Source organism: Coloeus monedula (genome assembly GCF_965178545.1).
Source record: "Coloeus monedula genome assembly, chromosome: 18".
NCBI classification, from domain to species: domain Eukaryota; kingdom Metazoa; phylum Chordata; class Aves; order Passeriformes; family Corvidae; genus Coloeus; species Coloeus monedula.
This window is the reverse complement of record NC_138798.1, coordinates 5171651-5224182: the sequence shown is the minus strand read 5'-3', so window position 1 is coordinate 5224182 and position 52532 is coordinate 5171651. Positions and strand designations below refer to the sequence as shown.

The 52532-nt window shown below is 58.9% G+C and overlaps 1 protein-coding gene across 1 annotated transcript; it reads right to left on the bottom strand.

Moving 5' to 3' along the window:
- Positions 1 to 6002: 6002 nt before the first annotated feature.
- On the bottom strand, positions 6003 to 40359 carry SEZ6L (seizure related 6 homolog like; the record flags this gene model as incomplete). The annotated part of the gene is made up of 17 exons (XM_082293536.1): positions 6003 to 6136; positions 6420 to 6522; positions 6723 to 6837; positions 6959 to 6991; positions 7328 to 7522; positions 7761 to 7952; positions 8056 to 8250; positions 9370 to 9566; positions 11260 to 11398; positions 11484 to 11678; positions 12202 to 12368; positions 13081 to 13246; positions 13634 to 13819; positions 14294 to 14486; positions 17832 to 17965; positions 18620 to 19366; positions 40290 to 40359. The coding sequence occupies 17 exons, from the start codon at positions 40357 to 40359 to the stop codon at positions 6107 to 6109; spliced, it is 3057 nt and encodes a 1018-aa protein (XP_082149662.1). The 3' UTR covers positions 6003 to 6106.
- Positions 40360 to 52532: the final 12173 nt, after the last annotated feature.

Here is a 52532-nt window from a genome sequence, read left to right as displayed (position 1 = left end):
TGTCACCCGCGCGCTGCTCTCACCCAGTGTGACGGTGTCACCCGGCGTGGCGGCGTCAGCCGGTGTCACCGGTGTGGCCGCATCAGCCGGCGTAGCAATGGCACGGCCCTACCGGTGTCCCATCACCCGGCGTGGCACCGGCACGGCTGTCCCATCACCCGGCGAGCCGGTGGCACCTGCCGCCGCGCTGTCACCCCGGCGCGGCCGTGCCGCCCGCCCGACGCCGAGCCCCTGCCCCGGCCGGGGGGCGGTGGGGGGGGTTCGGGCTGCGCCCCCGCCGCGGGCCCCGCTGCCGCCCCGCGCCCCCGCGGCCCCCCCGCGATGCGCTGCGGAGCGCTGCGGTACCGACCTGCCGCCCGCGCCGGGCCGCGCGGGGCCGCGCTCCCTCCGCGCCGCTCCGCCGCCGCCGCGGACCACAACTCCCAGCAGCCCGGGCAGGAGGGGCCGCGCCGCCCCCGCCGGGACCGCGCCGGGCGGCAGCTGCGGCCCCGGCCCCGCACAGCCCGCCCGCCCCCGCGCCCGCCCCGCGCCGCGCCCGCCCCCGCCCCGCGCTCCCGCCCCTCGCCGCCGGGAGGGGCCCGGAGGGGCGGGGGAGCCGCGGGGTTGCGGCACTCGGGAGGGGTCCCGGGGATGGAGCGGCGGGAGGAGGCGGCGATGGTCCCCGGGGGAGCGCCCATCCCAACCGCGGGCACCCCGGGACGCGGGGGCTGGGTGGCGGTGGCGGCGAGGGAGGTGCGGGGGCACCGGGGGTGCAGGGGGACGCGCAGGGACAGTGGCTCCAAGGATTCAGGCACCGGGGGCTGCAGCAGTCTGGGGATGCTGGTCCCCAGGGGTGGGAGCACGCAGGGATGCAGCCACCAAGGGAGCGGGGACTGGCTCCAGGGACACAGGCTGTTAGGGATGCAGCTGTTGGGATGTGCAGGATGCTGGGTCCAGGGACGCAGGGACACAGGGATTCAGGGAGTACTGGCTCCGGGGATTCCGGCCCCTGGTGCTGCAGCCCTCGGGCTGCAGGGGTTGCTTGTCCCCAAGAATAAGTGCATCTGGCGTGCAGGGGACAGGAGCTCCCAGCGAGGCAATGCCCAGGATGCAGGCAGCCAGGGAATGCCTCAGCGAGGATGTGAGGGTGTGCTGCGGCACCAGGGAGGGGGGGACTGTTCCAAATGTTCCCAGGTTGGAGTGTCCCTTTACGACTCTTAAGTGCTGGTGGAGAAACTGCTGTGAGCCTTCCTGCTTGCCTTTTTCCTCCCCAACCCATTTCCTGTTCCCTTAAGCCAGTGCTGTCAGTTCCGGGAGCCCCAGGGGATCCAGTGCTCCGGCCCCCCCTCCTCCATTGCCCAGATGCCGGGTGAGCGGCTGGGCTGAGCTGCCCGCAGGCAGATCCCGGATCCGGGCAGATCCCGGGTGCAGGCAGAGCCCTGGCAGTGCTGCCCTGCCCTGCCCTGTGGCAGTGCCACGTGGAGCTGTGTGGGACACGTGTCACCGCTCCTGGCACAAGGAAAGCCCTGCCTTATTTTGCAGATTCAGCCGTCCAGTGCCCACGAATCCTCCCCTGGCACTGCTCAGGCTGGGCTCTGGAGTGGGAGCAGAGCTGTCCTGCACAGCCCTTCAGGTGTGTGTGTGCTTCCTCTGAGCAACTTCATCCCTAGCAATCCTAAAATGCACCTTGTTTTCCGTCCATTTCTTGCCTCCTGCCCACTCCTGCTGCTTCCCTTTGCTACCACCAGCACATTCCCCAGCCCGGTGTGCTGCTGCGGGGCCCTGGCAGTGCTGCGTGTTGCAGGGTGAAAGGAGAGGGAGTTTATTCCATCCTGCTCTTTCCCAGACCCCCCCGGCTCAGCCACAGCTCCTGCTCCTGGCAGACCGCGCATCCTTCTGTCAGCACTCGCAGGCTCCGCGGCTCTGGGCTCTCCCCTCCTTCCTCCCCTGCCTCTGCCTTCTGAGCTCTCTGCTTCCTCTGGCCCAGCCCCTGGTCTCCAGCTCTACCACTCATCTCTTCCCTGCAGATCAACCTGCTCCTGGCTTTCCTCTGGGGCTCCAAGAGAGCGGGGGAGGGACTTTGGATGGGGGCCTGGAGTGGCAGGACAAGGAAGAATGGCTTGAAACTGAGAATAGGTTTAGATGGGGTATTGGGAAGAAATTCTTCCCGGTAGTGAGGCCCTGGCACAGGGTGCCCAGAGAATCTGTGGCTGCCCCATCCTTGGAAGTGTCTAAGGCCAGGTTGGACAGGGCTTGGAGCAACCTGGGCTAGTGGAAGGTGTCCCTGGCCATGGCAGGGGGTTGGAACGAGATGCGCTTTAAAGGTCCTTTCCAACCCCAGCCAGTGATTCCATGATTCTGTGATTCCTCAGCACAGGGATGGCCCCTCCAGGAGCACCGTCCTAGCTCCAGCCTGAACATTCCAGGAAATCCCAGCCCTGGCAGAACACTAGCACAGTTTTGGCAGCAGCTGAGGGGAGGACACTGGCAGTGTCTGCCCCAGGAGGACATCTTGGGAAAAGGGAGAAGGAACCACTGGAGCCAGGAGGCTGCCCACAGACTGGGCTCCTGCCAGGGTGTCGCTGGCAGAGCTGTGCCAAGTGCATCCCAGGGCTTTTCCCAGCCCTTCTGGGCTGGGCAGGAATGCTGTGCCTCACCCAGGCTGGGCAGGGATGCTGTGCCTGATCTAGGCTGGGCAGGGATGTTGTGCCTCATCCAGGCTGGGCAGGGATGCTGTACCTGACAAGGGCTGGGCAGGGATGCTGTGCCTCATCCAGGCTGGGCAGGGATGCTGTACCTGACAAGGGCTGGGCAGGGATGCTGTGCCTCATCTAGGCTGGGCAGGGATGCTGTACCTGACACGGGCTGGGCAGGGATGCTGTGCCTCATCCAGGCTGGGCAGGGACGCTGTGCCTCATCCAGGCTGGGCAGGAATGCTGTACCTGACCGGGGCTGGGATGTTGTGCCTGACCCGGGCTGGGCAGGGATGCTGTGCCTCACCGCCCTGCGATGCAGCTTGCAAGGACTCGGGGGGGTCCCTGCTGCTCCATCCATGGCCTTGAGGGTCCCTCAGCTACGGCATGGCCCCACTGTGCCCCTGCCTGGCCCCGGGCTGGGGGAGGCCGTTGTGGCCGAGTCTGCTGGGCCCAGACCAAGCTCCATCCGCAGCACGACGCGTGAGGCCAGAGATTGGCTCCGGCTTTACGTCACCGAGGAGGAACGGCAACATCAAGGGCTGGTTTTTTTTTTTTTTTCCCCCTTCATTTTAATTCTCTTGCAATCTCTGTCCAAAAATAACCTAAGCTCCCTCCCCCAGGAATGCTCTGCATCAGAGCCTTGGCTCCCTCGCCCCCTGTGCATTAGCCTGGCAGCTGCTGAGCAAAGCCATTATCGATGTCACAGCGTAACCTTGGTTAAAAGCACGTTTGGGGAGGGAGGGCAGCGTTGTTGCATTGTTTCGGGTGTGGAAGGGCAGGGACAGACGGGAGACCCCAGGTTTCCTCGGCCGGGCATTTCCTCGGGTGTGGAGTGGGCTGAGCATCCCCCTCCCTCCCCGCTGCTGGGGACATCTGGGACTCTGCTGGCGTCAGGGAATGCTGCTCCAGCTGGGGTGTCCCGGTGGCGCTGCTTCTTGGCGAGGTGACAGTCACCACGCTGCCACCACGCTCCAGGCAGGGCCGTGCTCAGGGTGTCCCGAAGGCACCCGGGGTCCCCCCGCAGGACCTTGCCCTGCCCACACCTGATGCTGGAGGGAAACCTCGTGGGTGCTCTTTTCTGCCCCCACCAGAGCAGCTCAGCCCAGAGGGGCTCCCAGGGAGCAGGGGCAGATTTTTCCCACCCAGTCCCGGGATCTTCCCAAGCTGTGCCTGCCTGCTCCGTGTGGGATGCAGCCAGTGTGAAGGCTGCAGGTGAGGCAGCCCCACCTTGTCCCCCCAATGTTCTCCCTGTGGTTTGGGGAGCTGCCCTGCCTCAGCTCCCATGGGAGCTGCCAGGTGACAGCCACAGGTTGTTGGGCAGCCGATGGGTGAGCAGGGCACAGGCAGGAGGGGTCCCCACAGACCCCCTGTCCCGTGGGGTTGGGCTACCAGTGCTCCCCCAAACTTTCAGCATGTCATCCATGACATGGCCGCGGGTCTCCAGTGGGGTCCCAGTGCCTCGGGGCAGCACCCAGACCCCCACCCACTCTGTGAGACATCGCTGGGCTGGGCTGGCATGGGAAGGGGCCGTGCTGAGTTCAGAGCGTAATGCTCCTGTGGGGTGACCCATGGAGGGCAGATGTCCCCAGAGCCATGCCAGGTCACCTCATGTCCCAGCAGGGCTCAGATGCCTCCATCCCATGGGAGCAGGGGGCACTGTGGGGCTGCACCAGGGCAGGGTCTGGCACTCAGAGCCAAGCCAGTGGCATCGGGCCACCATCCCACAGCGGGGCACGCAGCATGCTCGGCCCTCACCCTGCTCTGCACCGCTGCAGCCTGCGGCCAGAGTCTCTGCAAACTGATTCCAGACATTTGAAAATACAGAATAATTAGTATCGAGGTTATACTGAATGCTAGAGCTTCCCACGGAACTACTTTATCATGTTCAAAAATATTTAATCCCAGCAATTTTCACATTGTTCTTATAAAAACAGACATGTATGAAGGGAAATGAAATGCTTCGTACAGTTCTTGGCACATTTTTTTTTCTCTTTTTTTTTTTCTCTTTTTTTTTTTTTTTTTTTTGTTTGTTTTTCTTTTTAACCGTTACAAATTACAAACACACATTCGTTGTTTTGAAAGGAAAACCCCTAAATCCCAGCTGTACACTGCAGAGCTGCACCAACCACCCCGAGCTCACCCAGCCTCCCGCGCTTGCGATTGTTCTACAAGGACAAAAGAAGGACAACCACCAGCCAAGGATGTGGCGGTGGCTTCGCTGCCCTCCCCCAGGGCTGGCTGGGGGTGACAACAGGGATGGGGTGGCCCTTTGGGTCCGTGTCCCCACCGCTGTGTAGCTCTGGCAGGGGTGATGCAGTGAAGGAGCGCAGGGGATGGCAAGGGTGGAACTGAGGGGCCGATTTCTGCCTGTTCTGCTCCCCACAGAGCTCCTTTGCTGAGGCCTCCACACATCCCACCTGCCTCTTCTTCCCAACACCTCCACCTTCACCCCCTGCCCGGCTGTGGGGCCCAGCCAGGTGCGGATCCGGGATGTGCGGAGTGGGCTGTGCAGCACAGCTCGGCCGGGCCCCTCCTGCAGCAGGAGCCAGGGAGCCCAGCCCAGCCCGCTTACCCTGAGATGCTGCCGGGGGGGCAAAAGGTGACATCCGGCCATGCGGGGACGGGATGTTCCTGGCAGGGTGATGGGAAGTGCTGCTGGAGAGGAACAACGGGCAGAGAGCAGAGAGGCACCGGCTGGGAGCTCTGCTCACTCCAGGGTGGCTTCCAGGGTGGCTGGGTGGCACTGGTTGGTGCTTCTCCGCAGAGCATCACCCCGGAGTCCTGGCTCGCTGCCTCTCCACATCCAAGACCAAGTGGGAAAAGAAAGCAGCACATACCTCGTGTGTGCCGGGCTGTCCCTGCTCTCCTGAGCCCTGCAGCGAGGATGGTCCCTGCGCTGGTGCCCCCCGAGCCCCCCGGGGGAGAGTCTCACTTGGAGAGCTGGGAGCTGCGGGGTGGGACCCTGTGGGGGACCCTGCGCTACCTCAGCTCCCAGCAATCAACCGCAGGCTCTTGCAATGGAGACATCTTTAATTTTTAACAACATCAGAACCGCAAAAATCCCCCTGCGTCTGTGTGGGCAGTGCCGGGGGATGCTCTGCCATGGAGGGGGACATTCCACCGTGGAGGGGGACACTCCGCCATGGAGGGGGACACAGCAGTGCCCCCGTGCCCCCCTGGCCTCACCAGGACCCAGCTCTGCCCCGGCTCCCGCTGCTGCCTGTGCCCAGGGCTGGGCAGCACACCTATCGCAGTTTAAATAGAATAAATACAGTGAAGAAAACAGTAAAATCTTCAATAGAGAGGCAAAAGGAAAGACAACAGCAGGTCCGGGGGTCCAACCAAACTCCACGTGGTCTCTGGATTAGTTACTGAGGAAGTTCTATGAGAGCACATTAAGTTCGCTGCTGGAGACTCTCTTACCGCTGTCCTTATATCGAAACCTCGTATTCTCGTGTTTCCTGCAAGCAAGAAAAAGCCAGTTGAGGGCAGCAGCTGCATTTCAGGATCATCTCCCCGTTCCCAGGCAGAAAGAGAGATCCTGCATGTTGTTTTGTTCCCAGGGGAGTGATGCCCTCGCAGCCAGGACCCCACAGCCCCCTGTGCCTCCCAACCCACACGGATGGACTCGTGCCCCGTTGCTCAGTGCTCCCGCAGCAGCCTGGCTGGACTCATGCCCTGGCTGCCCGCCCAGCCAAGCCCCTCAGGATTGTCCTCAGCAGGGACAGGCACAGCAGGACTCACCCCTGTCTCATAAATCGGGTTGTCAAACTCCGTTTCTACCGTGATCTGGCTGTAGGGGTGGGAGTACATGAGGGGCAGGCGGAGGCTGGAGTAGTACCGACACCTGCAGGGAGAGGTGGAGTCACTGGGCTGCACGGACCAATTCCAGACCAGCCCCATCTTCCACATCCCCCCAGCCCAGCTCCTCCCCGGGCACCCCAGAGCACTCCCAGCACCATGCCCAGGGCGTGTGGCTGGCAAGGGCGATGCTGAGCCAGCCCTGGCTGTGCCCCCCAGCTCTGTGCCAGCCCCCTGCAGCCCCACCTGGTGAGATAGATGTACGCTCCTCCCAGCAGCAGGGAGATGATCAGCACCGGGATGAAGATGGCCAAGGCCATGTTTCCCCCCTCGAGCGACGTCTCTGCAGCAGCTTCTGCTACTGAAAGGACAAGATCTATTATGTCGGCATTTGCAGGCACCGTGTGATCCCCTCTCTGCCTCTCCCTCTCCTCCCAGGCTCCACCAGGATCCTGCACATCCAGGAAACCCACGGCACTCACCTTCCAGAGCGTGTTCAAAGCTGTCTTGGTTCACTGGAACAGAGATGGAGAGTTACTGGTCTGTAGCTGGGTTTGACTGGGTGCTGGAGGCTGTTGCCTGCTGGGGAACCCAAACCTGGGATCTCCTGCCCCATTGGGTCCCAAACCACCCTGCGAACTCCCAGTTTTTAATAAGCTCTTGGTGTCTGTAAGCACGTGGCCAGGACTGAGCACGCTGGGCTGAGCAGAGCCCAGATCCAGGGAAGCTCCAGGTCTCAGCTGAGTTCAGCTCCCAGCTGGGGTCTGCAGCCAAACCAAGGTCCCTGGGCTGTCCCAGGTTGGGAACAGAGGTGTTGGCTGTCCCCTTGCCCCCATCCCTCTCCCTGTTACCTTTGCAGATGGGCAGGGGGCCGCTCCAGTGGGATGGCTGGCCCAGGATGCATTTGATGGTCACCTCCCCCATGAGTTCAAAGCCTTCATAGCACATGAAGGTCAGGGACTCTCCTGGCAGGTAGAGGCGCTTATAAAGAATTTGGTACCCGTTTTCTGGCAGCCCCGGGTTATCACAGGCAAGCGACTCCTCAGCTGAAAGGGAATGAAACACACCCAGGGTGAGCCCAGGGCTTGGGCTGCCGAGGGAGAGAAGGAGCCTGAGGGCAGTGAGGAAACACCCAAGCTCTCCCTTCACTCTGCTTCCAGGTAGCTCAAGGCTCTACACCACCTCCCCGCAGCTGGGCAAGGTCCTGGCTGCAGGAAAGGGCTGCCCAGGACTCCCAGAGAGGAGTTGGACTGCAGGGGAGCAGGAGAGACCAGCCGGACTTACAGACGCAGTGCGGGAGCCGCGAGGTCCAGATGGGGGTGCCGGTCTCGCGGCTGTAGCAGGTGAGCAGGGAGCTGCCCTCCAGCACGAAGCCGGGGTTGCAGGTGTACTGGATGGTGGTGCCCACCAGCAGCACCGGGTCTGAGATGAGGCGGGTGGAGTGCTCCACCTCCCCCGGGTCCGTGCAGTACATAACTGGGGACAGAGGATGGATGAGAGGGGAGACCCTTGGAGCAGGACCGGTGCTGTTACAGGGTGTGGGACAGGGACAGCAGCACCTTCCTGCTGGGGCACTCACTCTTTTCACAGAAGGGGGGGTCGCTGCTCCAGCTGAGGTCCCACTGGCAGGTGAGGGTGTCACTGCCCACGATGTCATAGCCTGGGTCACACTGGTAGGTGATCTTGGCCCCTCTCACCAGTTCCGTGTGCGACGTGGTCTTCCAGCCGTTCTGGATCTCGGGCAGGTCGGAGCAGGAGTCGTTGCGGGACACCTCTGCAGCCAGGAGGGATTCTGGCTGTCACCCATCGAGCAGGACCCCGCAGCACAACCCTCCTCAGAGCCACCACAGCTGGACACATGGCTCTTCCCAAGGGCCTGTCCCTCCCCACAAATGCCATGGCCATGGCTAGCAGCTGGTCTGTGGGCAGCATCCCCTGGGCACAGGGAAAGGGCAGCAGCGGGGGACAGGGGCTCTTTGAAGCTTCCCCAGTCTTGACCCTAGAGGCAGGTAGAGGGCTGGGCTGGTGAAAATGGGGCAGTGTCCGTGCTGGGATCAGGACAACCCTGGAGCACCAGGCTCAGCTCTGGCTGTGGGTACAGGAGAGGTGCCAGCGCCACGGTCATGGCACAGCTGGTTTGCTCAGGGGAGGATTTGTTCCTTGCTCCTCCCAGGCTGGTTTTCTCAGGGGAGGGGTTATGCCCTGCCCTCCCCAGCCCCGTGTGCTGCAGAGCACCAAGGAAGGCCCTGCAGCCTCCCAGGTGCTCTGCATTGCAGCTCGCTCTGTTTGTCGTAGCCAGGGCTGTCAGCAGTGCGAGGAAAACATGCCTGGAAGGAGCCTGGCAGGGGAAGCAGGGTGTGGGAGAGGCAGCCAGAGGCCACAGGCAGCTGTGGGGATAGAGTGCCCTTCCCAGTCCTTGTCCCTGCTGTGGGCACCCACAGCCCCAGCCTGGCAGGCATGGCTGCCCCAAAGGACAATGGAACAGATGTCTCCAGGTGCAGTCTGAGCCCCTCTGGAGCAAAGAGATGGGAGCTGGGAACATCCATCTCAGGAGCCCACCCAGGGACTGGCTTCAGTGACCACCCCTGCCATCAGCTCATGCCTGATAGGGTGTGTGTGGGGATCCTGCATCCCGGTTTCCAGCAATTTCTTTCCCTCTGGGCCACAGCAGGGCTAACAGAGACCAAAAATGCCTTGTTGCCAGCCTGAAGGAGGGGAGACATACAGGGACACCCCAGAAGTGACTGACCCGAGACCTGCAGCTGGGCTGGGGGTTCTGCAGGAGCTGGATGGGATGTGGAGGGGGTGCACAGTGATGCTCCCTGCTTCCAGACCCAGCACCTGGACAGTCTGGGCTGGCCGTGTGTCACATCCTCAGGCCAGCACCCCGTACCTATGTAGTTCATGATGAATCCTTGCCCTTTCCCGAAGATGAGCCCGGCAGGGTCCGAGTGGAACTGGATGGTGAGGTCGGGGCTGGAGGAGTAGAGCTTCTGGGGGCCGCTGCTGCCAACGTACTGCCCCAGGATGCGGGCGGAGAGCTCGTCCCCGTCGTAGATGGTGAGGATGTCGCTGTTGGTGATGTTCAGGCTGAGAGGAGAGTTTGATTAGAGAGCAGCGTGTGCCGGGAGCCCGGGCAGGACGAAACATGTGGGGCTCAAGGGGCAGCCGGTGACCTCCCTCCGGGTCACCTCCCTCCGGGTCACCTCCCTCTGGGTCACCTCCCTCCGGGGGTTCGAGGCCGGGCGGTGCCGGCGGCTGCCGGGACCCCGCGCTTGGAAGTGCCGGTCCCGGCGGTGCCGCGCTTGCCCCCGCGGCCACCAGAGCGCAGTGGCGTCCCGCGGATGGCGGGGACGGCCGGGGACACCGGGCAGCGCCGGCTGCAGCCTCCGTCCACCCCGGGGATGCGGCTGCCCCTGAGCCGAAAGAGATGGGGGACCTCGTTCCTCTCCCCCCGCTCCAAGGCCAAGGGCAGGGGATGGATGCACACGCCACGGCTCTGGTGCTGGGAGGGTTCTCTGGGTGCCCGGGGCTGGCAGAGTGGGTGAACGACCACATCAACCCCAAGGGTGGACACTGACACCCCTTCCCTGCTCACTGTCCTGCCGTGTCCGTGTCCCAGCAAGGCTCTCCAGGGCTGGGAGCACGGCCGGCACCAGTGCGCTGCTGCCTGGTGGCACAGGAGGGACTGGGACAGTGACAACCCTCCTCCCCTTGCCCAGGGGCAAGAAGGCTAAAGGAGAGCACCAGGATGCTCCCCTCCCCACAGGAGACACTTGAGCTGATCCCCAAACGTTTTATTAGGAATGTTCTTGGAGGGAGCCCAGCTAATCCCCATGGCAAGCTGACATTTGTAGTAAATCTCTGCTTTCTGTCAAACACGATTTTCTCAGTGACATTTATGCCTGATGATTTCAAATCACTTGGCCTCCAGTTCTGCTCAGCCCGAGCACCCCACAGAGCTGGGAGAGGTGTGCTGGGAGCTCCGACTTGGGAATTTATGGGGAGCTTTAAAATCTTTATGACTCTAAGCCTCTACTTGAAACACGTCCTCCTCTTGAAAACCCAAAATAGCATCAAAGGAGGCTCCCACTGCAGCAGCAGCATTACCATGCCAAGAGCTCCCAATCTGACATTGGATCCTATTCCCCTCTGACCCTGGCATTTTCAGCCTGGGCTTTCTGGGTGGCTCCACTCCCTTACTGCCTGTATTTCACATCCAGCCCAAAGATCATCTCATGGATGCTCCCAGGCTCTCCTAACCCCATGTGACCCAGCTCCTGACGTGCTGGGTGTCACCTCAGTAGCACATGGCCACATTCTGCCGTGGCACCACTCCCTGTGGAGAATTCCAAAGCCACTGGAGCAGCAATTAACTGCTGCTCTGGATGGTGTAATGGTGCTTTGCACTCAGGGAGCACCATTCAGTCCTGCCCAGGGTGCCAAGCGCATCAAAGGGGATTAGGGAAGCTCTGAGGGGGAGAACAGGACATGGTAAGGCTCTTCCCTGTGAGGGTGGGCAGGCCCTGGCACAGGGTGCCCAGAGAAGCTGTGGCTGCCCCTGGATCCCTGGAAGTGTCCAAGGCCAGGCTGGACGGAGCTTGGAGCAACCTGGGACAGTGGAAGGTGTCCCTGCCCATGGGAGATCAGCTGTAAGGTCCCTCCAACCCAAACTATTCTGGGATTCTGTGATTCCATTGTGGCGCAGATCCCTCGGGCGAGGAGAGCGGGATACTGCAGCAAAGCAGGGCAGAGGCAGACACTGGGGTCCTGGGCTACTCACAGCTGGATGTCCAGGAAGAGCCGCTTCTCCTCGCCCACGTGGATCCTCCAGATGCAATCCTCCCCCTCCGTGTAGGGCTCCGGCCAGTTGGGGGACAGGATCACCCCGGCCACAGCAGTCAGCTCCCCTCCACATGTGGCTGTAGGGGCAAGGGGTGGGCAGGGCTCAGTGGGGGCCCAGGGGTGCTCACCCCACACCCAGCATGGCCCAGGGGCAGGACTGACCTCGGCACAGCGGCTCCGTGTCATTCCAGTAGGGGTCCCGCATGTTGATGCACTCGATGATGGCAGGGCCCTGCTCCAGGGAGTGCCCAGGGTCACAGGTGAACTCCACGGTGGTGCCCAGGTTGTAGGTGGGGTCGGAGGTGGTGAAGTTCCCGTTCTGGATGTAGGGCTCGTAGCAGTGGCCGCGCTCGAAGGCTGGAAGAGAACCCCGTTAGCTGTAGGGACATGGAGCTTCTCCCTGCTCCCTGAGCTTCCCTGGGTGACCCCCAGGCCCTGCTGCTGTCCCCATGAGAACCTGACCCCTGCATCCCCACCCGCATGGATGGCCTCTTCCACAGAGTGTTTTACAGGCAATTAGGATTAACAACAATTTATCTGTTCTGAGCCGTGCAGGCCTAACCAAACCCCACTCCCGTGGTGGTGGATCAGCTCTAGGGATGTGCCAGGCAGTGTTTCCCAAGCTGGAGATGCCAAGCCATCCACCCTGGGATTGCTCTGAGTTACTGAGCCTGCTCAGGGCCATAGGGGTCCTGTGGGAACGATCCTGCAGTGGGATCCACTTAAATGACAACGGGAGCTACAAACGGGCACCAGGACTGCCCGTGCTGGGGACAGCCGGGACCCTTCCTGCAGCCACGAGTCTGCAGCTGCCCCCTGGGGCTGGGTGTCCTGGCTGAGCCGGGCACTGCCCTCGTGTCCCACCACGGGGACACAGCACCTTCGAAGCGGATGTTGAAGGCCGTGGCGGCCGCGGGCTCCTCGGCGAGGAAGTCGATCCTGATGGAGGAGCCGTCGCTGATGACGCCCTCGAAGGGGACGCTGTCGGCGCGCAGGGAGTCGTAGAGCACGGCCGAGCGGTTGGTGTCCCCGCTGTACACCACCATCCTGCAGGGCAACGGGGAATGTCACTCGGGACAGCGTCCCTGAGTCCCACCCGGACACAGGGAGGGTGAGGTGGAGCAGCTGGGACCAGCTGGGAGCTTCCAAAGTTTGGTATATTCTGAGCTCTTCTCTCCAAGACAGACGTGGAGGGGCTGGAACGTGTCCAGGAAAGGGAATGGAGCTGGGGAAGGGTCTGGAGTACCAGGAGTGGCTGAGGGAGCTGGGAAAGGGGCTCAGGCTGGAGCAAAGGAGGCTCAGGGGGGACCTTGTGGCTCTGCACAACTCCCTGACAGGAGGGGCAGCCAGGCGGGGTCAGGCTCTGCTCCCAGGGAGCAAAGGACAGGACAAGAGAAAATGGCTTGTGTCAGGGGAGGTTTAGACTGGATATCAGGGAAAATTTCTTCCCCAAAAGGGCTGTCAAGCATAGAAACAGCTGCCAAGGGCAGTGGTGGAGTCGCCATCCCTGGAGGAGTTAAACAGCCATGTAAATGTGGCACGTGGAGACATGGTTTAGTGGTGGCCTTAGAAGTGCTGGGGAACAGTTGAACTCAATGACATTAGTGGGCTTTTCCAACCCAAATAATTCCATTTTTCTATATTTAGCGCCCAACAAAAGGCCCTGCTCCTCACTTATGCAGAAGAAGCCCCCTGGAACCCCCTGGAAGCTCTCTGCAGTCCCAGGGCTGTGGGGAAACAGCTCCTGGATCCTCCTCACCTGTCCTTCTCAGTCAGCAGGAGCTTCTCGAAGTGCAGGTGCAGCTTCTGGCCCGGGGGGGCCCCGATGGCCCACACGCAGTACATGCTGCCAGACTGGTTCCCGCTGTAGCTGGGGGACAGCACGCGGCCGATGGTGGCATTGTGGACTGTCCCTCCACAGGGAGCTGCAACACAGAGCACAGCCCCGCTGGGATGGGCATGGGGACGGTGGCATCTGTGCTCCTCTCTGCCCAGCTCTCCTCAGAGTCCCCAGTGCACAAAGCTCTTGTCTGGCTCTGCTTTGCTCTGTCTGTACATATTTATCCTCACAAATGTGTGTTTATACTCACACACGCCCATAAAATCTTCATTTCCTTTCCTTTTGCTGCCTAACGAGGGGACAGATTCTGCTGTCACTGCCTGATCACCTCAGGCCGTGCTCTGTGCAGGACTGGGCATCACTCTCACCCCCTCCCAGGACCACATTCATCTCACAGGTCAAAGAAAGGGACTCATGTTTTCCTCAGCAGAGCCCAATTTTCCATACCCCTGGGGCTGGGATGTGCAGGTACCTGAGCAGATGGGCTCGGGGTTGCTCCAGTGCGGCCGGGACGCGTTGATGCAGGTCAGCATGCGGGGGCCCTGCAGCTCGTAGCCCAGGTGACAGTGGAAGTGAGCAATGCCACCCGAGTGCAGATCCATCACCATCACGTCTCCGAAGTCAGGTCTCCGTGGGAAGTTGCAGCTCAGCATAAACACTGGAACAGGCACACGTTGGGAGCTCAGGGCTCAGCTGCTCCCAGCCACCCCGTGGGGACGTGCTGGATGTGCCCACATGTCACACAGACCAACGGCAGAGCACCACCAACCCCCCCCGCTGCTGCTTCCCCACCTGTTACTGCTCTTGCCCAGACCCAGTTTCTATTTTAAAAATAATTTGCTGGAACTCATTTATTTTTTACAGCTCTTCGAGGTAAAAAATAGACTGGCAGTGTGAGTGTGTGCAGGAGGAGCTGCTGCACGGGGACAGAAACAGGGCAAGGCGGGTATGAGTGACACAGCCAGCACCAGGGCTGGGGACATCTGGGTACATTGAACTCTCCACCTTGGGCACAACACCTCAACCCACCCCAGGCGATGCTCTGGGCACGGGCAGAGGGTGAAACAGGAGCGTGGCTGATCTGTGAGGGCACAGTCCACCATCCTCCCATCCATGTCGGGGACACACCCACCCTGGTAGTGGAGCTGGAAGGTCCCCACCACGTCGTCCTGGAAGGTGCGGAAGTAGACGGAGATGGTGTTGGTGGGGCTGCGGATCACCTGGCCCTCCACCAGCAGGGTCTGGTTGGCCAAGACCACCAGGGAGTCGCCGTCCACGCCGCGGATGGACAGCACCTCCCCGTCCGACAGGTTCACGCTCTTCACCTGCGGGGAGCAGAGCCCTGTGAGCTGTGGGGGCAGGGTGGGGGCCCCGGTGGTCACATCCTAGCCCTGTCACACAGACCCGCAGAGCATCACACCAGCACAGTGCTGCCACCAAACCAGGGCACTCCTCAGGGTTTGGTGCTCACCACCCACCCCGTGCTCCAGGAATCTTCCCCAGGATCCCTCACCCCACCGGGGAGTGCATGGGGAGCCACATAGTGCATCTAATGAGTAGTTCCAAAAGGCTTTAATTATTATTTGGAAAGAGCTGAGCAGTAACCTCACATTTACATTTCACGTCCATTTAGCTTAATAAATGGGCTCGTATTTCAGCAGAAAGATGCTCATCAGACCGTTTGTTTCCCTGAGTGTGCGAGGCCCGGGGCTCTATATTTAGCACCAGCCCAGCCGTGATTGGGAGCGCTCCCGACGATGTTGTGACTGGAGGGATTTGTGGCTGTTGTCACCACCGTGCCCACCTCCCCCTGGCACACAGGGCCAGGATGTGCCTGGCTCCAAGGGCACTGCATGGAGCCACCCTCAGCCCTCAGCACCCTGAGCCTGCTCCCGAAGGAAAATCCCTGGAAAAGCCCATTCCTCGCTGCAAAGCTGAATTAACACCCCCAGGCTGGTTCAGAGCTTGCCTGAGTTGACCCCAGCCCGTGTTTCACTCCAAGAGGAGCTGATTGTGCCTTATTTTGCAGCTGGGTCCTGGCAGGGAAAAGCATTGTCAGGAGCATGGGCCAAGTACAACTCTGGTCCCCAAGCTGCCCTGGGTCACTTCTTCTTTTCCAGATGTTGTCCCAAAAAAGTGCCTCCCCAGCATGGCCAGCACACACTGCGGCTGCTGGGATGGCTCAGATCTAATTATTAAAAAATGGGATGAATTAGGTGTTACTTGGTTGAATTATTTGGAGTCCAGGGATCTAAGTGGGCTCCATAAAACGCCAACAATTCCCCCCAGCTCCCACTGGGACAGAGCTTTGCTTCCCCAGCTGGGTCTGGATCCCCGCAAAGGGGATTCTTCCAAGGTGTTTCTAGCAGATTTTGTTCTGCAATCCCTTCAAGCCAAACCTGTTCCCCAGCTGGCTCCCTCCACTGATGGTGGCACCACGCACATGACACGGAGCCAAATCACTCCAGGAAATTGGGAAGGAGATTCAGGGGAGCAGCTGGAGCAGGCAGAGCTCTGTGGAAGGGAGGAGGCTGGGGATCAGTGCTGGGTGTCATGGGACACCCCCTCGGCTCCACCATCAGCTACCCTCGGTAAAGCCTTGAGGAGCAGGGTGTCACCACGAGTGCCATTCCCTGTGCCAGCACCAGGCTGGCACTCCCAGAGGAGCCTGGAGTAACCAGCGAGCTCAGAATATGCTATGGCCCCATGCCAGGGACCATCAGCCCAGCGAGAGGGACCATATGTGCGAGCTCCTGCCAGGGGCTGGGAGCATGGGCTTGGACTTCAATCACAGCCTGCACCGGCAGCAGCTCCTCCAGAGCCTGGGGAAAGCAGGAGGGATCCTCGAGTCAGGCTGCCAGCCTCGCTCACCCACTGGAAAGCCTCTTTAGGGAAATTCTATTTCCTGACAAGAAGATTCAAGAATTTTAAAAATAAATAGAATTTCGCGAAGCATTCGGAGAGCTGGCTGCTCCCAGCTCCCAGGGCTGCCGTAGCACAGGCAGGGACACGGCTCTCCCTGGGATGCTGTGAGGGGTGCAGGGGTGGGCAGTGAGCTGAGCAGGGACCCCGAGCTCTCACACAGCCTGGAGCAGCTCCCAGCCTTTCCCAGGACCATGCCTGACATCCAGGCTTTGTGTCCACTCCTCCCCAAGGGCAGGTTTCCCTGCAGTGAGTGGGGGTCTGGCTCCAAAGGAAGTGGAGGGTCCCTGTGTCCTCCTGAATGGCTCCCAGTGCCGGCAGGAGCAGTTCTGGGCAGGGCTGGAATGCTGCAGGCATTTCGGCCACCGCCAGGCTGTCCCACAGCCCCTGCAGTGAGAGGTGACTGCCCACGCAGGGGTTCCTGTGCCAGGGGCTTCTCTTTGCTCTTGCAGATGCCTTTAATGAGATTCCCAGGGTAAGAGGCAGCACCTCCCTGCTAGAGGAGCTGGGAATCAAATCCAAACCCCTCTGATGGGACCCCAAACCCCACACCCTGGTTTATCCAGAGCCTTCCCTTTGGAATTCACCTCTGGGCCCCGAGCCCGCGGTGATGCAGCACAGGGCACTGCCAGCTGCAGATGAAGGCATGCTCCACCAGCACCGACCTGCTGTTGTGATTTAATTTGTCTGAAATGCTCCGAAGCATCAGCAAAGCGAAATGCAAAGCTTGGGGGGGTAGAGAGGCCAATTTTATGCTCCATTAAAACCTCAGCTCGCAAAGGAGCGAGGTCAGCAGCGGTGTCACCTGATGGATTAAGGACAGAGGCGAATTTACAGCAGAGCAGCCTGTCTTCAGCACCCCGTGGATCTGAGGAGACAGTTGCCGTGTCCAGTTACTTTTCCACTGCCTTGGAAAAGTGACTGAGCCGCTCAGACTCCCCTGTGCTCAACCTGCACCACTGCTGCTCCCAGGGCAACCTCCCCACCAGGGCTGCCAGCCACAGCGGCCTCGTGTCCTGGGGGCCAGCCCTTGCCTGCACCCACCAGGGGGACAGTGGGGACAACCCCACTGGAACTCCTGCTCCTTTTAATGCTCACTTTCAATCACACAAATTCAAAGTGGAGGGATTTTCATGGCATGCAAATGGTGACGTGGAGAAAACGCAAGAAGAAAGGATTGCAGGGAGCATGGGCATCCTGGGATGGTTTGACCCAGAGAGCGTTTGGAATGTGCAGAGGCCCCTGCCCTGCTCGCTGCCTCGCCAGGCTGAGGGATGCTCATTTTGGGGGGAGCTGATGGTGCACATCAGCCTGGGTGAAACCCCCTGCTCTGAGGAGTGGGCGTTTGCTGAGCACCTGCACCCACCGGAGAGGGAACCTGGGCTGCCCTCCTGGGCTTCCAGCACCCTCGGGGCCACCCAAACCCCTCCCAGCAAATGAGGGGTGCAGAGAGCAGGGGGCTGGTGGCCCCTTCCCATCAAGTGCCGTTTTCACAACCTGCTGCCAGTGCCTCTTGGCTGAATTAATTGCATGACATTTAAAGGGTTTGGTCATCACTGACATTCAGGATGTTCCAGCTCCATCCCAGAGTTCATTTATTACAATAGCTCAGAAAAATCTACTTTTTCCCTGGAAAGGGGTGTTTTATCAAGTGGGCAGAGATGCCCAAGGCTGTGGGTGCTTGGCATCATTTGCTGCCGTGACCAGGGGGGTCTGGCTGTGGGGATGCCCCCCAAGGCACAGCTCACCTGGAGCTCGACGCCGTAGCCGGTGTAGACGGTGACGTTGTAGGTGCACTGCAGGTACCCGTGCAGGGGCAGCGGGGGATAATCCGTGGAGTCGATGTAGCCCTCGGGGTCATGGAAGCTCATGCTGCAGAGCACTGGGGGGACAACACAGCCGGGTCACACCGAGGGACAGCCACCTGGCACTTCTCTCCCACACCCCAAAACCCAGCATCCCAATCCCTGCTCCATCGGTGACCCCATGGAATCACAGAATCCCAGAGAGGTTTGGGTGGGAAGGGAAATTAAAGCCCATTTTTTTCCACCCCTGGCTGTGGGCAGGGACACTTTCCACTAGCCCAGGTTGCTCCAAGCCCCATCCAACCTGGCCTTGGACACTTCCAGGGATCCAGGGGCAGCCACAGCTTCTCTGGGCACCCTGTGCCAGGGCCTCAGCACCCTCATAGGGAAGAATTTCTTCCCGGTATCCCATCTAATCCTGCTCTCTGGCACTGGGAAACCCTTTCCCCTTGTCCTGTCACTCCAGGCCCTTGTCCCAAGTCCCTTTTGAGCTCTCTTGAAGCCCCTTTAGGAACTGGAAGGGGCTCTCTAAGCTCTCCCTGGAATCTTCTCCCACCTCTCCCAACCTTTCCTCATTGCAGAAATATTTCATCCCTCCAACCATGAAGTGCATGCAGAGCAGAAGATTTTAGGCAACCCCCAAACCTGGGTGGTGACCTGATTTTGGGGGGCTGCCTAAACCCAGACATGCTCCCCACCAGTGCCATCGCCCCATGCTCAGCTCAGCTCACCCGGGGTGGGCTCCGTGGTTGTGACGGTGGTGGTGACGATGGTGGACGTGGTGGTTTCCTGGCTCTCCTCCGACGCGGAGCCGTGCGCGTCCCTCTCTGCGCTGTTTGTTGGGATAACAGCAGCGCCAGCGGGAGCCGCGGTCGGAGCCTCTCCGGCATCGCCCGTGCTGTCAGGGAGCGCTGGGGGCAGCGTGGAAGGGGACATCTGCAGCGTGGGGCGGCTGGTGGTCGTCTGGTCCCCCCAGGGCAGCTCAGGGGGGCTCTGCTCTGCGTCCTCTGCTGGCACCCGCAGCTCCGGGGCGGCCGTGGGGAGCCTGGAGCTCCGTGGGCTGGCTGGAGAGGCAGCTCCGGGGGGCCCTGCCAGGGTGGGCTTCAGCCTTGGGTGCTTCCTTCCTGTATTTACTTGCTTTAGAGTCGGTGGCTTTTTCTTAACAGGGGAAGTTTGTCTGGCATCGGGTCTGGGGGCAGCGGTGGCCATAGGCAGGACGTGGCTCTGCAGCAGCTGCGTGGTCTCCTCCGCCGGCGTGGCACCGTCCTCCGGGGCTGGCAGCAGGTTGAGGGCAGTGCCCTGCCCCAGCTGCCCGGCTCCAGGGTCTGAGCCCACAACATGCCCAAAATCCTCAGCTCCACCAGTCAAACCCGTGCTGTGCCCGAACTCTGCAGCCCCACCGCCCGTCTTCTCCACTGGCTCATCTGCAGTGAGAGGGTCCGGGCTGGCCGGCACCAGCGCTGCCCCCGATCCGCTGTCTGAAAAAAAACAGGGAAAAGTGGGATTTGGGCAAAGCTGGGCATGAAATTAGAGCTGTGCTGCTGGCATGAAATCAGCCCCCAGGAAGCTGTGGCTGAAGGAACACCCACCACTTCCCAAAGAAGGAACAACCGGCCCCCACAGCACAACACACCCACCTTGGCAGAGCCCCCTCAGGCACCATCGTGTTGGGCAAACCCAACCCAACATTTGTTGGGAACAGGGATGGCAGGAAAGAGCGAGTGACCAAAGCCGCCCAGCACCGCTCTGGCCAGGGGGGTAATTGCATAAATACAGATTTATCCAGCACCCCGAGGTGACCGGGCTGTGATCCATGGGCTGGAATTTGCCGTGAGCTCTGTGAGATGCCTCAAAGAGCTCCAAGAGCCCGAGAGTCAACGCTTTCCATGGAAACAGCAGTTGCCAGGGAAAGCGCTTAATGCACGGTACTTAAAGACCATAATTCCAGCCCCCTCAGCTCCCCTGGGAGGGTTTGAGCCCCCAGAATGCAGGGTCCCTGTCCCTGTGTGGGCATGGTGAGTCTGCAAGCCCCCAGCCCCACTGCTGGCCTGGGGCTGCCCGGGTTCGTGCTCCCCTTTGTGGCTGCACATGAAGGCACTGACTGACCCCTAAAGCAGCTCGAGCTGCTGTGACGTGCCCGTGGTGGCAGCCAGGATGTGTGTCCACCATGGTACCAGCTCCCCATGGGATGGGGGCTGGAGCAGCAGTCCAGGTTTCCTTCCCAAGCAGATTCCCGATAAACCTCAGCTCACCTCGGTTGTACGGGTGCTTTAAACAAAAGCACAACTCTTGGGTCACATTTAACTTGATGATTTCTGTTTCAAATTCTGCCATTATGGTAGGACTGGAATGAAAAGGGGGAAAGGAAAAAAAAAGGAGCTTTTGGATGTGAATCCTGAAACACAGGAACACTGCTGGGTGACACTAGCTAGGGGAGCTGAGGGATGGCACGAGCAGCCCATGCAGAGGGACCGAGCAGCACTGAAAACTGACTTTGCTCCATCTTCTGGAAAATAGAAGCAGTTTCTGGCAAGAACCAAAGATAAGGAACACAACAGGCAAAGGCTTGTGAATTAGCCTGAAGGATGGAGCTGCAAAACTCTGGCAGTCCCTTGCACTGCTCCTTGGTCCAGGAGAGTCCTTGGACACTCTCCTGGTGCCTGGGCTGGTCCTTTACCCCTGGGATAGCGGGGGACAGAGCTGTGCCTGCCCCAAGCCACTGCACCCTGCTGCAACCACCAGCAAACCTGTCCCGGCCCCCGAGGGCTTCCTGGCCTCTCCTGATGTTTCCCACAAGTTAAAGCATTAATTCCTTAATTAGCAAGTGGTTCAGCAAATCCATCACCGATTCCCTGAGCACATTAGGAGACATTTCACACACATCATCTGCAAACACCAGCTTGTGTCGGCTCTGAATAATCTCCCCCCAGGAAGGTTGGGTGCCTCGATGTCCCCACACTTCTAGGGGGGCAGACAGGGAGCTTCCACACCCTCTGCTTGTTTTTCGATGTCTCTGCTTCCCTCTCCATCCCACCCTGGGCTGATCCTGGCCTCCATGGGCACCCTGCCATGGGCTGTTGGGGGGAAACATCCCCAAGGCCGTGCCAGTGGCAGCTCTCCTTCCCTGAGAAATTTTGCAGGGCTCTTGTGGGCTCTTCTCGTCCTCTCACATCCCAAGCCCGGGATGAGCAGTCGGTGGTTGCTCTCCCATGGCCCAGGTGACAGTTTTAGGGATCTGCAGCAAAATGTTTTGTCCATGACAGGAGAAGATGGGGCTCTCGGACAGAGGGGAGGCAGCGCAGGCCTGGGAAGGGAGGGGGCTCACTGGCCAGTGGGACATGCTGGGACACTCTGGGACACGCTGGGACACTCTGGGACACGCTGGGACACACTGGGACATGCTGGGACACTGGCTCACAGCAGGACAGCCAAGGATTAAACCTGATGTGTTCCCAAAAACACCAACCCAGGATCCCCGGGTTTTTTGTCATGTGAACCCTAATTCTTAATGGATTGTGCCTTTAAACCATATTTTCTGTTTTCGGAAAGCTGACTAATTCCTTATTAGATCCTTTGCCAGGATGCATTTACTTGATTCTGTCCTTAACAAAGCATGAAATAAAACACTCTGTAAAGCGACTCCTTAATGAGACACTAAACACGCCGCAGTTTGTAAAGGGCAAATGCGCATTCCAGGGGAGCGGGCGAGGGCGGAACACAGCCAGGCTGGAGCAGGGGAGGGGGAGGCACACGGCCCCAGCATCGGGGATCAATAAGGGCTTATTCCTCGTTATCAGAAAGAGAATTGGTTGTCGATCTCAGCTCCTGACTGATCACCGCCCCCAAACCCGAGCTGTGCTCCAGCACCTCCCTGGGCTGCCAGACCCTGCTCCCTTCCCATGGACCCCAGTGCTGCTCCCACAGCCCCAGTGTAGCCCCCTGCCCACTCATTCCTGCCTGGAGCCCATCTTGGGAAGCAGAACCGAGTATCCTCATCCTTAAGGAAGGACTGAAGTGGGTTTCCAGGGTGGGCTTTGGAAAGATCCTTTCCACACTGATCTGAATTCCAACAGCCGTTCTGCCACCTCCAAGGCTCATGGGGCGATCATGGACCCATAGGGGGCTGGGCTGGGGCCAGGGCCGGCAGAGCAGGACCCTCCCCAGCTGCTGAAACCCATCCTGCTCCGCACAAGTGATCAATTCAGAGCTGCTGGAAGAGAAATGGTCACGTTTGACCTTGATCTAATCTGCTAAAGCAGCTCTGGAGGAAATAAACGCTATTGAGATGAACAAGGGGTTTATCTTGTATCTCGATCAGGAGCTCTCCGCAGGCGGTTCGGCACTGGAGAGCCTTCTCCAAATCCATGGAAACCTCCGCGGTGGCCCTGCCGCCCTTGCTACTCCCGAGCTTGGCACCGGGGGCTCTGTGCCCTGCGCGGCAGCGTGGGCGCAGCGGCTGCTCCTGCGGCACGGGCCAGGCACGGCCGGGACACTTTGGAGCACAAAGAGACCTTCACGCAGAACGACAGCTCGTCTGCAGGTCTATTCTGGGCTGTGCCTGGTGCCGGCTGTGTGCAAACACCGCGCAGGAAGCTGGGCTCCGGGGAGGATGTCTCCAACCAGCCTCAGCCCCCGCGGTTTATACTTAGCCAAGGAGGAAGCGCCAGTGCCGAGCCTGGGCTGTGTGTGGGAGCTGCCAGCGGGGCACAGCCCCGTCCCAGGGCCGGGGTGGTGGCACCAGGCTCTGGAGAGGCAGCAAGACAGGAGGAGTGGCAGGGCAGGAGCTCCTGGAGCATCTCCTCTCACCCAGACGCGGCATTGGGTGTTGGCAGGGCACCAAGCACCCGCCCACCCGGGCAGCACCAAACCCATCCTCCCCAGCCCCAAAGCTTCATCCCCTTGTGAGAGGGTCCCCGGGACCCCCAGCCAGGCCCGTGTCCTGTGGGCAGCCGTGGCCAAGGCGCGTGTGCTGCTCCAGAGGTGCTGCGGCTGGAGAGCACGGGCAAAACCTGATTGCCGAGATACCTCAGCCAGAGGGGCTTAGAGGAATTAGGGAGCTGCAATTGCCTGATAAAAGGATGCTGGAATAACCACAAAGGCCTCGTTTTGCTGCTGTGCTCCTGAAAGAGCTGGAGCAGGAGTAGCCATATCCCGGCTCCCATTACTAATGCCGATGGTATCGCCGTGAGCACTCGCTCCAGGGAGGGCAGCTGGATCGCTCCAGCTCAGGAATCACTGTCTGGAAGGGTTTAGGATCTGATTGTAACAGAAATGAATAAAGCTGATCCAGGCACTATTAATGGTGGTGTTCAGCTCTGCCTGTGTGATGGGCTCAGGAGGATTCATGGGTGCTGGGCTGTGCTACTCCTTCCCAGAGCTGCTGCCAGCATTGCATCCAAGCCCTCATGGAGAGCTGGGATTGATCCTGCACTGCCCAGCACCCTCTGCACGCAGGCTGAGATCCTGGAGACGCCCATTCCCACACGGTTGGTGCAGGAGGGTTGGCAGAAGCCACTCTGGGAGGAACGGGATCACTCCTGCTGGGGATGAGTTCATCCAGAGCTGATCCAGATCTTGGATAAAGCAGGGATGTCGAGGCCAGGTCCTGGTGTAACCCTGGATCACCAGGGTGGGAAGGGGCACCCTGGGCACCTCCTGCTCTCCCACCTCTTCCCACACCAACCTCCAGGGCATGCAAAACACATTTCACCCTCAGGGAGGAAAACAGAGGGTTTGAGTGGGAAGGAGGATCTGAGAAAAAGCAGGTTGTATCCATCAAAACACTTGGCTGTGATTGGTTTGGTTTAAGATTTTAAAAGCTTTTGGCCTTGAATCTTGAAGAGCAGAAAAACCTTAATTGAAACAATCTTTCATTCTCCAAATGTCCCCGCAGGCGGATGCAGCCTTTAAGGCAGGAGATGTGAATCCCAGGTTTTCCTGCAGTTACAATTTCAGCCGATTAAGTTTTTCCAACAGGAAAGAAAAAAAAGTTTTCCTCAAGAGCATCCTGTCAGCTCCCCCTCAAAGCAAATAAAACCGTAGCAATCCGATCCGGCTGAGTCATCCCCGTGGGAGCTCCGGGAAGCGCAGCCGGAGCTGGGGCTGCCCGCGGCACCGGGAGTTTCAGCGCCGCTTTCCTGGGAAAGGTGAGGCAGGGACTCCCAATCCCTGTGGAGGGATTTCAGCCAAACATTCCCATCGCAGTCGGAGAAAACAGAGAGCCGTTCTCCTCTGTGGCACAAGGGTGAAGGAGCAGTGCCCGTCCCTGGGTCCTGCCCAGTGCTGGCGACAGTCTGGAAATGCTGGGAGCCTCCAGACTCTGGTCTGTCCTGTGCAACGGGAAAACCTGGTCTGTTCCAAAGAGCAATTTATAGGAGATGATCCAGAAGAAAAAAGATGCCCAGCTTTTGCTCAGGAAGACCGTGCAGCAGAGGCCAAGAAAGTTTGGAGCGGTTTTCCTCCCATTCCAGGGGGCACCTGGCTGTCCCTCCTGGGCTGTCCCTCCTGGGCTGTCCCTCCTGGGCTGTCCCTGTGCGCCGCATCCTCTGCAGGGCAGGTGTGACCCACACCTCGTTGATTTGATGCCGCTGTGGATCAGGCTGGGATACAGCTGGGTGCTGGGATTCCTGGGGCAGGAAGGGGTCAGGACGCTTTTCTTTCCATTCCCATGAATTTCCGCGATGCCACAGAGACTCCGCTGGCCCTGGGGAGTTTCGGAGCTGCTTTAAAATGCTGTTAAATTGCCCGTGTGCAGGGGTTTATTTATGCTCACAGGACTGTGGTCTGAATATTTCATTTTAAAATTTACATCTGTGTCACTCGAGATGCTCAAATAAGGTTGCCATGGAAACCCCTCATTACTGGGTGAGGATGCTGGCAGTGGTGCCCAGCCCGAGGAGCCGTGGCCGGGAAGGACCAGGCTCTGCTCCCGCTGCCCACCCAGCTCCCATGCCCAGCGGCAACCTTGCCTCTGCTGGGAAGGGCAGAGAGCAGAGAATCGTGGAATCATCCAATCCTGGAATGGTTTGAGCTGCAAGGAACCTTAAACATCACCTCATCCACCCCCCATGCCATGGGCAGGGACAGCTTCCACTAAACTCGCTCCAAGCCCCATCCAACCCGGCCTTGGGCACTTCCAGGGATGGAAGGGAGGGGTTTCACTGGCTCCTGCTGCCTGTACCAAGGGGCTCAGGGACCTGCTGTGCTGGCAGGGGACACGGGGCTGGGACATGGTCCTGGGGGCACCAGACACCCACACCCACACTTGGTCCCAGCCCTGGGCTGAGACAGGGGGGAATCCCCCCGAACCGGCCATGGGCGAGGAGGTTCCTGGTCTGGGTGGGAGCAGGAGGTTCAGGCTCCACTGCTGCAGGTGGGGGCAAGATTCCTACAGCAAAACACTCCTGAAAACCTGATTTAGTGGCAAATCGATCCTGTTTGTGCCTGACTGGAGAATCCACGCTGCCTGTGCCTGGCTCGCTCGGCTCGGGAGCAAGGACACCACAAGGAATGTGGGAATTAAACTCGCAAACCTCTCCCCCTTCTCCCTGTGCTTGGGAGGAGCTGTAACTGCTGTAACGATCCACACAGGCCTGGCAGATGCCAGCAAATTACACACTTCTCCAAGCTAGGAGGAAAATGGATTTTCCTCCCCACTGCTGCTTCATGGAGCTGGAATCAATGAGACTTTGACTCCCCGGCATCTGTTCTGGCCACGCACGGGCACCTGTGGCTTTGGGGCACCTGCCCACGGTGCCCTGGCTCCACAGCCCGTGTGTCCCCAGCCCTCTCACTGCAGCGTCACTCCCAGCACAGCCCAAATCCCCAGGGATGAGCCCAGCTCATGCTGGGAATTGCCCAGCTCCTTCCCGAAGGCATGTGGGAGGAGCAGCAGCAGCAGCAGCAGCTAACGAGGAAAAGGAATTAAAGAGGCTCATCCAATTTATGGAGGAATCAAGAGATTTGCAGCATGGCAGTGACACGACCTGTCCCGTGCTGACTGGTCCCAGCTGGATCCCACTGCATTCCCAGCTCCTGGGGGCAGGAATTATCCTGATATTCCGGACTGGTAGGGACCAGGGAACAAGAGAGCAAAGCCATTAGAGAGAGAGGAACTTTGATGCAGGTGATAATTTGAGTTTATCATGGGGTTTTATGATATCAAACATAAGAAAAGCACATCTGTGCCTTGTCACAGGCAGACAGACCCAGCTGAAAGGAATTAACAGGCTGGGTTCAAGGGGAATTCGTTTCCTTTGGAAGTTCATTAGGAAAGAACTTTAAAGATCATCCAGTGCTACCCTTGCCGTGGGCAGGGACACCTTCCACTAGCCCAGGTTGCTCCAAGCCCTGTCCAACCTGGCCTTGGACACTTCCAGGGATGGGGCAGCCAGAGGGATGAAGGAGCAGAGGAAGATCCCTCCTGTGCCTCTCCCAGGCTCTCCAGCTCGGATGTTCACTCCTCAGGGCCTACCTGGGGAGAGGAAATTGAGTGTTTTGGCAGCTTTTCAGGCTACAAATTGAAGAGGGGGAAGAGAAGCTCCTTCTTTCTTCACCAATCATCCAGCCCAGCCGTCTACATCAGGGCATAAAATTAAATGGGTTCCTAAAGAGAGAGTATATTTAGCTACAAAACCCCGTTCTAGTCAGCTCTGCAGCTAAAATAATTAATCTCCCATCACTGTTAAGATGCAGCGGAGCAGATCTGGAGAAGCGAGTGCTGGGATTAACTCTTTGGGAGCAGCTCAGCCCTGTGAGAGCAGCTCCTGCTGTGATGCTGTGGGAGATCCTGGGGGCTCCTGGGCACTCCTGGGTGTCCTGCCTGGCTGGCTCTGCTCAGCTGTGTCCCTGCCATGCCAGCGCCTCTCAGTGCCAGTGCTGCACCAGCCAAGGGCTTGGCTGGGGTGCTCTGCCCTGGCACTGCTCTTGCGTGATCCCCAGGAAGGATGCAGGAGTGGGTTCAGCAAAATCCCTGCTCCTGGGGGCACTGGGAAACACTTTCTGGAGACACAGCCCTAAAACATCTGGAGAGACAAAGTTCAGTCTGATGACAACAGCGGACTGTTCCTGTGTCTGGCCACAAATCACTGACAGGCTCACTCCCAGGCGGTCACATCCACGGAATATGTGACTGTCCACAACCTCCTCTGCTGTTCCACCTGTCTGCAGCTCGGTTTGATTTGATTTCCACTCCAGCACTGGAAATCTGAGGTGACAACGTGATGCTGGAGGTGCAGGTGAGCAGAGCAGCATCACAGCCCGGCTCTCCCTGGCTGGAGCAGCCGCAGGATTCGGCTCCTGCCTGAGTTCCCAGCACAGCCCCTGCAGCGGCTGGGGGAGAGCTGAGCTGCCTCTGCTAAATCTGTTTGGCAGCTCTTTATATTTCTTTCACAGGATGTAACAGGAATCACAGCATGGCTCCAGTCCAGACTCAGAGAGAGGAGCAGGGACTGGCAGCACCTCGGGGGTGTCACTCGTCCCCCTTGGCAGCAGGGCAGGACGTGCCCTCAGCACTGCTGCCCATGGCTGCTCTCCTCCCTGGGTTTGTCCAGAGATACCCCAAAAGATTTTGGGTTTTTTCTGGCGTGCCCCAAAAGCTGCCCTGGGGCATCTCAAGGCAGGATTTGAAGCCCATCAGGTCCTGGCCGCCTTCCCAAGGTGCAGAGGTGCCTCAGAGCAATGAGGGTGGCACAGGTGACAGCTGGCACAGGGCACACACGGTGTTTTCTGCTCTCCCCATGGACTCCTCCGGGCTGTTCCCACCACGGGGATGCAGCCCCCGGGATCACACCGTGCAGGCAGCAGAGCTGGAGCTGCTCAGGATGAGGGAAGGGGACAATCTGGGCATTCCCCATGCCCCAGGCTGTGCCTCAGTCCCCTGCACCTCCCAGCCCCTGTGCAGGGCTCGTTTCTCGTTCCTGGGGGAGTCTCAGCTCTGCCTGCATGAACAACGTGTCGGGACAGGCGTTGGGATCAGTTTGCAGGGAGAATCCTTTTTTCCCAGGCAATGATTTTCTTTGCATTCTCTCCCCTCACTGAGGCCGTGTAGGAACCGTGCAGGAACCAGGGCTGCCTGGTGCTGCCTGGTGCCCTTGAAAAGACCCTGTTGCCTGCTCTGAAATGATGCAGCTCCGGTGCCTAATGATTCCTGACAGCTCGGGAAGGGCCCCGCTGCTGGCAATCGGGAAGGCAGGGAAAGGGAGGGTTACTGATGGCTGTGGTTATTACAGTTATTGGCCCCCATCGATCACAGGCACGGGCTGTGCATTGAAGCTGGCAGGAACTGGGGCACAGTGCCCTGCTCCCGTTCCCATTCCCGCTGCTGGCCCCGCGGGACCTGGCACGGCTCAGAACTGCCCAGGATGGCTGAGAGATGGGGCACGCTGGGCTCCCAAATGCTCTTCCACAGCCTGGAGTAGTGCCAGATGTGATCAGACAACCACAGAGTCCAGAATGGTTTGGGTTGGAGGGACCGTAAATCCGTCCAGTTCCACCCCATACCATGGGCAGGGACACCTTCCACAGACCAGGTTGCTCCAAGCCCCGTCCAGCCTGGCCTTGGTGCAGGTTGTCACCCCCTCCATTCCTTGGTTTTTCCTCCTAAAAAAGCAATAACCTGCATTTCATTGCTGCATTATGTCAGGCCAATTTGGGGGTGGCAGCAGAGCAGCTCCACTGGCACATCCTGCCAGCAGCTCCATGTGGGAATTGCAGCCCCCAGCACGTCCCCGTGTCCAGCCCTCAGATGTGCCTCTGCACTGGCTCACTCCTTCAGAAAGGAACCTCTTCCCAAACAAGATGTGGCTGACAATCAGTTCTTAACTTTTTAAAAATTTTTTTCTCACTAAAACCAGAGCCGTTCTGGGGGGCAGAGCAGCAGTTTGGGGCTGGCACAGCCTTCACCCCCCTTCATGTCCCTGCCCCTGAGACCACCCAGCCCACCCTGGGCCCATCCCTGGGCTGCTGCTGGTGTTTCTCAGCGCTCACCTCGTTCCCAGTGACACGGGTTTTTATATAACTAATTGTCAGCTCTATCAGCCATCAGTGATTTGTGTTTTAAAGATGGCCTGGCAGAACTAATTCCATCGCCGCACGATGCTGTGCTGGATGATGATAACCCATGTACAGCTTCTCCCACGGAGCCTCATGACGAGCTGCTGTGCTTTATTTTAATTAATACAGATAGCAAATATATTTTCATTAGCCCTCAGAATGTCAGGAGAGAATGCATGGTGAGCAGCAGCTTCGCTCCTGGGGCTGGGTGCAGTGCCCAGCCCTGCTGGGTCCCCTGCTCCAGCCACCTCCACATCCCCCTGCATCCCTCCACATCCCTCTGCATCCTTCCCCATCCATCTGCATCCCTCCACATTCATGTGGGCACCAGCTGGGCAGGCACAGGGCAGAGTTTCCTCCCAGTCCAGCATGGGTGGCACCATTAAAAGCTGATTTATGCTGCTCCACGCATGGTGGGAGCTCCCATCCAAAAGCTCTCCTCCCTCTCCAGCGCAGGAGGACACACAATTATCAGGCACGTTCATAATTTCTCCGATTTAGAACAATTAAACCGGCTCCCTGGTACTTCTGATGAAAGCAGCCCCTTGTTCCCCGGGGAAGGAACAGCCTTCCTTGACCTCTGCTCTATTATTCTGTTTGATTGATCTGAATTCTATCAGAAAGGATAATGATAGGCTTTGGGGGGGTGCGAGAACACTGGGAACAGAGAGGACAATGCTTTGCCAAGGGCTGCTGTGCCCAGCTAATGATTCTGACAGGCTGTGGGACACCCAGGCCCCTCTTTGTGCCCAGTGCAGCACCCATGAAATCCCTGGATTCCCCAAAATTGAGGAACAGAAGGCTAAAAGCATATCATAAACAAGCAAAGAGGACTCGGTGGCCAGCAGAGAGACCTGCTCTGCAGACAATGTCCCACCTGTGTCACCTGCCCTGGTGGGGACATGTCACCTTCCCCTGTGCCCATGGGGCATTGCTGCCACCATCTTCACCTTGGGAACAGCTCCAAGGATGCTGATGGAAAGGCACTAGGCAATGTCACCTTCCTCTACCTCCAAAAATTCCCTGAACATCAAAATCGGAATGGAAGTGTTGGGCTGGCTGTTCATGAACCACAGCTGGGTTGAGTTTAGAGAAAGCCCTTGAATCCCACCCCTGGAGGCTGCTCTGAATCCCCAGCTCTGCCTCAGGAGGGTGCTTTGAGGAGCAGAGCACTGCACTTTCTCCTGGGCAGCTCTTTGCTCTCCTGGGCAGCTCTTTGCTCTCCTGCCGCTGCCGGCTGGGCACGTTTCCTGCTGATGTGATTTTTGACCCACCCTGGTGATGGGGAAACACGGAGAGAAAGGACCTGGCTCTTCTGCCCAGCAGGTAATGAACGGGCCAATTACACAAAGCCGTGTGTCACCCGCCTGGGATAAGGGGTTTGTCACTGCTGCCATTGTTTATGTTCCTGGAGGGTAATCGTAATTTTTAATGTCCTTTTGATAGCGGTGTAGTGTGATTAAAACAGGCACATCCCAGACATAAATCTGGGTTTAAGCACTGCCTTTCTGACACACGATGCTGAACGCTCAGGGATCGGGCTGAAGGGCTCCTGGGCTGTGCCACCACTTGCCTCTGGCAAACCACCCCGAGCTTCAGCACCTCCCTGGACATCGCCCTGTAGGGACGGTCGCGTCCTGCCCCGGGTGCTTGGCAGGGACCCCAGAGGGGCAGCAGAGCCTGGAGCAGCAGCTGGATGGAGGCAGGAGGCCCCAGGCTGGCACTGTTGGCTCAAGATAAACACACCAGCTGATTTCCTGGGAGCAGAGGGAGCAGCAGGAGGTCAACATAAACTCGTAACACATTTTCTGCAATAGAAAGCTCTGGGCCGTAGCTGGGGCTGGTGCTGGGGGACTGAGGGAGGAATTTTCAGAGCTGACCACCTGTTTGATGTGACTCTGACTCTGGGCAGGCTCCTGCCCCCGCTGCTTGCTCAGGCTTCGTGTTTGGATCCGAGATGTAACGCTGCATAATTTAAGCAAGACTTTGCTCCTGAGGCCAGGTCGGTGCACGCGGAGTGGAAATGTGGAAAAATCCAGCCCGCCCCCATGGAAGCTTGAGCGGATACCTGAGCCACTGATGGAGATGATGTTTGTGTGACTCAGTTCAGTTTGTGCCCTTGGGTGACAATGTGCCCGTGAGGACAATGAGTCACAATCGCCCTGTGCCGCATCCCGACAGTGCAGGCCAGGCTGGGAGAGCTGGGGGCGTTCACCTGGACAAGAGAAGGCTCCAAGGAGACCTCAGAGCCCCTTTCAGTACCTAAAGGGGCTCCAGGAGAGCTGGAGAGGGACTTGGGACAAGGGATGGAGTGACAGGACACAGGGAAATGGCTTCCCACTGCCAGAGGGCAGGGATGGATGGGATTTGGGAAGGAATTGTTCCCTGTGAGGCTGGTGAGGCTGTGGCCGCTCCTGGGTCCGGCCAGGTTGGACGGGGCTTGGAGCACCCTGGGATAGTGGAAGGTGTCCCTGCCCATGGCCAGGGGTGGAAAAAAATGGGCTTTAAGGTGCCTTCCAACCCAAACCATTCCAGGATTCCATGCAGAGCTGTTCTGGGTACATGAGATGGGTGCGAGGGAGATGTGGGGGTCCTGCTGGGACCACAGCCCGGCGATGCTGGGGGACAACTGCGGGGCGGGCACCTTCCCCTTCCCCTTCCCGGCAGGCTGCAGATGAGCCCCGCTGGAGAGAGAAACGGAACCGCTTTTGAATTTAGATGTTGTAATTCCGAATTTAGATGTTTTGCAGTGGAAAAACTGAAAAGCTCTCCCCCCTGGGGAGCGGGCTGCAGCGACAAGGGCTCTGGTTTTGCTGCACCCTTCCCTCCCTACCTTTCCTAATGAATTCCAAGAAAGCCTCAATGCATTCCTAAACGGGAACACAGCCTGTGTCCTTCACAGTCATCTCCACAACAAAGCCAGCCATCTCGCCGCTGGCAGCCACGGGCTCCTCTGTGAGCTGGAAACAAAAGCTGAAAAGGAGCCTTTCTAGTTGCGATTAGAAAGCTTGAGAAGTTTGGCTTTTACTTGTTATTGCCTCACTGATTTCATCTCCGTGGCAGCTCTGAACCCCTCAGGGGACAGGAGAGCAGCCCCAGTCCCTCGCCGGGCGACTGCACCGATCCTGCTGTGGGAGCCGTGCACCGAGCGGCCGGGAGAAGCAGGAATTGGGAATCTCTGTGTCTTTAGGATGCTGCGCTGGGTTTGGACACGGGTTTGTGTTCGGTCCTTAAGGAAGGAGCAGCGCCGGGGCCCAGCAGGTGCCAGAGAGCTCGGCTTCCCCCAGGAGAGGACGGGGGCACCAGGAGCATCCTCCTCTACCTGAGGGCATCCCTGACACCCATCAGCGCCCAGATGGCCCCAAGGGTGCCAGTTATTGCCCCAAATCCGTGCCCCAGCCGCATCCAACCCAGAGGGGACACAGGTGCTCATCCCCCCCCAGGACACGAAGCCTTCCGGGGCTGCTCCAAGCAGTGAGGGGTGCGGAGGAACTGAATTAAATTATTCTCTTTTTTTTCTAAAAAGGAAGAGATGAGGAAGAGCGATTATCGGGGAGATTTTCTTCGGGGGAAAATCTGGCACAAAGACAAACTGCAATATCTCAGCGCAGGCTGGGCACTGAGTCTTGGATAAAAATAAAGCAGGAGGCGGCAGCACCTTCCCGATGACATTAACTCCATTCATCTCCCGCTGCCGCCGCCGCCAGCGTGCTCAGGCATTAGGAGTTACGTTTTCCTCCACTATTTCTCAAATATATTTATGCTGGGAGATGTTTGTGGAGGTACATCCTGTGCCTGGGGCAGAGGATTAATTCCAAACTGTCACCTCGCTTTTTGACGGGTTTGTAAATTCTGTTCCGTTGATTTGCACTAGCAGTAAATTGATAAAATCCTCTTTCCAAAAACCTAATTCACCATTTAGGGCTCACCAGGGTTTTAGACCTCATTGGCTCACATATTTATGTAAATATAGTGTCCAGCAGCAATTTAAAAACTGCTGCGTGGATAATGTGGATGGATAAGGAGTGAAGGCAGACACATTGTCTGGTGGGGGCTGTGTGCCCTGCAAAAGGAGCCTTTCCTGGCCTTGGGGCAGCAGATTTTGGGGTGCCTTTGCAGTGGGTGGCTGCTTTGGGCAGTGTTGCTCCAGGATCTGACCCCTTTGCACCAGAACTGATTAACCCTGACAATGCTGGGAATAGTCTGAGCTCTCCAAGGATGGTGTTGGATGTGTCCAAGAGGACTTTGCCAAGCTGCGTCTGCAGGACTCCTGTGGTGGGCAGGGATGTGCTGGTGTACTGGGAGCACTGGGAGCTCTTAGCAGAGTGGCCTGTCAATTTAGGGACTTGGTAGCTTTGCAAATGGAAGTTCAGGACAGTCAGGAATAGCCTGGTTTTTTACTGGAATTGCATTTAAATCAGCATCAGGAGATGCAAGCCCTGTTCCTGTGCAGCCCCATCATCATGGAAGAGATGCAGGGTGGCAGAGGGGACATCAGCAGTGATGTCCTCAGTACTGTCCCCCAGCCACCACTCTACCCGAGATGAAGCATCTCATCCACTAAATGTTGCCATGCTCCATTAATCCACCCTAAAACGTCAGATGGACATTCTCTCTTGAATTTTAAATATACCCAGCCATTCCGACTCGCTCTGAAATCGCCACACAATGAACGCTTTCCAGAACATTCCCTCACTCCCCCACGCTGTTCCCATGCCTGGTCACTCCTGCCTGCTGTGCCCCAGCCCCCCACGGCAGTGCCAGGTCCCCACAGTGCTTCCCTTGCCCTTGGGCTGGAGCACATCACTGAGTGTCCCCTGGAGGCCCTGGGGACCACTCTTGTCCCCTCGCTGAGGTGCTCCTGGCCCCTGAGCCCCTGGCTTTGGCACATCCCCCCCCCTCCCCCCAGTGTGCAAGACAGAGAGACGGGCCGAGACGTGAGAATCCTCCTTGCCGAGCAGATGACGCCGCTCTGGGATCCATCCCACAGTTATCCCTTCTGTCGTGCTCGAGTTTTTTGGATGCCTTTGCATTTGGCACCAAATTTCCTTCCTAGACTAAAGCTTTGCACTTGGAATGATGCCTTCGGAGCCGGGCTGAGTGGCCAGGCTGCTCATCCGATCCCTCCGCACTGCCAGCAGCTTGGATTGCGCTTCCATGAAGCCTCCTTGCACCTTCCTGCTGCAGCCATCTGTCCTGAGGTGCCAAGGCCTTGTCCTCACCCCTGTGGAGCAGGCACAGACCTCCTGGGCTCTCTGGGGGTTGAACACCTCCTGCAGTCAGTCCATGGGCTCCTCGGGCCAGGAAAAGGGAGAAAGGTCTGGACAAATCAGACCTTTCTCAGCTCAACGCAGAGCTGGGAATCCAGGCAGAGCCTCCTCGCTGTGCATCAGGAAAGCTCCAGGCTCAGCCAGTGCTCGGGGCTGGTCAGCTGCTGCTCTGGCCCCTTCCCAGAGAAAGGAAAAGGAGGAAAAAGGAATAAAAGAGAGATGTCTGAGTCGGGGCTGCACTCTGGGAGCGGGCCAGCCGCAGCTGCACCACTGCCGGGAGCTCCAGCAAACAAAAAGATGGAACAGAGAGGAAATCAGCTCCACAGCACCCCGGGAACACCGTCCCCCCCTGACTGGGGACAGCATTACCTCCGTGTACCCACAGCCCTGAGCCACCACGGGGCAGAGCACTGCAGCAAAGGGTCCCCATCCCAGGGGGGCTGGATCCAGGTGCCCCTGCTCGCTCCCCAGGACCAGGACACAGGGATGGCTCCCTGATTTAGAGCTCCGTGTGGCTCCTGCAGCTGTGGCAGTGTGACACGAACTCCCAGCAGCACGCTTCAAAGGGCTCCTTATCCCCATCTGTGCCATGCAACAAAGACACTGGGGCAGGAATGGTGTCTTCTCAAAAGTGCCAGAGGAACGCTCCCTGCCAGCCACAGCCTCCACTTTTACAGCTCCTGGAAGCTCCTCCCTGACATCCCCTGTTTTTTTGGGGGTCCTAGCACTGACTGTGGCTGCCCAAGCATCCCCCAACCACAGGAACCATGGATGTAGATCCAAGTCAGAGATAACCAACACTTGCACTTGGTTCTGAGCCAACGCCACGGGCTCTGCTGGAAACCCACAGCACGTCCCTCTCCGGAAAGGAAGGTGAGCCTCCCTTGCTCCCAGGTTTGCCCCTTCGGTGCCAGGCTCCCATTGGCTCCTCCAGCCCCCCAGCTCCATGGTTCTCCTCTGATTTATGAAATCCTTATGGATGAAGTCCGAGACATAACAGAGCTGAGCAGCAGAGGTCCATTTGTTCCCCCTCTCTTCCCAGCAGCACAGCTGACCCTGTGGGTGTGCTGGGTTGATGCTGGGTGCCCACCAAAGCCGCTCCATCACTCCCACAGGAGGCATTCCTCCATGAACTTCCCAAATTGAGTCCTTCCCACAGGCTGCAGTCTTCCATGGACTTCAGTGAGAGTCCCTTCCACAGGGTCAGTCCTTCAGGAATAGAATGCTCCAGCCTGGATCCCTTCCATGGGGTCATGAGTCCTGCCAGCAAACCTGCTCCAGTGTGGGCTCCTCTCTGCATGGATACACAAATCCTGCCAGGATCCTGCTCCAGCACTGGACTCCATGGACTGCAGGTGGATCTCTGCTTCCCCGTGGATCCCCACAAGCTGCAGGAGCAGAGCTGCCTCACCCTGGGCTGCACCACACACACCTGCAGCACCTCCTCCTCCTCCTTCAGTGACCTTGGTGTCTGCAGGGCTGCTTCTCTCGCAGATTCTGACTCCTCTCTCTGGCTGCCGTTTCCATTGTGCAGGTATTTTTATCCGTGGGTAGAGCAGGATGTGGATAGAGCAGGATGTGCATAGAGCAGGACTGGCCCCACGGGACAGAGCAAGAACATCCTTAACAACTTGTCGGTTAACAAGCTGTGAAAGGAGACAGACAGCCAGGAGCTGGCAGCCTGTCCCCTGGAATGAAGGACACCTTCCCTCCCCGAGCACCTCGGCAGGAAGGGCTCCTGCTGCAGAGCCCTTCTCCTTCCCTTCCTCCCGGTTCCTGCAGCCTGAGTTCCCTGACACTGCGTTGGGGCTGCAGGGCAAGCAGCTGAGGCACCTGCACCGGGTGGATCTGCTCCCTGCATCCCATCAATCCAGCAGCACTCACTTGTGCAGCGGCAGGAAAAGCCATCTCACGAGGCAGGTCCTGTTGGGAAGGGCTCCGGAGATCTGTGGGACGCAGCTACAAGCAGCAGCTGAAGGGCAGCAGCCTGAGCCAGAGCGATGCCAAACCCTCTCTTGCCCCATGAGCCTTCCTCACTCTGCCCTTTGCCCTCTGCTTTGGGGTTCACCAGCTGAGGGATGGCAGGTCCCCTTCCCCGCTGCCAGCAGTGCACCAGCCGCACCCCGAGGTTTCTGCTGGTGACGTTGGCTTTGGCCCCACATTCTGCCCCACCAGAAGGGGCATGGCTGGGTGCTGCCCTTGGTCCCCAGTGGCTCATCCTGGTGTTCATCCCCCTCAAGCCCTGACAGGGGCAGGGGGCTGGGCACTTTTGGGGTGCAGGTGTCCTCCTGCCCCTCCTGTGACTGGGACCAAAGCAGGGACAGGCACATCCCCACCTTCCAGAGCACCCCGTGCCTGGCAAACCAAGTGGTTAAAGACACACAACTCTCACGGCCGAATCCAGCAATTTCATCCCCCTGACAAGAGTGTAAATCCATCCTGATGGACTGGAAAATTGGAAAGCCAGTGCTCATGCCGTGTTTCCTACAGACATCTCCGAGCTCCTGAAAGATGCACTCGGTGGCAGCCCCGGTTCCAGCCGTGTCGCTCACGTCATGCTAATTAAAATAGAGCCTGTGTTTTGTAACAGGATTTCCTTGGAGCCTATTTTACTGCTCAGTAACCACTTTCAAATATTTGAAAAATAAAATCGCATCAAGTAAATAACTTTTGGATTGCTCACAGAAGATTACTCTGGTTTCGGTTTTTTTGTTCCCAAAGCCCACTGGAAGCAGCCGCGCTCATCACAGTGACAGAGGACAGAAAATACACAGATTTCTGAGGCTGCTTGTAGTCTACATCAAGAGCTGTGTGTTATTTAATCAGACAAAGCCCATTTCATTTAAAAAACAACTCTCTGTACAAAATGGGATAACAAAGCACCCCAGCGCTCAGCACTGACCTGGAATACCCAGGGAACACCCCTGCCTGTTGGCAGGATGGGCCATGCTCACACCAGCCCATTTTGATGCCCACATTACCTGTCCAGCAATGCCCTGACGCCCCTCTGCCTCATGCATGGCTTACTATCCATTAAACTTCCAAATTCAGCACCACCTGACTTCCAAGGGATGGCTCACACACTTCCCTTTTTACATGCTTTGCTGTTCCAAGATCTCTGCTGCCGTTCTGGATGCCAAGGGAGCACATTCAGCTGACTCGGCGCAGCCTGGCTCCTCGGCCCTAAATCCTGGTACCAGATTCCTCAGTGAAGGGGAAGTTAAAAATGTACAGAAGGAAATGTCTGCGACACCGTGACATCCACAAAACTGTGCTTGAAATGGCATCTTTGTATATTCATAATGGCAAAAAATACCAGAGAAGCAGAGGGCTGAGAGAGCCCTAATTTCATTTACTCTTGATCCAGTCTCTCCTCATCCTTTCTGCCAAGGAGGAGAGAAGGAAGAGGAGCCATTTGCCATGGCCTTTGTTAGCTGTCCATCAGACAAGCCCCATTCCCGTTATCTGTGCCGGCAGCCTGGCTCTGTGCTGTTATCTCGTTGCTCGGGGTGCTGCCGCGAGAGCTCACCACGCACTTGTTGCAGCCCTCACCGAGTTCACGCTCGGTTTTCCTTCCTGCCGGACACACCTGATCCTCTGGAAACAGCCTCCCGTGGTGCCGTGCTCACCACAGAGCCAGGGGGATCTCTCTCCATGCTGTGGGGCTGTGACAGCCACCCCGGGAGTGCCCCAACGCCTCGAAGAAGAGAAGGGAGGGCGCAAACCTTGGGACTGCAGAGGAGCCCGAAGCTCAGCACCCGCAGCTGCATTTCTGCTCCTCGCACTGCAGCCTCGGGCAGGGTTTGCTGGTCTCATCACAGCCTAGAGTGGATGCCCCAAATATATTTAGAAATCCTGGATCTCCCAGGTGCTCAGCTGTGCCCCTGCCATCCCCAGAGCCAGGGGCTGGGCCTGCATGGGCAGCACAGGCAGCGCTGCCCTCTCTGCACGCAGCTGCCCACACCCCCCCCCCCCGTTTGCCCACTGCATCATTCCAGGGTACAAATAAATGCCCCTGTTGGTGCCCACGTTCCCAGGATGCCACTGCTCCGGCACAGGCTGCCCGGAGCCTCCTGGCACAGGTCCCTGTGCAGGGACGTGCCTCTGCTGCCTGCTCTGCTCTGCGCCGGTGGGTGGGTGCGAGCGGATGCCGAGAGCAGAGGAGAGGCTTTCACACCTCCTCTCTGGTGATCTAAATGGCTTCACCAGTGCAGAGCACCCAGAGCCACCAGCCAAGCACCCGATGGGTGCAAATCATGTGAAAATGGTTTTTTCTTGGACGCATGAACTGAAAGAGCAGCAGATGGAGCACAGCAATCTGTCTCTGCAGGGTCTGATCCTGCTCCCCACCCAGCTGGAGAACAGCAGGATTTGCTGCTCTGGGCCCCTGGCTGTGTCCCCCTCCACACGGATGGACAAGACCCCTCCCCCCCAGGCATGGGCAGAGCTGCCACGTAGCCACCGGCTCCAGGCTGCGTAGGCAGGAGTTGGGATTTTACTGCAATAATTCACCAAACCTTGTAAAGGGTCAACAATTTATCAGCTCCCTCTCTCTGCCAAGGAAAGAGGAGTTCAGCACGCTGTGTTCTTCCACCACGAGATTTATGGCAGATTGTGCCAAATCCTGTTCCCGGGAGCTGGACTGCCTGCTGATGCTCCCAGCAGGACTGGGGCAGCCCTCCTGCCTCAGCACACGAGGCAGTGAGGGAGATGAGAGCCCTCACTGGGCCCGTGCTTGCTGGATTTGCTTCCCAGCTCCCCCAGGCCCCCCGGGAGCCCAGGACCATCGCTGCTTTCACATAGAGCACCGGCAGCCCGGACCAGAGTGTTTGTGTAACACCCCAGAGGAACGTGCCTCTCTGTGTGTCCCCACGCTGGAACAGGATGCCAGAACTGGCAGGGACCTCGCATCTGATTCCTCCACACGTACACAGACCACAAACCCGTGCAGGTGAGGGAGAAATGCCACCCTCTCCATCCATTGCTGTTCTGCTGCCCAGAAAGGATGGATTCTGTAATACAATCTCTGTCTGGAGAGCTGGATTTAAGACTGAAAAGTCAAAACCATTTAACGCAATCTGACCACGAGAGCAGGGACTGGAGTAGACAGACAGCACCGCACAGCACTCCCGACACCGGGAGCTGGTTGTCTTTGCCATCAACACCCTGCCAGCCCCGGAGGGCAGCCTCAGGCCCCGAGCACACTGCAGCGCCAGCGCACACCGGCCTCTCCCGTTCTCCCCCCGAACAATCCACACTGGTAACCCCATCCGGACGCACACCCGAGCCCGCCTGCCTCGTCCTGGCATCCCAGCAGTGCCGAGGGACTGGGCACAGGCACCGCTTCAGTCATCTCCAAGCCCCACGCGAGTTTGCAATGACTTTGCCAAGTCACCCGCGAGCGCATCCCGGAGCCTATTCTTAGGTCTGGCATCGCGGCAGTGGGAGAGGGAGCGGGTCTGCGTGGAAACGGGGGACACGTGGAATGAACAGGCAGCCCCTGGGTAAACACCCCCCCCCCCACACGGACACCCCCCGGCAGAGACGGTGGGTCGGGAACACCAGCGGGGACCTGGCAGTGGGCCTGGAGGGACACCGGGGACCCGCGAAGGGCTAGGGACACCGGGGACTGCTCTCCCTGCGGGAGAGAGGCGGGGGGTCCGGCACGGCTCCCGGGAGGCCGCGGCCCCGTTCGCGCTCGGTTCCCGGTGAGGACGCGGCTCCCGGAGCGCTCCGGAGCGGCGGGAGCTGTCCGCCCCGCGGTGCTGAGCGCCGCGTTCCGCCGGGCCCCGCTCCCGGTGCCGCTCCCGGTGCCGCTCCCGGTGCCGCTCCCGGTGCCGTTGCGCTTCCCCGCAATGCCAGAAGTTTCATCCCGGCCCGGCGAGCAGCAGAAGCAGGGGGTCCCCGATCGGGAGCGGCACGGCCGGTTCCAGCAGCCCTTCCCGCTCCCACCGCCCCCTCTCCGGTCCCGGCTGCATCCCCCCGCGCCGGGCGGTGCCCCCTCCCCGGAGCCGGGAGGCGGCGGGCCCCGGGGAGCCCCGCAGAGCCGGCCCGCTCCGCCCCGCTCCGCCCCGCTTACCTGGGCGCGGGGCCGCGGGGGTGCCCAGTAGCAGCAGGGCGAGCAGGCAGAGCCCGCGGGGCCCCGGCATCCTGCGGCGGGCGCGGCGGAGCCTCCGCGCCGGGGCGAGCTGGGCGAGCCGAGCCGAGCCGAGCGGGGCCGAGCCGATGCGATCCGAGCCGCTCCGCGCCGAGCGGGGCCGGGCCGGGCGGGGGCGGGCGCTGCCGGCGGAGCGGAGCGGCGCGGGGGCGCGGCTGAGGGCGGACCGGAGCGGAGAGCGCGGGGAGCGCGGAGCGGCGCGGAGCGAGCGGCGGGGGAGGGCGCCGGCGGCCGCCCCGGCCCCCGCGCAGCGCCGAGCGCTCCGGCCCCGCCCGCAGCTCCCCCCCGTTCGCCCCGGCCCCACCGACCAGCCCGGGGACGGCTCCCGCAGCAGCTCCGGGCACACGGTTGCCCGTGGTTTCTTCCGTCCCTCTCGGTTCCCTCCCGCTCCGGGAGTCCCAGTGCCCCCCCCCCCGGCCCCCAGCCTGGGCAGTGATCCCACAGCAGGCCCTCCCTCATCCCGTGCCCAGTCTCTTGTCCCATGTCACTGTTCCTTGTCCCCCAAGCTCCCTATAGCATCCAAAGCCCCTCTCAGCATCCCAACTCTGCTCAGCAACCCACCCCCTGCGCCCAAAGCCGCCTTCAGCTCTCCAAGCCCTTCTCACTCCCTTCTCCACCCCAGATGTACCCTACTGCCTTCCTCTCTGGCTCCCCCAAAGCAGGCTGTGAACGGGGGAGAGGCGCTATGGAAAGGCTGACACAGCCCCATGATTCCCTTGGGATCAGGGATGCTCCGGGGTTTCTGGTGCTGCTGCTGGAGCCAGCTAAGCCTGGCTTGGAGGGAGCTGCAGCTGTGACCCGTCTGATCTCAGTGGGGTGGGGGCACTGGGCAAACAAAAGCTCTCCGTTTGTGGGTGCTGCTTAGGGCCCCCTGCAATATCCGGCTGGCACCGCGGCCATGGGTGAGCACTGGGGTACCCCCAGTCCTGTGACAAAGGAAGCAGCACACAGACGGTCCCTGCTCAGGACCTGGCCCCAAAACTCCTCAGCTTCCTTGCCTGCAGAGGAACCGTGGCCTGGATGGCTCCCAGGAACCCCCTGCCCGTCCCCCTGCCCAGGCCACCAGCAGGAGCAGTGAGCCCAGAGCTCCCATCTGGCCCCTCCTGAGCCCGTAGATCACACGGTGTAACTACACTGACTTTGAGAAGAACAGAAACGGAGGCTTCGTTCTCTTGAAACCCCAGATCCTGCCCTGAAATGTTTACCTCCCGGTGAGAGCGCCTGCTCCTCCCGGCCGCTCTGCCTGTCAAGTCAAATAGCCAGAGCGATGTCACGAATGCACAATACCGGTGTCAAACAGCACGAGACGGAGCCCGGCCTCTTCCCTAAAGAGACAGTTTGTTGATGCTGCCAGCTGAGAAGCCCCCGCTACCTTTGCGAGAGCAATTACACCGACCCCGTTACCTCAGCAACAACCATCACACTCCGGTGTCACTGCCAGCGCAGAACACACCGAGTCAAGGAACTGTCCAAACACAGGGACTGATCCTGCTGCCGTTTTCCCCTGCCGGGCTCTGCTGAGCTCCTTCCTGCCCCGGCGCCGCTGGAAGCGGAGGCAGCAGCCCGGGGATGCCGGGGAGCGGGCGGCAGGTCATTTGCATTCCCGGTGTCACTCCGAGCCGCTGCCAGCTGGGAGCAGTTGGGCAGCAGGCGCAAGAAGAACAAAATAAGGAAGGCAGAGAAAGCAGCGAGAGGTGCAGCGTGTTATTTAACACTGTCACTCTCGTACCCAATTGGGACTCGCCTGCTCAGAGGTTTAATTTGGTCGAACAAAGCTTTCTGTGGCACAGCGAGCACAGCCTGCGCCGCTCCCCCTCCGCTCCAGCCCCGCTTCCCTCTCGACCTGCCGGTGCTAAAGATAAGAGTTGGCTCTCATTTTGCAGTTCTCCTTGAGTGATTTTTATTGTGCTCATCTGCATTGTAGTAAACTCCTAAGATAGCCAGATAATAACAGCAGTGCCATGGAAACAGGCAGGAAAAGAGACCAAACATTGTATTTGTGATGCAGAAATGCCCACCAAGTGGCAAAAGTTGTTAGTGATGGAGAGGGAATGGTGAGGCTCAGGCCTCAGCTGCTCAGCCAGGTTTAGGGGGTGGAGGTGGGCCCAGCTCTCACGAGACTGCACCCCGCGACTCCAGGGCATCACACCTGGGGAAGGGACCTGCTGCTGGGAATTTCTGCTGCCTGCGGGTCTGGGGCCCTCCCATCCCTCCAACAGCTTTACTGAGGACTCAGGTGAGCTGGGAGGCAGGAGTCTGTGTAGGGAGATGGGCTGGGATGAACCACGAGATGCACTCCCTGGAGCTGCTGTGATTTGAATCATTTCCTTCCCGCAGCCGGTGCTGAGGGCTAATGGGCTGTGAAATCTCACCCAAAGAAACAGCGGGATGTGTGCTGAGGGAGAGCGGCAGCCTCGGTGCTCCCGGGATCACCGTGCTCCTGCTGCCCCCCGAAACCCCAGGGCCCTTCTGCCTGCGGCTGGGACCTGTCACCCTGAACCTCCCTGAGCTGGACCAGCTCCTGCAGCCCTGGGCATGGCTGGGCATCGCTGCATGCACAGCCCAGCTCCGTACCAGGAACAGCACCGACAGGAGCAGGTAAACGTGGCCTCTTGAGCTCCTTCAGCAGCACTCAGGGCCAGAGATGTTTGCGTGGTCAGAAACCTGAGGTGTTCCGAGAAATAAGACACACGTCTCCCGAGGCCACTTTATGGGCATTGCTCTAATTAGCACCGTGTTCATCGGCCGTTACCTCAGACCTTTGATTAACAGTGGAGAAAATCAATAACTGCTCTAAAAACTCAGATAAGTTTCACAGCTAATTTTCATTTCACATTTTAATCTTGTATTAATGTCAATCTTAATTACCATAATTAAGTCAGATGTGACTTAGCAAGAGCAGCTTGGAGATAAGACGTTAAAGGCAGACAATGCCTTTCTGGCGCTGCTCACTGGGGTTTGGGATGGGGCTGATGCCAGGGAGCCAGGGGGTCCCACAGGGAGCTGGGACACCCACTTCCCTGTCCTTCCCAATGTCCCCAGCCTTGCCAGATCCCTGCCTGGGATCTGTCCCCCGCACTGCAGCGGGGCCCTGAAGCCACTCAGAGTTGCTTTGCCTTTTGACAAAGAGTTGCTTTTATTTTGGATGCCTGAGCCCCCAAACACCTCACACGGCTGCTCCTCAGCAGCCAGGAATGCAGGGAGGTGACAGCCCCACGGCGCCAGCCACGCCTGCGCTCCGCTTGTCACGGCAGCTGAGATCCATGAGATCCCAAGTGCCTGGAAAATCAATCTCTCATTTATTTTCGCGATGGTGCTGCAGCCGCCGGTGCTGCCGCGTTGGCTCTGCAGTTGTGCCTATTGATCGCTGCCCACTCGCAGCTCCCCGCTCCCACAGGGCAGGGGCAGCAATGCCAGGGGCTCCATCCAGCCTGGGCATTGCCCGTGGAGCCCTGGGACACGTCCACCTTGTGGGATCCTGCAGCAGCTGCCCTGCAGCAGGGTGGGACAGACCCTGCGGCCCCCGGAGCCCCCCAGCACCTCACAGGCAGCCGCTGTCCCCCCACACTGGAGGGTGACAGGGACAGAGGTGCTGGGGGGACAGACCCCACCTCAGTACATCCCTGACTGCTGGCTCCAGAGCCGTGTGAGCTGTCCCAAAACACACTGGGGATCCTGTCGAGGACGCAGCCGCTCCGTGGGGCTCCTGTGAGGGCACGCAGGGTACCCAGAGGGTGCCAGGCTGCTGCCTCCCGAGCCCTCTGTGCCCACAGGGGACCGGCCCCCTCCCTGCAGCCTCCTTGGGAAGCTTTCACCCCTCCTCCACAGTGCCCGCGGGGGCTTCAATGGCAGAAGGAAGCGGAAAAATAACCTCAGCTTTAGACTTGGAGGCAGAGGTGCCCCGTAGTGCAGCTGAAAGGAGGCTCTGAGGAGCTGTCCCCGGGCTCCGCTGGCTGGGGGCACGGCTGGTGAGTGGCAATATTGTCCCAGGGCAGAAAAGGCCTTTGTCCCTCTGAGATGGCAGAGCCACTCCAGCCTTTGGCTTTGGGAACGGGGCTGATTCCCTGCTCTGCCTTCCAAACACGGTGCTGAATGGGGGGTTTGAGCCGGAGGCCAGGCTGGGATCCAGCCCCTTTGAGCCAGTGCCGGCGGGCACAGCTGGGGGCCCGCGCAGGAGGGAAGTCCTTGTTCCTTGTCAACAGAAGAAGACTTTGCACAGCTCAAAAATAGGCTCCCTGTTGCCCACTGGGATTTGGAGGGGGCTGAGGGAAACAAACCCACTGAGGGGATGGCAGGCGGCAGCATCCCGGTGGAACGGGAGGGAAGGGACAGCCCGCCCAGGGTGCTGTGTCCCCAGAATCACCTCTGCACCCCTCAGTGTCCCTGTGTGGGCCGTGGGCCCCAGCACGGCTCCACAGTCCCTGTGTCACATCCCAGTGAGCCATCCCCCCATGGAGCAAAAGCTTTCATCCTGCACCAGCCAGGGAGCACCTACCTGAGACCATGGCTCCTTAATTCCCCAGCCAGAAATCAGAACATTGTTTTATACTCTATGCATAATTCATAATTCAGAGCTTAATTAACTAAAGCTCCTCGTGGCAATGCCTGGAGCGGCTCCCACCAGCTCCAGGCACTGCAGCTCTTCCAGTCACTCCAGTCCATGGCTGCTGGGCTCCTTCCCAAGGCAATGGTGTTGCTCTGGTTGCTGTAACCACGTCTCACTCGTGCTCTGTGATGTCCCAAAAGTTTTCAAGACTTTTCTGCTGTGATTTTCAGTTCTTTGCTCTGGCAGGATTGGCATCAGGCAAGGAGCAGCCAGTGGCTCCATGGTCCTCCCATCCTGACCATCCCCACAACTCCTGGAGAAATGTGCCTTCTACAAATCTGCCTTTCAGCTGGAAAATACCTGCTCTGGGGAGGCCTTCCTACCTTGTCCTCCATTCTCTGCATCCATTCCAGAATCGGTATTCTTGCCAGGAGTGCTGGTGTTTACTCATTGTATCCCGTATAAATCGCAAGAGAAATTACCCTGATACATAAAACAGCATTTGTAAATCCAGGAGCGCACAGAACTGCTGTCCTCTCTTGTGATTCCTCCTTGAGGAATAACAAGAAGTTTTTATGAAGTGAGGCAGAGTGCAGCATGACTTTAGTGCTATCCCACTGCCTCTGGAGAGAGGGATTTCTTTGCCTCTGCATTACTCTACACTCACTGTAATCCATTAATTGTCTTGAGGAAAATGCTCTGGCTTTCTCTGCCACGCCAGTGTCTCCCCCTGCATTTCAGGGTCCCCTTACCCAGGCAGGAGGTCTCAGTCCCCTGAGCCAGGCAGGAATGCCCAAGAAGGCTGGAGGTGTCTGCAGGACGGGATGAGCTGGATGCAGACCTTGGCCCTCAGCACCAACCACAGGTAAATATTTTTCATCAGTCCTGCCCAAATAATTTCCCCATGGGAATCATAAAAGCAGCCTGTGAGGAACTGATGCAATCAGCATTCCTCAGTGATGCTGATTGGGAATAATCCCTGAGCTGTTGGAGACACTGGAGAGAGGGGGTGTGCACCAGTGATGGGTGGGAAGGGAAAGGAAATAAGGGAAAAGAAGGAAATCACAGATTACAATCGGCACCAGTAACCATGGCATTGTGAAAGCCAGGCTTTGTCCAACAGCTGATTGTGATCTTCGAGGGGATGATGCATTTGAGGGAGGGAGGGAGGTATCCAGTGGCTGCTGTGGGTTGCTGTGAGGGATTGGATGTGGCATCAGGCACATTCTCCTGGAATCAGCGCCATGCAGGATCAGCACAGCGCATCCTAAGTGGGAATGAACTGGCTCATTGACAGATCCTGAGAACAGACAGATGAGGAGAATCATCCTCACAAGGAGGAATTAGTAACAAGCCCGCTCCGAGCCCGCTCAGAGCCGACGTTTGCTCTGCCACTGCTTCGCGTTCCCACGGCCTTCAGGCAAACACCAAATCCCTGGAGATGCTGTTATGAGCTGGGATCAGGGACTGGTTACCGGGAGCGGGGACGTGCAGCCACACTGCACAGCCCCGATCACAGCACAGAGTCAATTGTTCAGCCCAAAGCAGTCCAGCCACTCGCATCAGCTCATTTCTGTGCCATGAAACAGGGCGTTGGAGTGTCCCAGGGACTGGAGGGTCCCTCTGCAGTGGCTAAAGACCCCAGAAACCCCCTGCAGCTGGAGCAGAGAGTGGTGCTTTGCTCCCCCACAGCTCTGCAGAGGCAGTGGCAGCCCCACAGAGCCCGCTCCTGATGGTGTCTGTGGCCTGGGGCCAGCAAAGCCTTGGGCCAGCAGGGCCACACCTGCACCTCCCCTGCTTTGGGCACCACTTAGGGACCAGAACCTGTGAACTGGGTGGCACAAGGAGCAGGACAGTGGCACTAACTGTGGCTGTGCCTCACAGGGGAGATGGCAGCCCCCTTCCAGCCCACCCCTGTGTCCTCCCTGGTGCCCCAGGCTTGGCTTTCTCTGCAGAGGCTGCTTGCTCTCTTTGTGGGGGAGAAAGGGATTTGTACTAAAGCTCTTTGCATGAAAAAATAAAATCCATACTGTGCTGCTTTGCTCTGCCCCGGCTCCCAAGCTGTGATGTTTCATTGATTAGCTTGTAAGAGCTTGGAGCAGAGCCCGTGCTTTGCTGGGAGCATTTCTGCAGCTCCCGCAGGTGGAAAGCCATTAACCGCCTCCAGCCTCGTCCCTCCACCTCCCAGGAGCCCTTGGGTGGATGCTTTGTGTTTGTTTTAAGAGGAAAACCCCTAAAACACAGTCCCCACACCGTGACAGGGGTCCTCACACTCTGCCCTGGGCTGGGGACCTGGGGGGATCCCACACAAAGTGTCACCCCCCCGGGGCAGAGCCGCTGCCCATCCTGCAGCTCCGTGAGCTCACGTGGATACAGGGATATTTATTGCCAGAGATCTTAAAAAAATAACAGCATTTCACTTGTGCAGAGCTATTACAGAGCTCGCTGGAACTTCCTGCTGCTGCGTGTGTCAGCGTGATGAGGGGCCGGCAATAAACCTCCGGCACTGCCTAAGTGCCGCTGGATAAACGCCTCCTCTGAACAACTGGAATAACGGTGCCTTGGCTCCCAGCACCTGCTCAGCATCCTGCGAGCAGGGATTTGTGGGGATGGACGGTCTGGGCATGGGATCCAGCAGTATTTCCTGGAGGGGCTTGTCCCTGGATGGCTCTGAGCTCCCGGCAGGATCCGGCCGTGGCTCTGCACAGGGGGTTGCTCGGAGCGTTTTGGAAGGGTGGGCATGATCCTGGCATGGTGCCACAGCAGCCAGCGGCACCAACGCCACCCCAAATCGCTGTTTGCAGAGGCGTCAGCACCTGGGGGATCCGCAGGGATCCGGGCAGGACTCAGAGTGGTGGGAGGGAGGATGGGGAGGAGGAGGAGGAGGAGGAGGAGGAGCAGCTGGGCTGGAAGCAACATTTGTGGGGCGCTGGCAGGGCTTCAGCACGGCAGCGTGTGCGTGTGCGTTCGCGCGGTGGGAGATGTAGCACAAGCTGCCACGAGGTTTAGGGAGGGATCTGCAAACACCAGCCAGCCGCCAGGGAAGAGCTCCCGGGGAGCACCGACCTCGCTGCCCTGGACCTTGGGTGCTGCTGCCCAGCTTTGGTGAGTGTGCAGGGAACGTCCCTTAGTGGGAGAAGCCATCGTTTCCTGCAGCTCCAGCACGCTGGGAGCAGCGCCTGCGCCTCCTGGGAAGGTCCTGCCTCTCCATGGCACGGGATACAGAGCTGCCAGCCCTGCCCTGCTGGCCACACATCCTCTGTTCACTTGTCCCACCAGGCACGGACTGAGCCATCACCCCGGGATGGTTCTGCCCACGGTTCCCATCCCACCCCAGTGCCAGCCCTGTGGGAGCCATTTCCAGTTGCAGATAATGAGTGTGTGAGGCACCGAGTCACAGCGTGTGAGCTGAGTGACACGAGCGTGTTCTACGGCAGCTCAGCTCTCTGTGACCCCCGGGGAGATGCCCTTGGCCCTGTTCTGTCACCCAGAGGTGGCACCAGAGCTCAGAGCTGCTCAGGCTGTGGCTCAGGAGCTGGGAGAGTGGGAAGGAGCCTTGGCTGTAGGTTAAAGGAGGTCACGTTATTGCAGTCAGCACTGCTGAGATCCCTGAGCAGCCACGGGGTTAATGGAATAAACCAGGGAAATTTGTAAAACTCTCCCCAGCACGCAGGAGATCAGCTTTTGTTTTGTGTTTGGCCATGGAAGCAAATCCTGCTCCGCTCTCCCTGACCTGGCCATTGGGATGAAATAGTGAGGAGTGGTTTTGATTCCCAGGAGGGTTTTATGCACCTGGGAAAAGCTCCTTGGGAAAGGTGCTGCACCTGCCCCAGTTCCCCAAACTCTTGGTGGCCCTGAGCCCAGCGTGTGCCATGGAGGGACATGGGGGACACAGCCCAGCTGAGTGTAGGGAGGCCACAACATCGTGGGGGATTTAATAGGGGAGAAGTCTCCTGACAGCCCACACGTAGGTCTAATAATTTACCATAACTGCTTTTATGGCAGACCATAAAAATCTAAAATAAGGCTGGGAATTGTCAGAGAATCCCACACGGAGCTGAATTTCTGCGTAATCAGAAATTCTGGAGCCACCGTTTTTAGGCTCCAGTGCCTTCCCCTGGAAACTCTGAGGTGTTCACGGGGCTCCCACAGTCCTGGTGATGGGAGGGTGATGGGTGGGGTCACTGATGGAGATCGCCAGTGGTCCTGTCCAACCTCGGTGATTTTGGGAGGCAGGGATCCCTTCTCTGCTCTGACTCTGGAGAGCAGCCCCTCACCCTGCACCCTCCTGACCACCCTCCCGCCATCCCCAGCCTCTCCACAGGGACTGGCACCCCAGGGAATGCACAGAGGGGTTTTGTTTCCTGGGCCCCGAGCTCTCCAGTCCCCTCCATGTGGCACAGGGAGGACACTGTCTGTCCCTGGAGGGTGACATTAAGCACCGAGGTAATTCTGCCTCTGAGTGCTAACCCTGAGCCGTTATCACAATTACTCCCAGGGCCACTGGATGATACTCAGTAATTACGTGGCTCTTTCATCTGGGATCTCAGAGCACTTACTGATCAATTAATTACACTTTGCAGCAGGCTTTGGCCCTGGCGCCAGATGCAGATCAATAATCCCTCTCCTGAGACGAGGCTGGCTCTGAATGACATGGCCCTGCCAGCACAGGGCTCACCCAGTGGGATGGTGTCCAGGCTCTGGGGTGCCCAGGCTGCCCATGCAAGGTGGAAGATGAGGGCATGGAAAGCTCATGGGTGAGAATCATGGAGTTTTGGTCAGATGAGGCCTCTAACATCTTTGAATCCAAGCCTTAACCGAGCTCGGGAGGGTCCTGAGCGCTGCTGGCTCTTCCCCACCCTCCAAAGGCTTTGTTCACCTGCTGTTGGAGACAGATTGGAGAAGGGAAGTGCCAACCAGCTCCTCCCGATCCTCAGAGCCCCAGGACAAGCTGTTGACTTGGAGCTTTGAACACAACACCAAGTGCTGTGAGCACGGGTCAGAAATCTCCTCCCAGAGGGGAGCCTGGCTACACCCAAGTCTGGATTTTTAAGTACAAATAAGACGGAAAGCAGGAATTCCCCTCAGGGCATGCAGGGGTGAGAACCACACGGTCTCCTGCCTGAAAACCCTTCAGGTTTTTCATCGGTTACTGCAGGAGGAGAGAACTCACAGGGCTGGGGAGATGCTGGAGGAGGGAAGGATCTGCAGGAGGCTTTGGTGAGAGACTGGGAGGGCAGAGAGCTGCCAAGAGCTGCGGGTCCGCGGCAGCCCCATCCCTCCTGGCGGCAGAGGAAGGATGGGGTCAGCTAAGGACGGTGGCAGGGTCTGCCCTGGCTGGGTGCCCATCGAGGATTGAGCCCAGCTGGATCTGGGGGTTTCTGGGCTGTCAGGAGCCAGCCAAGGGCCGGCCATGCTGACAGCCCACGGAGCTTCTCACCTCTCGCTACAACGACCTTCTCCTCACAGACTTGCCCTGTGTTGATCTAATAAAAGATTTCCCATTGCATTTCCCCACTATCGACTCCTCAGCGACGCCAGAGCGAAAATCAAGGGTGTGGGGGCTGTCCCTGGGCACGGTGTCAGAGCCACCTCACAGCCCGGAGCAAAACTGCAGCACCTGCAGCCCGTCCCTGCCAGAGAGCCGCACCCTCCCTGTCCCAGCTCACGGCTGAGAATCGCCAGTCGCAGGCGGAGAAACTCTTCCCCCGCTCCCCCGGAGCCCCAGGGCTCAGCCGAGCTGCTCTCAGTCCCCTCCTGCTCGGCCAAAGAGCTGCGTCACTGCAGCCTGCCATCCTCTCCCTCCTTTTCCCGGCTGCCCTCCGCGGTGTGTCCTCCCCGTGTCACCCGGCTGGCAGGACCGGGGCTCCCCGTCCCTGTTCCCGACACTGGGGGGGACGGTGGCACATGGGAAGGGGAGCAGAGCCGTGGAGGGGAGCTGGGCTGGAAGCAGGACAGGTTTTGTCACCCTGGGACAGTGGTGTCTGCACTCTTGGCTGTCCTTCCTTCCTTCCAGGCAGCCTTTCAGCCCAGATGGAGAGCGCCATACGGAGTTTTGTTTCCTTCCCAAAACACACGACACATTCCCTGCCTGTCTAACAAGGTGTCCGCGCCAGGCTGCGTGACACGGTGCGAGGCACAACCAGGGATCATCCACGTCCCTGAGCGGGTACTGAGGGGGCTCTGTCCCCCCACACCCCACGACCACCACTGGGCCACCCCACTCCTTGTCACAGCGCAGCACGGAGGAGGTTGGGGAGCTGAGGGCAGGTGTGGGGCACAGCCAGGCTGGAGATTTCCTGCTTCCACCTGGGGCTCGTTACTGAGAGCTGCTAAAAACGCAGGGTTTCCCCTTCCAGGGGTGCTCCTGTGGAGGAGGAGGAGGATGGCGAGGACTTTTACAAGGGTGTGCAGTGCCGGGGTAAGTGGGAATGGCTTAGATTAAATATTAGGAAGAAATTATTTTCTGTGACTGCCCTGAAAGCTGTGGGTGAGGAGGTGGCTGTGGGGATGTCCGGGCATTGGGATGAAGTGATGCCAGCGGAGGGATAGAGGGATGAGCCATCAGCTGGGATTTCTCCAGCACTTAAAAGCCTCCTTCACATTCTGTGCCATGAAACACAGCCGTGATTTTTGCTTTACAAGTGTTATTGCTTATAACAGCATGAAATTACAGCCAGAGCTGGTCAGCCTGGCAGCAGATAAGCAGAGCTGTGAGTGTGGCACCGTGTTGGTACACGGGGAGGGAGGGAGGGTGGTAGCCCCTGATGAGCCACATCTCTGGGCTATCCCAGTGGGAAAGCAGTGGGGATCCTACAGGGGATGCTGCAGGGTTTGGTGACGGATGTGAGCGGGCAGAAAGGATTAGGTAAGGGGCTCAAATTGGGAATAAACATGTCCAGGGCATCTTCAACCTCTCATTTGGGGACTCCAGTTCTGAGCGCCCTGGGTGCCGCTTCCAGCGCTGCTCTGTGCGTGCTCTGCTCACAGCGCTGTCCCACGCCTCCCTAAACCCCGTAATTCCTGGCATTTTCCTCACTTTCCTAAGCTTTTCTACCACCCTGAGATAAAAGGTCTCCATTTACTCGTCACCGCTCTAATTCCATTTGCGAGCTGTGGGTGTCAGCCAGAGGTGGACCAGCGAGACCCGGGAAGGATTCCTGGCGGAACGAGCCTGTGTGTGCAGGATGGGATTGATTTCACGGTGCAGAAGCCACTCAGCAGCAGCCCCTGCCTGTCCTCCTGCCATGCACAGCACTGTGGAAAATGCACTTACTCACATATTACTGATTCTCTGAAGTTCAAGCCTTCCAGGTATTTCTGGTTCCTCCCAGTCTTGCCATCTGCTTTCATCCCCGTTCATCCCACTGCCCCTGCGCCTCCCTGGTTCTGCTCTGCTGCCTGTGTTTGTCAGAGGGCAAATAAAGCAGCTGAGGGCTGGCAGTGCTGGGGACTGGGAGCGTTTTCCCGGAGACTGCGCTCTGCCAGCCTGACCTTTCCAGGGAGCAGCCCAGGCAGGGCTGCTCATGCTGCACGTGGCTTTCCCTGTGCCACAGCAGCAGTACAGCCAGGAGAGGGGCCCATCCCAGCATCTGGATGCCCAGAAAGCCTCGAGCATC